The 72,089-nt window shown below is 47.2% G+C and overlaps 1 protein-coding gene across 1 annotated transcript; it reads left to right on the top strand.

Annotated features, from left to right (window-relative positions):
* The first annotated feature begins 24,406 nt into the window (after positions 1-24,406).
* Positions 24,407-62,220, top strand: PTS (6-pyruvoyltetrahydropterin synthase). Its single transcript, XM_063946110.1, has 6 exons — positions 24,407-24,618; positions 42,405-42,484; positions 43,088-43,110; positions 43,190-43,246; positions 46,506-46,576; positions 60,831-62,220. The coding sequence occupies exons 1-6, from the start codon at positions 24,524-24,526 to the stop codon at positions 60,952-60,954; spliced, it is 450 nt and encodes a 149-aa protein (XP_063802180.1). The 5' UTR covers positions 24,407-24,523; the 3' UTR covers positions 60,955-62,220.
* Positions 62,221-72,089: the final 9,869 nt, after the last annotated feature.

The raw sequence follows: 72,089 nt of genomic DNA, 5'->3' as shown, positions 1-72,089 counted from the left end.
TAGTAAGGTGGACATACTACCCATGTCTTGGTCAGACCACTCACCACTCGTTGTGAACTGGGAAGCCGACAAGAGAGTGGTCCCCCATGGCCCCTGGAGACTGGGCCCGCACCTTCTATCCCGCCCTGAGGCCCGCCAGGCCATTCAGCAATCTTTAGACCTATATTTAGCTACTAACTGCCCCAAGGACACAAACGTTTTCAACCATTGGTGTTCTCTGAAAGCAGTGGTTAGAGGCTCTGCAATCCAAATAGCAGCTAGACTTAAACGTGAGTACAAAAGTAGACAGGCCTCGGCCGAACGGGAGGCTGCTCGCCTGGAAACTGCACACAAAAGTGACCCCAATAATAAAGCCCTCTTTAAGGAACTCCTTGCTGCCCGCGACAAAGTGAACGTATTTGCCCTAGCGGAGGTACATCGCAATCTGCAGCGTCTCAACCAACATTATTATAGGCTTGGCAACAGAGCGGGACGCTTGCTGGCGCGTAAACTAAGGGGACGTAGAGCTAAAGAACGCATACATGCTGTATATACGGCATCGGGAGTTAAAGTAACCGACCCGGGAGAGATAGCAAATGCGTTTGCCGAATACTATGCACAGTTGTACAACCTTAGAGAGGATCCCGATACCCCCCAGCCTTCCTTGTTAGATATTGCTGGTTTCTTGGAGGGGTTGTCCCTCCCCACTATTGACCCTCAGACCCTTGAATCCCTTAGTTTGCCCTGGGCACATGAGGAAGTTGTGGCAGCTATTGAATCCTGCCCAGTAAACAAGGCCCCGGGCCCAGACGGATACCCCGCCAACTTCTATAAAACTTTTAAATCTACTCTTGCCCCGCTTTTAGTGTCAGTTTTCAACGAAGCCTCAGACTCCACATGCTTCCCGAAAGAGATGTTGGAGGCCCGTATAGTTACCATACCTAAGGCGGGTAAATCTCCTGCTGTGGTCCAGAACTACCGCCCGATAGCACTCTTAAACACGGATCTTAAATTGTTCGCTAAGCTAGTTGCAAATAGGATATCCCCACTCCTACCCAATCTAATTAACCCTGACCAGGTAGGTTTTGTTCTTGGACGACAAGCATCTGATAACACACGGAGGGTTATCAATTTGATTGAACGCTGCCAAGCCCGGGACGAGCCTCTCTTGCTTCTCTCTTTAGATGCAGAAAAGGCTTTTGATAGGCTGCACTGGGACTATCTACGGGCTACCCTGGACTGCTTTGGATTTGCAGGCAGGATACTCGACTCCATATTGGCCCTGTACTCCTCCCCATCGGCCTCGGTGTTCACCAATGGTTGCAATTCATATACATTCAATATCACAAATGGGACCCGTCAGGGTTGCCCCCTTTCACCCCTCATTTTTGTACTGGCTATTGAGCCCTTGGCGGAGCGGATCAGGACACTAGACCCCATTGTTGGCCCTGTGGTGGAAGGGACGCACCATAAAATATGTCTTTTTGCTGACGATATCTTAGTATGCCTTAGCGACCCTGAATCGTCATTACCGCATTTACACTCTCTCTTAGACTCCTATGCAGCGATCTCCTATTATAAGCTAAATACCACTAAGGGGTAAATTTACTAAGATTCGTATTTTCCCGTGTCAGGTCAAAGTTCAATCACGAATGACATCGAAAGTGTAAAACTGCAACTTTTTGAATTGATTACGACTAATTTACTAAGCTGTCGTATTCGGGTTTTTCTTTTCTTCCGATGTCGATGTCATTCGTGGTTTTTTTTCTATTTTTACGGCAGTGATTAGCAAAACACTGCCGACTTTTTTTACAATCAATCTCGGCCGGATCTGTGTGATCCGTGCTGGGGTTTATTTTTTATTTTTTTTTAAATTAAACACTGTAAAATAATAAAAAAAAATGCGTGGGCTCCCCCCTCCTAAGCATAACCAGCCTCGGGCTCTTTGAGCCGATCCTGGTTGCAAAAATATGGGGGGGAAAATGACAGGGGTTCCCCCATATTTAAGCAACCAGCATCGGGCTCTGCGCCTGGTCCTGGTCCCAAAAATACGGGGGACAAAAAGAGTAGGGGTCCCCCGTATTTTTAAAACCAGCACCGGGTTCCACTAGCTGGACAGATAATGCCACAGCCGGGGGTCACTTTTATATAGTGCCCTGCGGCCGTGGCATCAAAAATCCAACTAGTCACCCCTGGCCGGGGTACCCTGGGGGAGTGGGGACCCCTTCAATCAAGGGGTCCCCCCCCCCAGCCACCCAAGGGCCAGGGGTGAAGCCCGAGGCTGTCCCCCCCCATCCAATGGGCTGCGGATGGGGAGGCTGATAGCCTTTGTTGTAAAAGAAAAGATATTGTTTTTAGTAGCAGTACTACAAGGCCCAGCAAGCCTCTCCTGCATGCTGGTACTTGGAGAACCACAAGTACCAGCATGCGACGGAAAAACGGGCCCGCTGGTACCTGTAGTACTACTACTAAAAAAATACCCAAAAAAAGACAAGACACACACACCGTGAAAGTATAATTTTATTACATACATACACACATACATACATACTTACCTTAAGTTCCCACGCAGGTCGGTCCTCTTCTCCAGTAGAATCCAAGGGGTACCTGTTGAAGAAATTATACTCACGAGATCCAGGGGTCCAGGCTCCTCGGGAAATCCAGGGGTAATCCACGTACTTGAAAAAAAAAAAAAACCGGTGTCCCGACCACGAACTGAAAGGGGACCCATGTTTGCACATGGGTCACCTTTCCACGAATGCCAGAAACCCACTCTGACTTCTGTCTAAGTGGGTTTCTTCAGCCAATCAGGGAGCGCCACGTTGTAGCACTCTCCTGATCAGCTGTGTGGTCCTGTCCTCACTGACAGGCAGCACACGGCAGTGTTACAATGTAGCGCCTATGCGCTACATTGTAACCAAAGATGGGAACTTTCTGCCCTGCGGTTGACCTAAAGTGACGTCACCGCTGAGCAGAAAGTTCCCATCATTGGTTACAATGTAGCGCATAGGCGCTACATTGTAACACTGCAGTGTGCTGCCTGTCAGTGAGGACGGTGTATTAGTCCCATTTTCCCTACTTCAGGAACAATTCCAGGTACCTAAACAAGATTTTCACAGATATCTGCAATTGAGGCATTGGCTTCAAAGTTTTTCTCCCAACCGAGTCCCCCATATTGGCCCCTCTAAATTGCTGATGTCACTCTTGTTGCCTGTCAGAAATAAAGGCGGTATCTCCAGATGGTACCAATATCTCGTGACTGAGGCCCGGCGTGGGGTATTCCCCTCACAGACAAAATGGGAAAAAGACCTCCCTGCGGTCTTCACCGAGGATATTTGGAAAACTATCTTTCAATCCTGCTTTAAAATCTCTAAATGTACAAATCACTGTGAAATGTATTACAAATTGGTTCATAGGGTGTACTTTACGCCGGAACGCTTACACAAGATTTGGCCTGAGGTCTCTGCCAGTTGCTGGAGAAACTGTGGAATGGTGGGGGATATTCTACACATTTTCTGGCTATGCCCAACAATCCGGTCACTGTGGAGAGATGTGTTTCTTTTCATGTCGCTTGTCCTGGGAGTATCCCTCACACCTGACCCCCTAATAGCACTATTTCATTACTACAGTGGTGAGATGTCTAACAACGACAGATATCTTTTAGGTCACATACTCATAGCAACTAAGGCCGCCATTGCCTCCAAATGGAAGTCGGCGGTCGTTCCCACGCTATTAATGATAGAACAAAAAGTTCATCAACACTATGTGTTTGAAACGTCGGAGGGCGGATTTCCCCCCGGGACTCCCAAGATGAGTAGGAAATGGGATAAGTGGTTCCTATATAGAGAAAAATCGGACCAAAGTAGTTTATCCGGTACCATGATTGCCCCACCTGACCCTTCTGAGCTTAACTCCCCAAATCAAGATGGCCCCTAACTTAACTTAACTTAACTCAATTCATTACGGGTTTCAGATCTCCCCACTTTCATTATGTTTACACTCTGATTTTATTGCTATTCACAGATGTCCCTGATACCTAACCTTCCTTTCCCTTGTCTTAATTAGTTATGTTATGTTATGTACTTGTCTTCCCCCCTATTTCTGTTTTATTTTTTCATTTACAAATTCAATTGTACTTATAATTTGTACAAAATTTCAATAAAAATCTAATATTAAAAAAAAAAAAAAAGAAATTGATAGCGACGGCCCCGCCGCCACCATACATATCAGGAGAGAAATTGGTTGCGGAGAATGACGCATTAGGGTGTAACAAACAAACACTTAGCAACTGTGTAAATGTTAATAAGTTAACTAATGCAAGTATTAACCCGTGCAAGTTGTACCCAGCGCTCTCTCTAGCAGCCACCATAGCAGAGACAACAGTAGGCACGGCTCCACCCACGAGATTAGTAACAAAAGCCCCTAGCGGAGGGATAGGTGAGGTCGTATCTACAGGTAAGTACGGCACCATACACTATGCTGAAACCATTTCACCACAGGCTGTAGAACCTACACAGAGTGATGTTAGTAGACTTAATCCTGTTAGGGTAATAGCAGTGCCAAATGGGAAAACTGACACGACAGGAATCACACCTGTTAGGAACATTGCCATGTACAGCCCATTTTCCCGAATGGAATTAAGAACCATAGTGTCCGAATTCCCTGATCCTAGAAAAGACTTAGTTGCTAGCCAGAAATACATCAGAGACCTAGGGAACACTTTAGAGCCCAATAACAAAGACTGGCAGGTATTGCTGAGGGCATGTTTACCCTCCAATGTCGACGCAGCTCAATTTTTAGCTGACTGTGGATTAGATCAGGATGTACCTCTTACAGATGTGTACAACAAAGATAACGTAAAAAGAATAAGTTTACAGTTAAAGGAGTATTTCCCAGCGGTAGTTAAGTGGAACAAGATTTTCTCCATTAGACAGAAAGAGTCAGAAACTGCTGCAGAATATTTTCACAGGGCATTACTAGAAATGGCAAAATACACAGGTATAGAGGACATTAAAACAAACATAAACCATCGAGAAGTAGCAGTATCTGTACTAATGGATGGTTTAAAAGAGACATTAAAGACAAGAGTACAGACCACGCAACCATGTTGGCGGGGTCTGTCGGTGGCTACTTTGAGAGAGGCCGCAATTGATCACGACCGGAATATCACCCGACACAGGGAGTCACAAGGTGATAAGTTAATGGCCGTAAGTATACAAGCCCTGACCACAAGGCAGCCTTTGTATAAATCACCAAACCCTGTGGGTAAGTCAAATGTGGTAACTTGTTTTTCATGTCATAGACAGGGACACATGGCACGAGACTGTAGAGTGAAACATTCACAAAACTCATATCAACCCCCTAGACAGCGACACGACACACGACATTGGGAGCAGGGTCCGCAGAAACGGAGTTATGAGCCACATGCAGGGGAAACAAAAAGATACCCCCCGAACAGAGACTGGCAAACTCCTGGCAGTTCCCATTTAACCCCTTCACAAGTAGTTGCTGCCAGCGGGATTCAGGGAGGTCACCATACCCAATAGGGGTGTGGCCATACCTGGAATCTGCAGCCAGTAAAATTGATTGCAAATCTTGGAAGTGAACCCGAAATTGCAATCAATGTAGCTGGTAAATCATTAAACTTTCTTGTAGATACAGGGGCGGCCAAATCAGTGATAAATTCGACAGTGGGCATGAGAACCACTGGTAAGACAATTCCAGCCATAGGGGTAACGGGAGTAGTCCAGCACTACCCTGTTAGCAAACCAGCCGAGATTACAGTAGGGCCTTTACATACCAAGCATTCCTTTTTGCTGGCTGCATCGGCACCGACTAATCTCCTGGGAAGAGACTTATTGTGTAAAATGGGGTGCGTCATCTATTGTACTCCTGAAGGTGTATTCTTGGACATACCTGAGAATCACGCTCAGGAAGTGCAAGACATGTTAGACTCCCCATCAAAATTAATGTCACATACCATTATGACAAATAGGACTCCATCCCAAGTAGAAGAAATGACATCCCAGATACCAGAGTCACTTTGGACTAAAGACGGACAAGACACTGGATTGATGGCAAACGTAGCTCCAGTAGTTGTACAAGTAAAAGATAGTAGGATAGCTCCAAAAATCCCACAGTACCCTCTGAAGCCAGAGGTGGAGTTAGGAGTTTACCCAGTAATAGAGCGCTTGCTACAACAGGGCATTCTGATAAGAACGTCCAGCACTGCCAATAGTCCCATCTTCCCTGTGAAAAAGAGTGGGGGGAGGGGTTACCGGCTAGTGCAGGATCTAAGGGGGATTAACAAAATAGTTGAGAGTCAGTTCCCCGTAGTGCCAAATCCAGCTGTCATCCTTATGCAAATCCCTCCCACTGCGAAATTTTTCACTGTTATTGACCTCTGCTCCGCTTTCTTTTCGGTACCTCTGCACCCTGACAGCCAATATTTGTTTGCATTCACATACAGAGGAGTCCAATACACATGGACTCGATTACCACAAGGTTTCATAGACAGTCCAAGTATATTTTCCCAGGCTTTGCACGATTGTTTACAGTCTTTCCAACCAGAGAGTGGATCAGTATTAATACAGTACGTGGATGATCTACTACTGTGTTCTGATTCATTGGAAGCATCCCTGAAGGATACGAAACAGCTCCTGTTTCATCTTTCAGACACAGGACACAAGGTTTCCAAAGACAAGTTGCAATTATGCCAAACTAAGGTAAAATATTTGGGACACTGTCTAACACAAGGACTGAGACACCTGACCGCTGATAGAATTCAAGCAATTAGAGACATGACTCTGCCACAAACCCAGCAACAGATCAGAACATTTTTAGGAATGTGTGGGTATTGCCGTAACTGGATCCCAGGGTTTTCCATTCTAGCGTTACCTTTGCAGGAGATGGTCTCCTCAAACAAACCTGATCGGATTTCGCATACAGACGAGTCCGAGTTGGCATTTGAGAGACTTAAACAGTGCCTAACGCAGGCACCAGCATTAGGTATGCCAGACTATGGGAAACCCTTTGAGCTGTACGGAACAGAAAGTGCTGGTTGCGCGGCAGGCGTCTTAACCCAAAAGCACGGTGATGCCAGCAGGCCAGTAGCATACTACAGCGCTCAGCTAGACACGGTAGCGCGATCCCTCCCCACATGCTTGCGAAGCGTTGCTGCGATAGCATTGCTAGTAACGAAAAGCGAAGATGTAGTGCTAGGTCACAACCTCACAATTCATACACCACATGCAGTGTCAGCCTTGCTAAATTCTGCCCAAACCAGGCACGTCTCATCAGCGCGGTTTACAAGATGGGAATTGGCACTAATGGCCCCCGTAAACATCACCATAAAGAGATGCAGTGCATTAAATCCTGCAACATATCTCCCAGGTGTGCCTGGACAGGCACAAAGGGTGGAGGATGAGAGTGGTGGGGAAGGAGAATTTAACACAAAGGAAGACACACATGATTGTATGGAATATTTGACCCAAAATTTTACCGCAAGGCCTGACATCAGTGACAACCCACTGGAAGATGTAGATCTAACTTTCTACACGGACGGTAGTTGTCACAGACAGTCAGACTCGGGAGACTTGTGTACTGGATACGCAGTCGTAGATGACCAAGGCACCATAGAAGCGGAACCGCTAGGCCCACCTCACTCAGCCCAGGTTGCTGAACTGGTCGCCCTAACCAGAGCATGTGAATTGGCTAAGGGCAAATCAGCCAATATCTACACCGATTCTAGATACGCATTCGGGGTAGTCCATGATTTCGGAGCCCTATGGCGCCTCAGAAATTTCATGACGGCAGCTGGTACACCGGTAGCGCATGCAGCTCACAACAAAAGGCTTCTAACAGCGATACAGGAACCCGACAGAGTGGCTGTTATCAAGTGTAAAGCACACACATATAGCCAAGACCCAGTATCACTTGGTAACAGCCGAGCAGACGAAGCAGCTAAGTTAGCAGCTGGGACCCCCAGACAGACAGACACCACACAACTGATGGTATTTAATACCATCAACACACAGAAGTTGTGTGAGATGCAAAATTTGTGTTCCACACAGGAAAAGGCAGTCTGGAAGGCAAAGGGATATGGCCAGGAGTCCTCAGGACTCTGGACGGATGGACAAGGTAAACCGGTGGCCCCCAGAGCATATCTCCCATGTTTAGCTGAGGCAGCTCACGGGCTGACTCATCTGGGCAAGGAAGGGATGTGCAAGTTGGTAAGAGCATATTGGTGCGCCCCAGGATTTTCATCTCATGCAAGTAAGAGAGCAATGTCATGCCTTACATGCTTGAGAAAGAATATCGGAAAGGCAATACTAACAGAACCATCTCATATCCCACCTACAGGCGGTCCTTTTCAGGTAATACAGATTGACTTTATTCAATTACCCCCTTGTCGAAATTTGAAATATGTACTTGTTTGTATAGATGTATTCTCAAATTGGGTCGAAGCATTTCCTGCGGCCACAAATACCGCCATGTTTACTGCTAAGAAAATTGTGCAGGAATTTGTATGTAGATACGGTATCCCTAGAATAATTGAAAGTGATAGGGGTACCCATTTTACAGGTGATGTCTTTCAAGGAATGTGTAAGTTGATGGGAATTGATAGCAAGCTGCACACTCCATACCGTCCACAGGCGAGTGCGAAGGTGGAAAGAGTGAACAGCACTATTAAAAATAAACTGAGCAAAGTTATGGCAGAAACAGGATTGACATGGCCAGAAGCTCTACCCATTGTACTGTACAGCATCAGAACCACTCCCAGGTCCCCTCTTAATCTGTCTCCCTTTGAAATCTTGTTTGGTCGACAACCGCATGTTATGATTAACCCTCAGGATGATTTGAAGTGTAACAATGAAGTGACTGTAAAGTACTTGATTAACATGAGTAAACAGCTAAGGAATCAAAATGATAATTTGAAGTTGGTGATTCCTGATTTACCAGATAGTAATTGTCATGACATTGAACCTGGGGATTATGTAATGATACGGAATTTTCTACGCTCAGGTTGCCTTATTGACAGATGGGAAGGACCATACCAAGTCTTATTGACTAGCACTGCAGCATTGAAAGTTGCCGAGAGAGAGACTTGGGTTCATTCGTCCCATTGTAAGAAGGTTGCTGATCCAGAGAGGTCCCGTGATAAGGAACAGACGGTAGAGGAAGTTGTATCACTGGAGTGTCTGTTCCAGGAGGACTGAGGCGGCACCTGAGCATTGAGAATCACAAGATCAAAAGCAGTTGTCGATTCCCTGTCCCCTTTTATTGTTTTTCTCCACTTCCCATTCCCCCTCCCTCAAATTATTTTTCCCCCTTCTCATTCTTCTTCGTTTCCTCCTGTAAGATGGACTTGCCCCAAGAGACTGTGATCCGGATTTTCCTGTTGACCATGATGTTGACCAGAGCAGTCTGTTCCGGCGAGAGTACCATGGAGGTCGAGAGAGGTTCTGGAATGGGTTCTGATGACAGAGATGGAGGCGTAGTTTTCCGAAAACAACATAACCAACAAGCAAAGGCGAGTATCAGAAAACGATCCGATAGCATTGACCATAGAAGGAATTGTGAAGGATTGTTAGCTGAAGAAAACTGTATCTGTAGGCTCTGTGACAATGTAGTTGAGGATGGGTGCATCAAGAAATGCCAATCCAGTTTAAATATCCACATGGACCGGCATCCCTTGAGTGACTATCACTCCTTAGTGGGTAGTGTGCTAAATCAAACAGATTGTTGGGTATGCTCTCAAGTACCTCAAGGTCATAGCAAATCAGGACTAGTACCATTTCCTTTAACGATAGGGGAGGTACTTGAGCTAAGTGGTGGGAGGCCGGTGGACAGGAGGTTTAATATCTCCAGTCCTCCTAGTTTGAAGCTCCACCAATATCATGTGGATAGATCCCTCATATGTTTTAACATTTCCAATCCCCGAAAGCCGGGAAATTGGGAAGTGTCATGGAGTAACCAAACCATGACCTTTTCATATAGAGCAGATAGAATGCCGACAGATACAGAGCTTATACGCCACATAGCCAGTAGAGGAAAATCTTTCCGATATAGGTATACCCTAGGAAATAGGATTACGAGAGTTGGAGAGGTATCACCAGGATACTGTGCACATATCGTACAAGCTGATACGTGTACTAGACAGATGGGAGAATTAGGGTTAGGAGATTTCACATGGAAGATGTGTAATATGGTTATGTCCTACTCCGTCCCATATGTTCTCCCCGATGATGCATATTTCATATGCGGGAGGAAGGCGTATAAGTGGCTTGCCCCAAACTCTGAAGGATTGTGTTATATTGGAAAAGTACTGCCTGAAGTAATGACTGTATCACATGCCAAAATGAAAGATATACACCGTGTTGCCCAAGCTCCTTATACTCACACCCATTACGAGCACGTAGTTAAACGGCACCTGATAGAAAGAACAGAGCATCCGGCCTCTGACATGATCCATGAATCCACCGGGATTCAGTTTCTAATCGCGTTAGACATCACTCGCACCGCCAGAGGAGTGTTGAATTATAAATACATATCTGCGCTCGCAAATTTGCTAGACAATATCACAGAAATGTATGATGACACGTTTAGGTATACTGGAAGAGAACTTCAAGCTTATAAAACAGAACTGGTTCAGCATAGAATGATTCTCAATTATCTCACGGCAGTGACAGGTGGATATTGTGTCACACTGGCAACGCAGTACGGCGTGAAATGTTGCACATATATTACAAATAGTACCGAGGACCCGGTCGAGGTCATAGACCAAAAGATGGACGATATTCTCCAACTGAAGTGGGAATTTTGCAGGAGACACAATCTCACTCTTGCTGCTGTAGGTAATGAGCTGACTGGTTGGGTGTCATGGTTGAACCCGCGAAATTGGTTCTCTGGTTTAGGAGAATGGGCTCAAGGAGTCATAATGGATGTTGGGAAGTTTCTCCTATGTATCTTAGGTGTTATCATAACGATTGGCTTGATATTTAGATGCAGTCAGGCTTTAACGAAGTGTAAACGAAGTACCAGGGTGATGAGTTTAAGGAGTGAGGAAATTGTAATTCCAATGGATTTGATTTATGACCCAAATGTAGAAACAATGATGTGATGAAAATGCGATTTCTACGGTCCGTTTCTTTCACCTGTTTTTCCGTTTTCTCCAAGGTAAAAAGACCCACTTGGACGAGGAATTTGATGATCCTGTATACAGACAACTGATGGATTAAAGAAGAAGTTTTGACAACCTTATACACAGATATTTGATGAACTTTGCCATAGATCCCCAGTTTCCCTAGAAATTTTAAAATTACGCTAGCCCAACACTTTTGTAAATCTATGGACATTGACAAAGCTTTTTGCCCACACGCCTTTTGGCAAAAGCACAAAGAAGACTGCATTCAACAGACACCGAACAAGACTTCAACCGACAAATGTTCATTTACCTGACATAGAATACCACTGCATTTACCGTAATTATGTCTTTTCTTCATCTCTACAACCTTCAGGTAATTACACACATAGTCGATAGGGAATACAGGCACAGATATCAGCAATCACATATTCCCCCATTCATGTATCATCAACTAAAATGTGCTCCCCATTTTGTTACAACCACAGCCGAAAAGAGCTCGGTAAAGTTTGACAGCCCATCCACAGACCCGTACCACGGGATAAGAAGGAATTCAAATGTATACTTCGCAATGCCTCGAAGCTTGATTTAAAACACGTACGGCACGATGATACATGACCCCCAAACACGGATTCATACACACACGCTTCTGCTATCTCACTAGGTCATACCCTTTTCCTACCTTCTCCTCCCCTCCCCTACCCAACCATGTAAATGTATTAACCCCTGTCATATATTTTTCTCTTTTTGAAATGTTTTAGGAAGTGGCAGTTATTGTTGACTGCCAAAGGGTGGACTGACAAAGTCAGAAAAATATCACGATGCACACTGCCATATTTGCACCTCATACAGGTTCGCGCTGCGCATGCGTGCGCTCTCCCGTGCGTGCGCATACCTGCTGTTGCGGGCACCCGCGGGCGCGCAGTATGTGCATTTACGGTAGAGTTCATGTGTTCGTAGCGTGCGACTCAAACGTTACATATTTTCACTATATAATGTATTTTGTAGATTATGGTCCCTTTGATAGATTCTGAAAGTTTAGTTAATGTAGCATGTTCGTGGACAGAGAAATCCCTCTTTGTTTGATACGAAGGGTCAGACAGGAGTAATACAGTGGTGTTTAGTATCCATCGGAAGAGTATTTAATTAGCAATATTCCGGTGTTGGTTTGAAGCGGATTAATCGTTCGTGCGAATAGTTATGGACATAAGAAGTTTATGTCCATTTACTATTATTTGCACTTACTTATCCATGCGGCGGGAAACCCAGTTTCCCACCCACCTGAGCAGTTGGAAATCGTCACAGCCCACCTGTATGAATCAACCTATGACCTTTTGTTATAATGCGAGGAGGAATTCCTGTGTCCAATGAACAATGAGATTGTAGGGACCATTGAATTGTATTGTGTGTGTGGGGCATAAATAGACAAGCCGATCACATCCAGCTCACTCTTCAACGGTTCTCATTGCTGAAAATCGGGAGCTGGATGTCCAGAGGCGCATGCGATCGTTCCCCTTTGTGCGTAAGTTTTTCTCCGCAATCATATTGTCTTTCTTGTTATTATGGGCCATATCTCTCTCTCTCTCTCTTCTCTTTCTCTCGTATTCTCTTAAACGTAATAGTATTGTATTGTATTTACTGTGTAGTTATCTGGTTAGTTAGTCTATGTTATATTGTAGTGTATGACTTGTAATTGTATTATTCTTTTTCAAGTATAACATTCATATTAGGCGTTAGACCCTAAGCACGGTATTTGTGTATTTCTTATAGTGTTAAGTATTCTCAGAGCGTCGGTGACGCTCGAACAGCTTTTAAGTTAATAAGGTTACACGGTGTTGCATCTACACTCAATCTCTGCACCAAGGTTTACTGCATAATACACTGTTTTATGGTATAGTTACAAAGGTTTAACATTGTGAGCGTCTGCGCCGCTGGTGATCTCCTCGTGGTCTCGAGCGTTCGCATCGCTATAGCAAATCATTACGTTAGTCGGCAGCCAATAGTGTGCCTGCCTGTGATCTCTTGGCCGTGGGCGAACGTGACGCTTGAGCGTCTCGACCTCGGCTAAGCGATTGCTACGCAACGTGCTTACCCTTACGGTACTCCATACGTCAATAGCGTACAGTGTTCTTAGGCCTCTTAAAGGGTTTTAAATAAGATAAATATTTAGCTTTATCAGAGTTCTGCCCACTTTATTATGTGACTTACCTCCTTCATTGCTGTTTGGCTGCGAGTTCCTCCCTGATGGTTGAGGTACGCTACTGTTGTTGCATTGTACGAGCGGATCTGGACTGGTTTTCCTTGCAGAATGTCCTTTGCCTGAATCAGTGCAATGTATATGGCCCGGAGTTCCAACAGATTTATTGGCAGGCAACTTTCTTCTGTGGTCCATTGTCCCTGGAACCATGATTTCCCGGACACTGCTCCCCAGCCCTGAAGACTGGCATCCATTGTCAGGATCTCCCAATCTGATATCCAAAAGGGTCTCCCCTTGTCTAGATGGGATGTCTGTAGCCACCAGGCTAACAACCTTTTTACCTTTACTGGAAGTACCATCATTTGCTTCTTTATTGTCTGATGCACTCCATTCCATTTGGTCAGAATCACATGTTGCAAAGGTCTTGAGTGGAATTGTGCATATTCCACCATGTCGAATGTTGACACCATCAACCCCATCACTCGCATTGTCGTGTGAACTGATATTGTTTGACTGTGCAACAATTCCTGAGTCATTAACTGCACCTTGGATATCTTTTCCACAGGTAAAAATATTTTCTGCTTTCCACAGTTAAAAATATTTTCTGCAGACTTGAATCCAATACAGCCCCTAAGTGAATCATCCGTTGTGACCGAATCAGAGACAACTTTGCCCAATTTATGAGCCATCTGTGTTTCTGTAGACAAGTTATTGTCTGTTGGAGATGGCTCAAGAGCAATTCCTGGGATTGTGCCAGGATTAAAAGATCGTCGAGGTATGGAAAAATTCTTATCCCCTGCTTGCGGAGATAAGCTGCCATAACCACCATGATCTTGATAAATACTCTGGGGGCTGTGGCTAACGCAAAGGGTAAGGCCTGGAACTGAAAATGTTGCTGGAGAACAGCGAACCTGAGGTAACACTGATGATACAATGCTATCGGCACATGCAGGTAAGCATTCTGTATATCCAGAGATACCATGTAATCCCCTGGTTCTATGGCCAAAACTATGGAGCGTAATGTCTCTATGTGGAACCTTGGGACCCAAATGTATTTGTTTAACATTTTGAGATTGAGGATGGGCCGAAACGACCCATTTGGCTTCTGGAACAAAAATAGGTTGAAGTAAAAACCCTGCCCCCGTTGTGCCTGGGGTACTGGAATAATTACCCCAGACTGAAGCAATTTCTGAACTGCTTCTTGCAGGGCCCTGGCCTTCACCTCTATGTGAGACGGGCTGGTACAAAAAAACCTTTGAGGAGGCTGCTTCTTGAAAGGGAAAACATAACCCAGAGGTACCACTTCTTGCACCCAGGCGTCTGTTGTCGACTGCTGCCATATGTGTGCAAACTGAAGAAGATGGCCCCCTACCCCCAAGTGGAGGCCCGCACCATCAGGCTGACGGTTTCTGTTCTGGTTTGGAAGCTGGCCCTCTAGTAGCCCACTGCTTCCTTGCTTTACCAGACTTATTGTACTGGGTTTGCTCTGATTCATTTTTACCTTTTGTTTTACCTTGCCACCAAAATGGCCGAAATCCCGAGCCCTTAGGTTTAGGATTATAACTGGCAAGAAACCTGACCTTCTTGGATTCAGCTACTGACTCCAGAATATTTGTCAACAAAAGGCAAAGCTATCAGAACCTTTTTGGATTCTGAATCAGCTTTCCATGTACGTAGCCAAATTGCTCTACAAGCCGCTACCGTTAAGGCTGATGCTTTAGAAGCAATCGTACCCATATCCATTGCTGCTTCTTCTAGGAATAGTGCAGCCTGTTTCATATGGGCTATGTGAGACTCCTGCTCCCTAGTAGGTGCTGAGAGCCCATTTTCCAATTCTTCAGCCCATTCAACTACCGCTTTTGCCATCCAGGCTGAGGCCATAGCAGGCCTTATGACTGCCCCTGACAGAGAAAATATGTTTTTCAAAAAACCATCCACTCTTCTGTCTGTGACATAATTTAATGACGTAGATGGCAAGGGTAAAATAGATTTTTGCACTAGTCGAATGACGTGCGTATCTACCTTAGGAGGCACTTCTCTTTTTAAACAGTCCCCAGTTGGAAAAGGATAATAGGAATCCTATTTTTTTGGAATTCTATATTTCCTATTGGGCGTAGCCCAAGGTTCCTCCATGATTTCTGTCAGTTCCTCTGACCCTGGAAACTCAACCCTAGCTGTTTTGGAACGTTTAAACACAGGTGCTTTAGTTTTAACTATTGGCTCAGCTGAATCTTCTAGAGACATAATAGCCTTCATTGCTCCAATTAATTCAGCTATATTTACTGAGCTGAAACCCTCCATTTGTTCTTCATATGGTGAAGTAGAATGTATGGAGTCATCATCCTGTGTAGCCTGTGAATTTGATTATATATTTACCCTTGGTTTATCAGCTTGTTGACTTGTAGAAGCTGTAGGGGCTATACCATAAGAGGGGAGCTGCATGTATGGGTTAATAGTGTACCTTATTCCTGCGGTTGGAGCTGCAGGGACCAACCTGTCAGCTATACTAGATAGGGTTTGCGCAAATATGGCCCAAGGTGGATCTATTTGTTGTTGAACAGGGATCTGCCTTGTAATCTGCTCAAACGAAAAACAATTTGCACATAACCCCTCATTTGCCAAAGATTGAGTTATTAACCCCACCTTGCAAGATAAACATGTTTTGAGTGTTGGTGTTACTGTTAATGTAACCTCGTCACATTTGCCGCTCTTAGATATGATAAACAATCAGCTTTTCCACAGTATACGACACAATCTGTGACGGAAAACACTTTATATGTATAAAAGTGATATCAATCTGACCCCAACCCAAGCACCAGCATTGAGGTTCAGAAAAAACACTGACAAACATATATAAAATCAGCAATCACACTAGCAGTCAGCCACATGTTATATATTAGTCATATGAGCATGTTATCAACTACAAACACATTTCAAGTATGTAGGCGTACATTTACTGTTTCCTGTACTATACAGTTATTTTAATGTATTCAGACGCAATTGCGGAGAAAACCACAGTATTGTACAAAACTCATATGCAATAGGCACTAAACTTAACTATTCATACTAACAACAGTAGATAGAAATTTAGTGCTGTATAACCCTTACTCTTTAGAGTGGGATACAGGGAGACTCACCCCACTTCCAGGATCGATCAATACGTTTAGCAACCGCTGAGTGGATCCAGACGCTACTAGTGTACACTGCCGCTCCTGTAATTTTTAATGGACACAGACGCTCAGTGAACGTTAGTGCATGCAGACGCTCATGTCTGTGACCCAGTCTCTTAGTGGTAAACCTTAGTGTATACAGACGCAGCGGCCTATGCTGCGACCGAGTCCCCTCGTGGTAGCGTCTGAGACGGAAGTGAGACAATCAGTTCATGGCGGAAGACGCACGGAAACTGGTCATGAACTGGGGGGAGGGGGGACCAGGAGAGCGTCTGACTCCTCACTGCTGACATCAACCCTAGGGATCGCAGCCTCAAACTAATCCTGGCGACTTATGATCCCTAAAGCCTAGTGCTAGAGCACCCGTGGTGGTGGCGCGCCAGCTACTGTTTGGTAGTCTCCTCCCAAAACAGTGCGGCTTTGTCCGTATTCCCCTTCTAAGCGGAACCGATGCCTTACCTTCTTCCCGTGCTCCGGCCACAGCCTGGTAACGTCTGCTGGACCTGCTAGTAACATCAGACACAGACACCCGTCGAGAAAGCACTAGTACTGTGGGTAAGCGTTGTTGTGACCCAGTGGACAGTTGTTGGAGCGACTCTTTCCAATATGCGTGTAAGACGCTGTTAGGAAAGATCACTCAAAAACATAGTAAGACTATAAAAATAAATTAAATAAAGCTCAGGGCTGCCGGACGAGCCCGGTGCATCCTGGGAGGCCAGAAAGCTTGCGATCGTTTGGTGCCAATCCACTGTCGCTCCAGCATATCCCAATGTTATCCTGTGGATAACCTGTGGAACCTGCCGGTGAAAGTATGAATTCGGCTGGAGTCTCGGAGCTCTGGCCATCTCGCAACCCAATACATCCGGTATGCCGACTGTCGGGATCCCGGCGCACAGTATACCGGCGCCGGAATCCCGACAGCCGGCATACTGACACTTTTTCTCCCTCGAGGGAGAATAAAATAGCGTGGCGCGCGTAGCGCGCCGCCGTGCCCGCAGTGTGGCGAGCACAGCGAGCCCGCAAGGGGCTCATTTGCGCTCGCCATGCTGTCGGTATGCCGGCGGTCGGGCTCCCGGCGCCGGTATGCTGGTCGCCGGGAGCCCGGCCGCCGGCATACCATACTACACCCCCGGCCAATATACTGAAATGGGATCATCAGTGCCACTCCCTCTGCATTAGTTATAAGACACAATAATGATCCCTAGATAGCTACATTACTCTGAGAAGTAGAGTTCTGCTGGTAGCATCCTAAGGACTCCTGCTGTAGCACTACTGGCTGCAGAGTGCCGTACTCCGAGAATGGTCAGCCAAATTAAAAGTGCAGGGGCGTGGTGCTGCAAACGCATCTCCCCCCCCCCCCTTCCATTATACAAAGCTGTGATTTCCAGCAGCCTAAAGTTGGGGCATGGTCACTATGACATGATTCAAAGAAAACTGCATCATCATCTTAACTCGGGAAGTGGGCAGCAGGAAGATTGGCCTACCATCGGCAGTGTTCAGGAGCAACCTGCAATTTGGGAGTGTCACGGACATTCTTGGAGAGTAGGTTAGCATGGTCTGGGGGGGCATGTGGGGAGTTGTAATGGGCATGTTGGGAAGTCTGAGGGGCATGCATGAAGATCCTAGTAAGTTGTTGGGTAGTCTGGGTGATGACGGAAGTTTGGAGTATTCTCTCTTTGTACGTCCTAATGAAGGTCACTGATCACTTTAAGAGCGTTAGAATTGAATTAATTAGGTGCTAATGATGATTTTCTAACAGGCACCTGTCAGGCGCACTGCGCCTGAACCCGGGAGTCCCAGAGGTGAACCTGACGGAGGGTTAATTATTGAAATAAAGGGTAATATGTGGCCCCTTTTGAAGGTTTGAGGGCCGGAAAATGTTATCCTCCTTGTGTTGTTCTTCATCACTGATGGAGGAAAGGTCAGCCAGGTGGGTCATCTGCTGATAAGGGGATGCAGCAATATGAAATGTAGACAAATGCACAACTGAACTAATAAAAGCAATGAATAACAAAATATATATAACCCCTGGTTAAAATAACTATTTTAGGCATTCATGTCCAATGTTACATCTGCTATGGATGTATATGTATTGTGACATGTTGTTATGGCTGACCTTGCAGGGTTTATTTATTTATTTAGGTATAGTAAAGATTTTGTAATAAAAAGTGTCTATTGCATGTTATATGTTCAGTATATGAGTATACGGGTGGTTGTTGTGGACTCATTGATTTGTAGCAGGAGTGACTGTCAGCCCATAGTGTTGTGTGTCCACACAGCTCTGACTGATAAAGTTGTGAGGCTCCTCTTGAATAGAGGGGGACAGATCCTGGGCTTTTAGGGGGACATTTACTAAGCAGTAACATGAGAGGAGAAGTGAGCCAGTGAAGTGGCCCCCATAGGCAAACGCAGGGGGGAAGGGGGGGGGGGGGTTATGGTTGCCCAGAAACCCCCTTTCTCTTGACAAGTGGCTCACATTATGACAATAGCAATGATATATACAGCAATATGATTACTAGAGTTGCCGCCACATCATGCAGTGTAAGAAACAGAGCAGAGCTTCTGCACATGGCCAGTGGTAGCAGCTTCTTCTACCAAGTTTGCTGTGTGTGGATCTGAGCCCTCAATCAGTGCACTGGACCAGAGAGCAGCGACCAGGAGGAAGAGACAGGATCCTTACCATGAGGCGGTAGAATGTGTGCTTAGAAAGTGTAGTACTGGGTTAATTATGTTTCTGTATTTATTATGGTATGTTTTACCTTTTACTGACTACTTTGTTTGAAACAGCCTATACTAAAGACTATAGTGTTAAATATTAATAGTGTATTCCATACAGTAGACAGTGTATAAAAAGACCAATATTTACATTAATGTCCAGGAATGTCATTGGGTTTTTCTACAGCTCCCCCAGACTCCCACACTTGCTCCAATGTGTTCAAAGTGGGAGATTGTGGACTGCCATTTGGAAACCTCCCTCTAGAAATCCTGCGTTTGCCACTGGCCCCATCAACCAATCAGCAGCACTGTATTATTTTTTTAGTATGCAAAGTATAGATGTTACTTCAGTGCTGTTTGGTTGCCATGGGCAACTTCTCCACTGGCTCACTTCTCCGCTCTTATCACTGCTTAGTAAATGTCTCTACAGCCATGCACTCCTGTCATGGTTGTGTCTATGTTCTCTTTATGGAAAGGACCTCCTACCCTCCTTTGTCAGGGGAGTCATCACAGAGCTGGGCAGTTGGGGGAGTGTGTCCCTGGCTAGGCAAAGTACCTTAGGTAAAGGCTGACATTACAGCGGGATCTCCCTGTCAGAATGCAGGTCCCTGTATACACTGGCTGATAGGACAGATATTCAGCCAGGATCCGGTTTGAAGATCGACAGTGCCTAGGTCGAAAAAGTTTAGGTCGACCACTGTAAGTCGACAGTCACTAGGTTGACATGTTTTCAAGGTCAACAGGGTTTCTATGTCGATATGTTCTAGGTCGACAGGTCAAAAGGTCGACATGAGTTTTTCCTTTTTTTTTCTTTTTTTGAACTTTTTCATACTTAACGATCCACACGGACTACGATTGGGAATAGTAACCTGTGCTGAGCGAAGCGAGGCACCTTGCCCGAAGCATGGCAAGCGATGCGAGCCATGCAAGGGGACACGGTGCACTAATTGGGCTTCTCGGTCACTATACGGAAAAAACGACACAATTTTTTTTTAAAAACTCATGTCAACCTTTTGACCTGTCGACCTAGAACATGTCGACCTAGCAACCCTGACAACCTTCAAACCTTGTCGACCTAGTGACTGTCGACCTATAGTGGTCGACCTAGACACTGTAGATCTAATGATCCACACCCATTCAGCCAGGCACTGCACAGCAGAGAGCAGCAGAGAGCAGAGCCTAGCTACGTAGGAGGGGTGCTGAAATGACAGGCAAGAGAAGCAGCCAATAGCAGTAGGTCTGTATAGAAACACTACACCTCTACATGTCAGAAGGAGAATAGGGACAGGACTTTCATCAGTTAACCCCCTAAGTACATCCACAAAGCTTGCAAAACTATTGCCCACAGTTGAACACTATATAATGACAGGAGGCTCTACCCTAACAGTTGCTGCTGTCCATGTTATTCTATCCCCAACTACTAGCAGAGTCAGTATAAGATTCACAGACAGCAAGCAGTGAAAAGAACACGGGTTCAACTCAGCAAACTGAAGTGTAAATGGGAAGCCGGGTCAATGCGACCCGTTTCCCGTTTACACTATATGGACGGGCGGTGCTTGGAGGTCATGTAGAGATCACAGCTGATGTCACCAACCCAGCAATATGCCGGGCAGGAATCAGCGGCAGTGAGGGGCCTGAGGCCGGTCGCACCCATGAAGCTCCTGTGTCAGGCTCCCGGGTGCAACCCGCCATATTCTGTCTAAAAGTGGTATAAGATATCTTATAAACTCATCTAACAATACTGCATAAGTTTATTATATGAGACACTAAAGAGAGTACAGCAACATTACATTCACTCCAATGCTGTTCAAGACAGATTCAAGCAGGCTATAACAAAAGGAAAATTTTGGAGATTAACAATAAGCTTTGCTAGGATAAAATTGCATAGGCCGCATTTCAGCTTCAGGAATTGGAAATAAATGTAATGGCTGATTGTAATATCATCCTACAGATGGTGCCTCTGTTATCTTACCCGGCTGAGGCGCACACGTGCACTCCTGGCGTGACTAGGCGATCTGTCTGCCAAGTCACACCGGGAGTGCACGAGCCACTTCCCATTCAGAGCGTCTCTGTCCGGGCGCGCGGACGGAGACGCTCTCCATTAAAGTAAATGGGGAACGTCTCCGTCCGGGCACGCGCGCCCGTCCAGGCGGAGATGCTCACAGTGACTAGGTGTGCCCAGGACAAAGAGCCTGAATAATGGAGGCTCCATCTGTAGCTCAAAGACTGGAAACAATTATTCAGTAGTACAGTTAAAGTCCACTGAGAAGTAAATGGCATCAACAGGGTCGGTTCTAGCCCTTGTGGCGCCCCGAGCTAAAATAGGGGTGTGGCTTCATAAAGGGGTGTGGTCAATGTGCCCCCAGTAGTATTGCCCCCGTTTGTGCCCCCAGTAGTATTGCCCCCATTTGTGGCCCCAGTCGTATTGCCCCCATTTGTGGCCCCAATCGTATTGGCCCCGTTTGTGGCCCCAGTCGTATTGCCCCCGTTTGTGCCGCTTTTAAAAAATCAAATAAAAAAATGAATACTTACCATCCCCGCTCCTGTTTCCCGACCGCTGCTGCCCTCCGTCTCTGGCCGCTGGCGCCGCTCCTCTGATCTATGGGAGATACGTCATGAAGTCTCTCAAATCGAGCCGTATAGACACTAGAGGTCAATCGTGACCCCTAGTGTCTAAGTGCCGCTCCCACAATGCAGTACGGTGCGCAATTACTTCATCACGCACCGCACAGCAGTACCGGCCCCAGGGGGGGGCACCACCAGTAGCGGATCTTGCCACGGCGGCGGCGCCCTCCGGACAGAGCTGGATTAAGGCCTCGGGGGGCCTGGGGTACTTAAGACAGGGGGGCCCTTAGATTTAAAATTAAAATCATATATATATATTATATACACACACACCTTTATATATACACATATATATATGTATATATAAACACACACAATATATATATATATACACATATATATATATATATAGATAGATACACACATATATATATATATATATATATATATATACACACACATATATATATATATATATATATACATATATATGTACACACACACACACACACACACACACACACACATATATATATATATATATATATTAAAACCCATAACATACTGTAAATCAGCCTTACGTTCTGAGAGATGGCTGAGAATGGGTGCTGGGCTGGCTGCTGCCTCCACGCGCGGCTGTCCTCTCTCCTCCTTCCCTGCAGCCTGCGCGCCCAGCGGCAGCCAATGTCTGAGCCGCAGGCTGCTGCTCCTCATGTTATTGGACAGCTGAGCCGTCGCTCAGCTGTCCCATCACACAGGCAGTGAAGTCAGTGGAGCCGCCGCCGGGAGCCAGAGCCGCCAGGGACAGCAATCGCTGAGCTGCCCTGCCGCTGCGTGTGGCGCCGGCTCCCGGGAGTGCAGCGCAATACCGCAGATCGGATCTCTGTTCCGATCTGCGGCGGCGACGGGGGGCCCTTTGAAAAAAGGGGGCCCGGGGTACTTATCCCAGGGACCCCCCTCTTAATCCGGCTCTGCCTCCGGATGGTGGCGGCGCCCTCCAGAAGGCGGCGCCCCAGGCAAAAATCCCGTGTGCCCTTAGCAAGATCCGCTACTGAGCATCAAGGGCAACTTTTATCAGAAGCACTGTCAAATTAGTGCATTAGACATTGGATTTAATAGTTTCTGTTAAATTACTTTCACTTATTTACAAAAAAATGATTGCTAGTTTAGAAATGTAATCTATACTACACTATAAGTCAAAGGGAGAAACAACTTTAAATACCTTCTGGAGACTAGTTTGCTCCATTGCAGTTATTTGTATGAGAACAGAAGTATTAGCAATATCTATAGTTAATATTCTCAATTAACAGGGCCCCAACTCTGTGTGCACCATCATACTGCGGCCATATTTTTATGATTAATTATACCCGGGTATACTCATATGATTTCGTTACTCTGTGGTTTTTGTATTGCATGCAGTGGGAAAATTGTATAGGCCATTTAAAGGGTTTATCTCTGTAGAGCTGTTATATTGTTATGATAACAAAAAAATGTAACAGTGTAATCCTTTGAATATTGTTCCATGTCATTAAACTTGTGTACTTACCTGTTTAATATTATTCCTGATGATTGGAGAACCTGGAATGGGAAGAGAAGAAAGGTTTATTAGTTGTATCTATATTTGATATACAATTGCATTACCCATGATCATACTGATACATATAGTGAAATTACATATATTACATTTCAGACCACTTAGGGTTTCCCAATTAGGCCCGATCTCCTATCACAGGACGGGATGTAGTTATGTGACCACCGCTCACAATACCGACGACTACATACCACCCCCTCACAATCCCGACAGTCGGCACGCTGACCAGTAGGGATATTCCCACTCGTGGGTGTCCACGACACTCATAGAGTGGGAATAGAATCTGTGGCAAGCACAGCTCCCCACCAAGCCCACAAGGGGCTTCGTTGCACTCTCACACACAATCTAACCCCCCCGCCGGCATTATAATGCTTGGGATCCCGGCGTCGGTATGGTGACCGACAGGATCCCAAGTGCCGGTCACCCATACTGAACCCCACAGGACACATATACTTGGGTGGAGGCACTTTAACTAAGTATTGGGTTGCTCCCCACATTGTAGCGGAAAAGGGGGTTACATATATAAGATAAAATAGCATGTTATCATTGTTGTCACTGTGAGTCAGATGCTCTGCTATAGGAAGCTTTGCATTGTACCAACAAAAGTTTAGAAAATAATTTATTATTTATCACTTTTATGAACAATGTTATTTAAAATGCATTAGTGTGTAAATATATTGCATCATGAACACTTGCTCATTGCAATAAATAATTAGATCATATGAATGCATAATGAATGAATATGTAAACATGTATAGAATATTTTACACAACAATGTAGTAATGACACTTTCTAGGTCACTATGTAAAATGTAATGAGTTCCACAAGACATGCCTTTCACAAATGACAATGAATTTGCCTGTTTGGCCTGTAATATCCATGTAATCAGGAGGTCTGGCCTTGCACTGCTATGGGCAGGGTGCTCTCTCTGCTGAAGGGATGGCATGGGTTAACCATTAACATCCCCAGGAGAAGTGGTCTGCCTGCTAGAGCCAGCCAATCACATCAGCATCTGCAGCCAATCCTGGGTCCTGTTGTTTTCTCTCCCGACTGGCTATAAATCCTCCAGAGGAGAAACAGAAGATTGAAGGGAGGACTGAGAAGTATTGCTGCACTGATGCACTGTGTGCAGGCTGACTGTCAGCGCCCGCACGAATTCTAGTATGCAGAACGGCAGCAGTATGAGGGCGCATCAAAGACCCCGGGTTATTGAGATCGCTCGCAGTGTGTCATTCAGTGCGTGTCACAGGCTGCACTGGTGAGTGTCCCAATGCTTCCCTGTTATTTGTGTGTGCAACTGCACTGTGCAAGGAGCTTTGATCTATCCGTTATATCCTGGGCCTGCGAGTTTATCTGCATACAGGTTACATATGTGTAGTGCAAGGGGACAAATCATTTGCTACCGACAGTCATTGGTTTTATGGGTGGCTTTAGCTGCAAGTTACCATCCCACATACCTTTTTAATTATTCCTTCCCTTCATTACCTACCTGCAGCCTAATATGCTCTGCACCTACCCATCACTGTCCTGTCTCCACTATTACTGCAGTGCATGCAACTACCCTGCACTCTTCTCCCTGTACCCCATCACTGCCGTCTGCACTATTACTGCAACTACCCTGCACTCTGCTTCCTGTACCCCATCACTGCCGTCTGCACTATTACTGCAACTACCCTGCACTCTGCTTCCTGTACCCCCATCACTGCCATCTGCACTATTACTGCAACTACCCTGCACTCTGCTTCCTGTACCCCATCACTGCCGTCTGCACTATTACTGCAACTACCCTGCACTCTGCTTCCTGTACCCCCATCACTGCCATCTGCACTATTACTGCAACTACCCTGCACTCTGCTCCCTGTACCCCATCACTGCCATCTGCACTATTACTGCAACTACCCTGCACTCTGCTCCCTGTACCCCATCACTGCCATCTGCACTATTACTGCAACTACCCTGCACTCTGCTCCCTGTACCCCCATCACTGCCATCTGCACTATTACTGCAACTACCCTGCACTCTGCTCCCTGTACCCCCATCACTGCCGTCTGCACTATTACTGCAACTACCCTGCACTCTGCTTCCTGTACCCCCATCACTGCCGTCTGCACTATTACTGCAACTACCCTGCACTCTGCTCCCTGTACCCCATCACTGCCATCTGCACTATTACTGCAACTACCCTGCACTCTGCTTCCTGTACCCCCATCACTGCCGTCTGTACTATTACTGCAACTACCCTGCACTCTGCTTCCTGTACCCCCATCACTGCCGTCTGCACTATTACTGCAACTACCCTGCACTCTGCTTCCTGTACCCCCATCACTGCCATATGCACTATTACTGCAACTACCCTGCACTCTGCTCCCTGTACCCCCATCACTGCCATCTGCACTATTACTGCAAATACCCTGCACTCTGCTTCCTGTACCCCCATCACTGTCGTCTGCACTATTACTGCAACTACCCTGCACTCTGCTTCCTGTACCCCCATCACTGTCATCTGCACTGTTACTGCAACTACCCTGCACTCTGCTCCCTGTACCCCCATCACTGTCATCTGCACTATTACTGCAACTACCCTGCACTCTGCTTCCTGTACCCCATCACTGCCGTCTGTACTATTACTGCAACTACCCTGCACTCTGCTTCCTGTACCCCCATCACTGCCATCTGCACTATTACTGCAACTACCCTGCACTCTGCTTCCTGTACCCCCATCACTGCCGTCTGTACTATTACTGCAACTACCCTGCACTCTGCTCCCTGTACCCCCATCACTGCCGTCTGCACGGTTACTGCAACTACCCTGCACTCTGCTTCCTGTACCCCCATCACTGCCGTCTGCACTATTACTGCAACTACCCTGCGCTCTTCTCCCTGTACCCCCATCACTGCCATCTGTACTATTACTGCAACTACCCTGCACTCTGCTTCCTGTACCCCCATCACTGCCGTCTGCACTGTTACTGCAACTACCCTGCACTCTGCTTCCTGTACCCCATCACTGCCGTCTGCACTATTACTGCAACTACCCTGCACTCTGCTTCCTGTACCCCCATCACTGCCGTCTGCACTATTACTGCAACTACCCTGCACTCTGCTTCCTGTACCCCATCACTGCCGTCTGCACTATTACTGCAACTACCCTGCACTCTGCTCCCTGTACCCCCATCACTGCCGTCTGCACTATTACTGCAACTACCCTGCACTCTGCTTCCTGTACCCCATCACTGCCGTCTGCACTATTACTGCAACTACCCTGCACTCTGCTCCCTGTACCCCCATCACCTCCGTCTGCACTATTACTGCAACTACCCTGCACTCTTCTCCCTGTACCCCCATCACTGCCGTCTGCACTATTACAGCAACTACCCTGCACTCTGCTTCCTGTACCCCCATCACTACCCAGTCAGCACTATTACTGCAACTACCCTGCACTCTGCTTCCTGTACCCCCATCACTGCCATCTGTACTATTACTGCAACTACCCTGCACTCTGCTCCCTGTACCCCCATCACTGCCGTCTGTACTATTACTGCAACTACCCTGCACTCTGCTCCCTGTACCCCCATCACTGCCGTCTGCACTATTACTGCAACTACCCTGCACTCTGCTTCCTGTACCCCCATCACTGCCATCTGCACTATTACTGCAACTACCCTGCACTCTGCTTCCTGTACCCCATCACTGCCGTCTGCACTATTACTGCAACTACCCTGCACTCTGCTTCCTGTACCACCATCACTGCCATCTGCACTATTACTGCAACTACCCTGCACTCTGCTTCCTGTACCCCATCACTGCCGTCTGCACTATTACTGCAACTACCCTGCGCTCTGCTCCCTGTACCCCCATCACTGCCGTCTGTACTATTACTGCAACTACCCTGCACTCTGCTTCCTGTACCCCATCACTGCCGTCTGCACTATTACTGCAACTACCCTGCACTCTGCTTCCTGTACCCCCATCACTGCCGTCTGCACTATTACTGCAACTACCCTGCACTCTGCTTCCTTACCCCCATCACTGCCGTCTGCACTATTACTGCAACTACCCTGCACTCTGCTTCCTCTACCCCCATCACTGCCGTCTGCACTATTACTGCAACTACCCTGCACTCTGCTTCCTGTACCCCATCACTGCCGTCTGCACTATTACTGCAACTACCCTGCACTCTGCTCCCTGTACCCCATCACTGCCGTCTGCACTATTACTGCAACTACCCTGCACTCTGCTTCCTGTACCCCCATCACTGCCGTCTGCACTATTACTGCAACTACCCTGCACTCTGCTTCCTGTACCCCCATCACTGCCCAGTCTGCACTATTAATGCCATTACCCTACACTCTGCTCCCTGCACCCCCATCACTGCCCAGTCTGCACTGTTACTGAAATTATCCTACATAACTAATACGGAAATACTGCTTTCTGAAATCTGTATTTTCAATGCAATGTGTTTCCCATTGTTGGCTCAATCTGCTTCTAGTGGAGGCACTTTGAAGTAAAGAGTTGTTACTATTCTACAGAAATATGCATCATTGGTAGCCTGGCTAATCACACATGATGTTCCTATACACCGCTATGTTCAAGTAGAAAAAGAACTGGAACTTGTTTTTGATAAGAAGTATCTATTGCACAATGATACATACCACCTAAACCTCATGTGTGCATAATATTGTATGTTACACATTCTATTTCATTTATCACTAGGTACACAAATTCAAAAATATTATTCTGCATATGTGATAACACTCTGAGATGCCTATACAATGTAAAAGCGTTAATGAAGGTGGAATGATATTTGAATGTTAGTATTATGCACTCTTCTAATTCCACTGCTCCCTACATCTCCAACCTCCTCTCCCTTCATACTCCCTCCCGCCCACTACGGTCGGCTGATGACCGTCGCCTCTCCTCTAACCTGGTCATTGCTTCCCATGCACGAGTTCAGGATTTTGCCTGTGCTGCACCCCTTCAGTGGAACGCGCTCCCCTGCTCCATTAGACTCTCCCCGACCTTGCAAAGCTTCAAACGGGCACTGAAAACCCACCTATTTATCAAAGCGTATACCTCCAATGCATAACCTAGTCCTTAGGCTGCTCCTCCATCCCCCTGCCTTGAACATCTCCGCTTTGCTTGCATACTGCCATCATGCTTACTCCTGCTTGCTTGCACCTCATGTCATCTGTCTGTTGCCCCTCCCCACTAGATTGTTAGCTCTTCAGAGCAGGGCCCTCTTTCCTCTTGTTGTCTAAGCCCTCTTGTCGACACATTTCACTCAGAGCTCTCTCCTACTCAGCGACCATCTTTACCTGATTTTTCTCCTACTGGTAAAGGCTCCTCTCTATCTATGGCCGCCAGCCCCAAGTACTACAATGATTACACCTGATTGGATGGATATGTGGAAGGTTTTAAATGTTAATTCCTTGCATAAAAGATTTGACAAGGCTGATGCATTGGGGCAGTCAGGGTCTCAACCTATGCCTGACCCTATGTCGCAGGGACCGTCAGGGTCTCATAAGCACCCACTATCCCAAATTGTTGACACAGATACCGACATGGATTCTGACTCCAGTGTCGATTACGATGATGCAAAGTTACAGCCAAAATTGGCTAAATCCTTTCGATATATGATTATAGCAATAAAGGATGTTTTGCACATCACAGAGGAAACCCCTGTTCCTGACACGAGGGTGTATATGTATAAGGGAAAGAAGCCTGAGGTAACTTTCCCCCCCTCACACGAACTGAATGAGTTATGTGAAAAAGCTTGGGAATCTCCAGATAAAAAACTACAGATTTCCAAACGGATTCTTATGGCGTATCCTTTCCCGCCAACGGATAGGTTTCGATGGGAATCCTCCCCTAGGGTGCACAAAGCTTTAACATGCTTATCCAAAAAGGTAGCCCTGCCGTCCCAGGATACGGCTACCCTCAAAGATGCTGCTGATCGCAAACAGGAGGTTACCCTGAAGTCCATTTATACACATTCGGGTACCTTACTAAGACCGGCCCAGGATACGGCTACTCTCAAAGATGCTGCTAGCCCTGCCGTCCCAGGATACGGCTACCCTCAAAGATGCTGCTGATCGCAAACAGGAGGTTACCCTGAAGTCCATTTATACACATTCGGGTACCTTACTAAGACCGGCAATTGCGTCGGCCTGGGTGTGTAGTGCTGTAGCGGCATGGACGGATACCTTATCTGAGGAATTGGATACCCTAGATAAGGATACTGTATTATTGACTCTGGGGCATAGAAAAGACGCTGTCCTATATATGAGAGATGCTCAAAGAGACATTAGTCTACTGGGTTCTAGAATAAACGCTATGTCGATTTCTGCCAGAAGGGTCCTGTGGACTCGGCAATGGACAGGTGATGCCGACTCAAAAAGGCATATGGAGGTTTTACCTTACAGGGGTGAGGAATTGTTCGGGGAAGGTCTCTCGGACCTGGTCTCCACAGCTACAGCTGGAAAGTCAAATTTTTTGCCTTATGTTCCCTCACAGCCTAAGAGAGCACCGCATTATCAAATGCAGTCCTTTCGTTCACAAAGAAACAAGAAAGTCCAAGGTGCGTCCTTTCTTGCCAGAGGTAGGGGCAGAGGAAAGAAGCTGCACAACGCAGCTAGTTCCCAGGAACAGAAGTCCTCACCGGCCTCTACAAAATCCACCGCATGACGCTGGGGCTCCACTGGCGGAGCCGGGCCCTGTGGGGGCACGTCTTCGGAATTTCAGCCACATGTGGGTTCACTCCCAGGTGGATCCTTGGGCAATAGAAATTGTGTCTCAGGGTTACAAGCTGAAATTCGAAGAGGTGCCTCCTCGCCGGTATTTCTCTGACGTCCTAGTGGATGCTGGGAACTCCGTAAGGACCATGGGGAATAGCGGGCTCCGAAGGAGGCTGGGCACTCTAGAAAGATTTATGACTACCTGGTGTGCACTGGCTCCTCCCACTATGACCCTCCTCCAAGCCCCAGTTAGATTTTGTGCCCGGCCGAGGTTGGATGCACACTAGGGGCTCTCCTGAGCCTTTAGAAAGAAAGTATAGAAATTAGGTTTTTTATTTTCAGTGAGACCTGCTGGCAACAGGCTCACTGCAGCGAGGGACTAAGGGGAGAAGAAGCGAACCTGCCTGCTTGCAGCCAGCTTGGGCTTCTTAGGCTACTGGACACCATTAGCTCCAGAGGGATCGACCGCAGGCCCAGCCTTGGTGTTCGGTCCCGGAGCCGCGCCGCCGTCCCCCTTACAGAGCCAGAAGCAAGAAGAGGTCCGGAAAATCGGCGGCAGAAGACATCAGTCTTCACCAAGGTAGCGCACAGCACTGCAGCTGTGCGCCATTGCTCCTCACACACACTTCACACTCCGGTCACTGAGGGTGCAGGGCGCTGGGGGGGGGGGCGCCCTGAGAAGCAATAATAATAACACCTTGGCTGGCAAAAATACCACAATATATAGCCCCAGAGGCTATATATGTGGAAAATACCCCTGCCAGAATATAGGAAAAAGCGGGAGAATAGTCCGCGGAAAAGGGGCGGAGCTATCTCCTGCAGCACACTGGCGCCATTTTTCCCTCACAGCTCCGCTGGAAGGAAGCTCCCTGGCTCTCCCCTGCAGTCTACACTACAGAAAAGGGTAAAAAAGAGAGGGGGGGGGCACTAAATTTAGGCGCAGTATACATTTATATAGAAAAAGCAGCTATAGGGGACATAACTCAGTTAGTCCCTGCATTATATAGCGCTCTGGTGTGTGCTGGCATACTCTCACTCTGTCCCCCCAAAGGGCTTTTGTGGGTCCTGTCCTCTGTTGGAGCATTCCCTGTGTGTGTGCGGTGTGTCGGTACGGCTGTGTCGACATGTTTGATGAGGATAATGATGTGGAGACGGAGCAGATGCCTTTAGAAGGGATGTCACCCCCTGCGGGGCAGACACCTGAGTGGATGAGCTTATGGAAAGAAATGAGTGCACGTATAGACTCCTTACATAAGAAATTTGACGACATGCCAAATGTGGGACAGCCGACTTCTCAGCTCGTGCCTGTCCAGGCGTCTCAAAGGTCATCAGGGGCTCTGAAACGCCCGCTACCTCAGACCGCAGACCCAGATGTCGACACTGATACTGACACCAGTGTCGACGACGATGAGTCTAACCTGATGCCCACTAAGGCCATTCACTGCATGATTGAGGCAATGAAAGAGGTGTTACACATTTCTGATATAACTACAGGTACCACTAAAAAGGGTATTATGTTTGGGGAGAAAAAACTACCCGTAGTTTTTCCCCCATCAGATGAATTAAATGAAGTGTGTGAAGAAGCGTGGGCTTTCCCTGATAAAAAATTGGTAATTCCTAAGAAGGTACTAATGGCGTTCCCTTTCCCGCCAGAGGATAGGTCACGTTGGGAAACACCTCCTAGGGTGGATAAAGCGCTCACACGTTTGTCTAAAAAGGTGGCACTACCGTCTCCGGATACGGCCGCCCTCAAGGAACCTGCTGATAGAAAGCAGGAGGCGATCCTGAAGTCTGTATATACACACTCAGGCATTATACTTAGACCAGCTATTGCGTCAGCATGGATGTGCAGTGCTGCCGCCGCGTGGTCAGATAAACTGTCAGAAAATATTGACACACTAGACACGATCCTGCTAACCATAGACCATATCAAAGACTCAGTCTTATATATGAGAGATGCACAGAGGGAAATCTGCCGGCTGGCATCTAAAGTAAGTGCATTGTCCATTTCTGCTAGGAGAGGCTTATGGACTCGCCAGTGGACAGGAGATGCAGATTCTAAAAGGCACATGGAAGTTTTGCCTTATAAGGGTGAGGAATTATTTGGGGATGGTCTCTCGGACCTAGTTTCCACAGCAACGTCTGGGAAGTCAGCATTTTTACCCCATGTCCCCTCACAGCCTAAGAAGGCGCCGTTTTATCAGGTTCAGTCCTTTCGGACCCAGAAAAACAAGCGTGGAAAAGGCGGGTCTTTTCTGTCCAGAGGCAGAGGTAGGGGAAAAAGGCTGCAACAAACAGCAGGTTCCCAGGAGCAAAAGTCCTCCCCCGCTTCTTCTTCCAAGTCCGCCGCATGACGGTGGGGCTCCACAGGCGGAGCCAGGTACGGTGGGGGGCCGCCTCAAGAATTTCAGCGATCAGTGGGCTCGCTCACAGGTGGATCCCTGGATCCTTCAAATAGTATCTCAGGGGTACAAACTGGAATTCGAGGCGTCTCCACCCCACCGGTTCCTAAAATCTGCCTTGCCGATTGCTCCCTCAGACAGGGAGGCGGTGCTAGCGGCAATTCACAAGCTGTATTCCCAGCAGGTGATAATCAAGGTACCCCTACTTCAACAAGGCTGGGGTTACTATTCCACACTATTTGTGGTGCCGAAACCGGACGGTTCGGTGAGACCCATTTTAAATTTGAAATCCTTGAACACATACATAAAAAAATTCAAGTTCAAGATGGAATCGCTCAGGGCGGTTATTGCAAGCCTGGACGAGGGGGATTACATGGTATCCCTGGACATCAAGGATGCTTACTTGCATGTCCCCATTTACCATCCTCACCAGGAGTACCTCAGATTTGTGGTACAGGATTGCCATTACCAATTCCAGACGCTGCCGTTTGGACTGTCCACGGCACCGAGGGTATTTACCAAGGTTATGGCGGAAATGATGATACTCCTTCGAAAAAAGGGAGTTTTAATTATCCCGTACTTGGACGATCTCCTAATAAAGGCGAGATCCAAGGAACAGTTGTTGGTGGGAGTAGCACTATCTCAGGAAGTGCTGCACCAGCACGGCTGGATTCTGAATATCCCAAAGTCACAGCTGGTTCCGACGACAAGGCTACTGTTCCTGGGTATGATCCTGGATACAGTCCAGAAAAAAGTGTTTCTCCCGGAGGAGAAAGCCAGGGAGTTGTCATCTCTAGTCAGAGACCTCCTGAAACCAAAACAGGTATCGGTGCATCACTGCACGCGGGTCCTGGGAAAGATGGTAGCTTCTTACGAAGCAATTCCCTTCGGCAGGTTCCATGCCAGAATCTTTCAGTGGGACCTATTGGACAAATGGTCCGGATCGCATCTTCAGATGCATCGCTTAATAATCCTGTCTCCAAGAACCAGGGTGTCTCTACTGTGGTGGCTGCAGAGTGCCCATCTTCTGGAGGGCCGCAGGTTCGGCATACAGGACTGGGTCCTGGTGACCACGGATGCCAGCCTTCGAGGCTGGGGGGCAGTCACACGGGGAAGAAACTTCCAAGGACTATGGTCGAGTCAGGAGACTTCCCTTCACATAAATATTCTGGAACTAAGGGCCATTTACAATGCCCTAAGTCAAGCAAAATCCCTGCTCCTACACCAGCCGGTGCTGATCCAGTCAGACAACATCACGGCAGTCGCCCATGTAAATCGACAGGGAGGCACAAGAAGCAGGATGGCAATGGCAGAAGCCACAAGAATTCTCCGATGGGCGGAGAATCATGTACTAGCACTGTCAGCAGTGTTCATTCCGGGAGTGGACAACTGGGAAGCAGACTTCCTCAGCAGACACGACCTCCACCCGGGAGAGTGGGGACTACATCCAGAAGTCTTCCAGATGCTGGTAAACCGTTGGGAAAAACCACAGGTGGACATGATGGCGTCCCGCCTCAACAAAAAGTTAAAAAGATATTGCGCCAGGTCAAGGGACCCTCAGGCGATAGCTGTGGACGCTCTAGTGACACCGTGGGTGTACCAGTCGGTTTATGTGTTCCCTCCTCTGCTTCTCATACCAAAGGTATTGAGAATAATAAGAAAGCGAGGAGTAAACACAATTCTCGTGGTTCCGGATTGGCCAAGACGAGCATGGTACCCGGAACTTCAAGAGATGATCTCAGAGGACCCGTGGCCTCTGCCGCTCAGACAGGACCTGCTACAGCAGGGGCCCTGTCTGTTCCAAGACTTACCGCGGCTGCGTTTGACGGCATGGCGGTTGAACGCCGGATCCTGAAGGAAAAGGGTATTCCGGAGGAAGTCATTCCTACGCTTATTAAAGCCAGGAAAGATGTTACGGCAAAGCATTATCACCGCATATGGCGGAAATATGTTGCATGGTGCGAGGCCAAAAAGGCCCCAACAGAGGAATTTCAACTAGGTCGATTTCTGCATTTCCTGCAAGCAGGAGTGAATATGGGCCTAAAACTAGGCTCCATTAAAGTACAGATCTCGGCTCTGTCGATTTTCTTTCAAAAAGAACTAGCTTCAGTACCTGAAGTTCAGACATTTGTGAAAGGAGTGCTGCATATTCAGCCCCCGTTTGTGCCTCCTGTGGCACCTTGGGATCTCAACGTGGTGTTGAGTTTCTTAAAATCACATTTGTTTGAGCCACTAAAAACCGTGGATCTAAAATATCTCACGTGGAAAGTGGTCATGTTATTGGCCTTGGCTTCAGCCAGGCGAGTGTCAGAATTGGCGGCTTTATCATGTAAAAGCCCTTATCTGATGTTCCATATGGATAGGGCAGAATTGAGGACTCGTCCCCAGTTTCTCCCTAAGGTGGTGTCAGCGTTTCACCTGAACCAGCCTATTGTGGTGCCTGCGGCTACTAGGGATTTGGAGGACTCCAAGTTGCTAGACGTTGTCAGGGCCCTGAAAATATATGTTTCCAGGACGGCTGGAGTCAGAAAATCTGACTCGCTGTTTATCCTGTATGCACCCAACAAGCTGGGTGCTCCTGCTTCTAAGCAGACTATTGCTCGCTGGATTTGTAGTACAATTCAGCTTGCACATTCTGTGGCAGGCCTGCCACAGCCAAAATCTGTAAATGCCCATTCCACAAGGAAGGTGGGCTCATCTTGGGCGGCTGCCCGAGGGGTCTCGGCTTTACAACTTTGCCGAGCAGCTACTTGGTCAGGGGCAAACACGTTTGCAAAATTCTACAAATTTGATACCCTGGCTGAGGAGGACCTGGAGTTCTCTCATTCGGTGCTGCAGAGTCATCCGCACTCTCCCGCCCGTTTGGGAGCTTTGGTATAATCCCCATGGTCCTTACGGAGTTCCCAGCATCCACTAGGACGTCAGAGAAAATAAGAATTTACTCACCGGTAATTCTATTTCTCGTAGTCCGTAGTGGATGCTGGGCGCCCATCCCAAGTGCGGATTGTCTGCAATACTTGTAAATAGTTATTGCTAACTAAAGGGTTATTGTTGAGCCATCTGTTGAGAGGCTCAGTTGTTTTCATACTGTTAAACTGGGTATTGTATCACGAGTTATACAGTGTGATTGGTGTGGCTGGTAAGAGTCTTACCCGGGATTCAAAATCCTTCCTTATTATGTCAGCTCGTCCGGGCACAGTGTCCTAACTGAGGCTTGGAGGAGGGTCATAGTGGGAGGAGCCAGTGCACACCAGGTAGTCATAAATCTTTCTAGAGTGCCCAGCCTCCTTCGGAGCCCGCTATTCCCCATGGTCCTTACGGAGTTCCCAGCATCCACTACGGACTACGAGAAATAGAATTACCGGTGAGTAAATTCTTATTTTCAAATCGGCTCTACCATCTTTCCCCCAAGAGAGGGAAATAGTGTTAAACGCAATACAAAAATTGTATCTTCAGCATGTGGTGGTCAAGGTTCCCCTCCTTCAACAGGGAAGGGGTTATTATTCGACCATGTTTGTAGTCCCGAAACCGGACGGTTCGGTCAGACCCATATTGAATTTAAAATCTCTGAACCTATACTTGAAAAGGTTCAAGTTCAAGATGGAATCACTAAGAGCGGTCATCGCAAGCCTGGAAGGGGGGGATTTTATGGTGTCACTGGACATAAAGGATGCGTACCTTCATGTCCCCATTTATCCACCTCATCAGGCGTACCTAAGATTTGCGGTACAGGATTGTCATTACCAGTTTCAGACGTTGCCGTTTGGTCTCGCAACGGCCCCAAGGATTTTCACCAAGGTAATGGCGGAAATGATGGTGCTCCTGCGGAAGCAAGGTGTCACAATTATCCCGTACTCGGACGATCTCCTCATAAAAGCGAGATCAAGAGAGCAGTTGCTGAACAGCGTATCTCTTTCACTGAAAGTGTTACAGCAACACGGCTGGATTCTCAATATTCCAAAGTCGCAGTTGACTCCTACGACTCGTCTGCCCTTCTTGGGCATGATTCTGGACACGAACCAGAAGAGGGTTTATCTCCCGATAGAGAAGGCCCAGGAACTCATGACTCTGGTCAAGAACCTAGTGAAACCAAAACAAAATCAATGCACTCGAGTCCTGGGAAAGATGGTGGCGTCATAAGAGGCCATTCCCTTCGGCAGGTTCCATGCGAGGACTTTCCAATGGGACCTACTGGACAAGTGGTCCGGGTCACATCTTCAGATGCATCGGTTGATCACCCTGTCCCCCAGGGCCAGGGTGTCACTACTGTGGTGGCTGCAGAGTGCTCACCTTCTCGAGGGCCACAGATTCGGCATTCAGGACTGGATCCTGGTGACCACGGACGCAAGCCTCCGAGGTTGGGGAGCAGTCACACAGGGAAGAAATTTCCAGGGTCTTTGGTCAAGTCAAGAGACTTGTCTTCACATCAACATCCTGGAGCTAAGGGCCATATACAACGCCCTACGTCAAGCGGAGACCTTACTTCGCGACCGACCAGTTCTGATCCAGTCAGACAACATCACCGCAGTGGCTCATGTAAACCGCCAAGGCACAAGGAGCAGAGTGGCGATGGCAGAAGCCACCAGAATTCTTCGCTGGGCGGAGAATCATGTAAGCACACTGTCAGCAGTGTTCATTCCGGGAGTGGACAACTGGGAAGCAGACTTCCTCAGCAGACACGACCTACACCCGGGAGAGTGGGGACTTCATCCAGAAGTCTTCGCACAGATTGTGAGTCGGTGGGAACTGCCACAGATAGGCATGATGGCGTCCCGCCTCAACAAAAAGCTACAGAGGTATTGCGCCAGGTCAAGACACCCTCAGGCAGTAGCGGTAGACGCCCTAGTGGGTGTTCCGGTCAGTCTATGTATTTCCTCCTCTTCCTCTCATATTGAGGATAGTAAGAAGAAAAGGAGTGAGAACAATCCTCATTGTTCCAGATTGGCCAAGACGGACCTGGTATCCAGATCTGCAGGAACTGATCACAGAAGATCCGTGGCTTCTTCCTCTAAGACAGGACCTGTTGCAACAGGGACCCTGTCTGTTCCAAGACTTACCGCGGCTGCGTTTGACGGCATGGCGGTTGAACGCCGGATTCTAGCAGAAAAAGGCATTCCGGTTGAGGTTATCCCTACGCTGATAAAGGCTAGGAAGGAAGTAACAGCAAAACATTATCACCGTATATATCGAAAATATGTTTCTTGGTGTGAGACCAAGAATGCTCCTACGGAAGAATTCCACCTGGGTCGTTTCCTTCACTTCCTACAAACTGGAGTGAATTTGGGCCTTAAATTAGGTTCCATTAAGGTCCAGATTTCGGCCCTATCCATTTTCTTTCAAAAAGAATTGGCTTCTCTCCCAGAAGTTCAGACTTTTGTAAAGAGAGTACTGCATATTTAGCCTCCTTTTGTGCCTCCGGTGGCACCTTGGGATCTTAACGTGGTGTTAAGTTTCCTAAAGTCACACTGGTTTGAACCACTTAAAACGGTGGAGTTGAAATATCTCACGTGGAAGGTGGTCATGTTATTAGCCTTGGCTTCGGCTAGGCGAGTGTCTGAATTAGCGGCTTTGTCACATAAAAGCCCCTATTTGGTTTTCCATATGGATAGAGCAGAATTGCGGACCCGTTCGCAATTTCTGCCAAAAGTGGTTTCATCTTTTCATATGAACCAACCTATTGTGGTGCCTGTGGCTACACGTGACTTGGAGGATTCCGAGTTATTTGATGTGGTCAGGGCTTTGAAAATTTACGTAGCCAGAACGGCTAGAGTCAGGAAAACTGAAGCGCTGTTTGTGATCCTACACGCCGCCGCTGGACAGTGGACATACTGTAGCTGCGCTCTCCTCCCTGCAGATGACACACGCCGCCACTGCCGGACTGAGCTCAAAGGGGCAGGAGAGGTGCACGCTGCACTCTCCTCCCCTGTCACACACAGCAGCGGGTGGCCAGCCGGATCAGTTGGCTTTGCGGGCCTTATACGGCCCGCGGGCCGGAGGTTCCCCACCCCTGCCGTAGAGGATGCTGGGCGCCCGTCCCAAGTGCGGACTTCTTCTGCAATACTTGTATATAGTTATTGCTTCAATAAGGGTTATGTTATAGTTGCATCGGTCTTGAACTGATGCTATGTTGTTTTCATACTGTTAACTGGGTAGTTATCACAAGTTATACGGTGTGATTGGTGTGGCTGGTATGAATCTTGCCCTTGGATTAACAAAATCCTTTCTTCGTACTGTCCATCTTCTCTGGGCACAGTTTCTCTAACTGAGGTCTGGAGGAGGGGCATAGAGGGAGGAGCCAGTGCACACCAGGAACTAAATTCTTTCTTAAAGTGCCCATGTCTCCTGCGGAGCCCGTCTATCCCCATGGTCCTTACGGAGTCCCCAGCATCCTCTACGGACTACGAGAAATAGATTTACCGGTAAGTAAAATCTTATTTTGAGAATTGTGGTGCTCTTTGTTACCTGCACTCCATTTTTGTTATTTATTTACTGTTTTGCTAAGTTTTGTCTCCCTGTACTGTCCTTTGTACGGCGCTGCAAAACACTTGTGGCACCCTATAAATAAAATGTAATAATAATCCCTCCCAACAGTCCCCATTTAAGGGCTCTGTCCTCTGTACCATAAGCCTAATTCAGAGATCTATGTAATAGTGCTCATACACTTGTGTGATGCCCCGCGGGTATCGCACAGGCAGTTCAGGAAACTGCCAAAGTGTTTATTATTTATTATTACCAGTTATTTATATAGTGCACACATATTCCGCAGCGCTGTACAGAGAATATTTGCCCATTCGCATCAGTCCCTGCCCCAGTGGAGCTACACTCTATATTCCCTATCACAAGTACACACACACACATTCACGTTAGAGTTAATTTTGTTGGGAACCAATTAACCTACCAGTATATTTTTGGATTGTGGGAGGAAACCGGAGTACCCGGAGGAAACCTACGCAAGTATGGGGAGAATATACAAACTCCACACAGTTAGGGCCATGGTGGGAATCGAACCCATGACCTCAGTGCTGTGAGGCAGTAATGCTAACCATTACACCATCCATACTGCCTAATGCCCAGACTGGGCATGCGATAGATCGCATGGTGATCACGTGATGGTCACGTCACCGCCGAGTGGGAGCGGCCTCTGGCCACTCCCGGCAGGTGCCCATCGCGCATCACAGTGCGATATAACGCATGTGTTTTTAAAAACACATGCAATCACGATGCGATAAATATTAAGTGCAGCACTTAATATCTTGCGACGCGACATTCAACCGGCGTGCCCGTGCATCGTGTCGCATGGTACCTAAAATGTGCATATAATCCTTTGATTTATCTCACAGATGCGGTCGAAATCGAAGGATTGTACCTGATATCTCACAAGTGTATGGGTTACATTAGTCCGATACATACATATATCTCGTATGTTCACTAATCTGCACATGTTGCTGGTGTCTGGGTGCCACGTCTGGCAGATTTCTAAATAATGGCCCCGTTTTGTGGGTGTGCCAAAGCCAGTTTCACTGACCTGGGTAGCGCCATTTGGCCGGACATCCTGAGAAAAAGGAGGGTTACTTGGATGTCTAATGTTTACACAGATGATCTGATGCTGTGTGTCCGGACGCAGCAGCGGATCAGAGAAGGAGGCAGTGGGAGTATTTTTACTTGAGATGCCTCCTGCGACCTTTGCATAATTTAGCACAGCAGCTGCAAGCAAAGATGCAGCAGCTGTGCCATTAGTCTCCACATTGGAATCAGCCCCATGCAGAGCCGGCGCTACCTGCTCAGCGCGGTCAGCACTGCAGGGAGGCGCTGGTCTGAAGAGGCGCTCTCTCCGCTCTTCTGCTGGCTGCACCTGTCAAACTATATGACAGCCAGCGGCAAGCTAAGGTAGACTAGGAGCACCTCAGTGCCTATCCCCTGGCAGGGATACTAGTATGTAGAGTACCCTCCCCGCCCTGTAATAGTAAGGCGCTATGTGTACACATTGTCAGTGTCAGTACAGACACTGAATGGTAATTCGGAGCTTATGGTGGCTGCCGGTCTGTCCCCATCTTTCCATGATGCTGGCTGGGAGGAGCTGCAGACGTGGAAACCCCGCTCCATCCTAACTTATTTTGAGTGCTTAGAGGAGCAGGTAGCAGGGGACACGGACACCCCGAGCTGACACCCAGAGCTTTCCCCAGAGCATTCACGTGTCTCATGTTCAGAAGGAGCTCCCGGAGGAGACATTCAGCCAGATCTGTGAGTCTCTGGGGGGTGGCAGGTGCTAGAGTAACTGTATACCATAGGGAGGGCATAACATGGGAAGGGAGAGGATAACATGGGCGGGGAAGGGGGTGTTTGGGGTAACTGTAACATTGAGAGCTGAGTAATTTTGTAACATGGGGAGGAGGTGACTGTGTACCAGGGAATCTACTGTGTACAGTACTAGGCTACGGCCATACATAGCGGCCAAGCGGATTCCGCTTGGTCGTGAAGGGGAATGTGTGTGCATACGGATCCTGTTCTATGGGATCCCACAGAGCAGGATCCGGCCAGTGACACACAGGATTTCAGTGGAACACAGTGTGGCTCAGCCGCACTATGTGAACACATACATTGAAATCCCGCCGTCCTATCATCCGGCCTGACCGCAGCATGCTGCAGTCGGATCCAGCAGCGGCGGGACTGCCGCAAATGTGTGGACGCCTGCATAGTGAGTCTCCTTGCTATGTGTGGCCGTAGCCCTATGGGAAGGAGCCTAACTATGTATCATAGAGGGGGAGTAACTATGCTACATGGGGAGAGGGTTAACTTTAACATGAGGAGGGGTGACTGTGTGACATGGGCACTATTCTGTAACATGGAGAGAGGGGTAACTCTGAAATGGGGAAGTGGGTAATTAACATGAGAAGCTAGGGGCTACTGTTTAACATGGGGAGAGGGCAACTCAGAGGCGGACATTTGCACTATTAGGAGTCCTGGGAGAATCATAGTGCTGCAGCAGGCAACTAAGGAGCAGGTGTACTTGATGAAGTGCATGCCATGCTCAGTACTTTCCTCCACTATCGGCTCCTCCTCCATTCAATCCTCTTGCACTCACTGCGGGACCTGCTCCTTCTGGTCTGGTTCTGGCCGACAGACCCATCAGCTCTGTGAGGGAGAAGCAGCATCAGAGCCGGGCCATCTGATGGTGGGGAGCCACCAAAAAAACAGATAAGAAATGTGGCGGGGTTGGGAGGAAGGGTAGCCACTGACAGCACTGATGTCCTCTGATACGCCCCTTCCCTAAGCATGCCGGAAGTCATAAAGAACAGGAGCTGCTGCAGCCGGCAAGAGGTGATAGCAAGTGTTTTTGTGTAACAGGCCAGCGCCGGCATCTCCCTCTCCCCCATCCACCCCCCTCCAGCGTTCCATGTGCTCCATCCGGCCTGTCACTTTCCCATCATTAGTACCAGTCACTGGGCCAGCTCTACCTGCTATGCCACATCATTACCCCATCCCTCCTTCACTGCCTCACCAGGTGATGGGAGTGAAGGTGAGGATCATTATGTGTAAGGGGCACTACTGTGGACATTATGTGTAAGCAGCATTACTGTGGGCATTATCTGTAATGAGCACTACTACTGTGGATATTATGTGAATCCGGGGCACTACGTGTGGTGTAATGTGAATAAGATTGTGCTACTGTGCAAAATTTGAATTGGCGGTACTATTGTGTGGCCACGCCCCTACCTTGTGAAACAACACCCAGTTATTTTGCGCCGCGCACTGTCTCTTTATAATGCATGGGAGGAAGGGCGCAAATTTATGGTTTGCAGGGGGGCGCTGAACTCCCTAGCGCCGGCCCTGGCCCCATGTGTATTATTTAATAATCTTCATTGTGTGTATTGATGCTCATATTGTCCTGTCTCTCTCCTGTTTTACAGCACCTCTCTGAGTGATGAGGAAAATAAAAATATTTTTGGCAAATGTAATAATCCTAACGGCCACGGCCACAATTACCGAGGTGAGAAAACGCCATGCGATCATTATTTTATATGCAGGGTATAGTCTCTATAAATATATTTGTTTTTGGTGAATGCTATAAAAAGATTGTAACCTTGACAATCCTTTCTACAGCAAGTAATGTTTGGTAATCCTATTCAGTGTACTATAATTAATTTAAATATGACATTGTGGTAACCAATCTGCTTTAATCCTTTTTCTATGCATAGTTTTCCTTTGAATGTGACCTGTGTGATAACAGCTGCAGTTAGGGTTCAGGAGATCACATAAGAAAGTTCATGAATTTACCAGTGAGATATTAAAACTGTGTTGTAGATAAGAGATTAGTTTCCGTCAGATCTGTGAGCTTGGAAATGTCCGCAGTACAGGCCAGTGGGGAGTAGTGGTGGTTTGAAAAGGAGACCTGGACCTTTCCCACTGAACACGGCTGAGACTGTGAGACAGCGAGCGACTGTCGGGGGACAAAGAGAATCTCTTGACAATCTTACTGACAATACTCCATGCATTCAGATACTTAGCTGGAAAGAATTAGACTAGCATCTGGTAGCAATAGAACTGGAAGGATTGAGCAACTCACTAAATAACTTGTCTGTGTTTTTTCTAGTGATCGTCACGGTGCGTGGAGAAGTAAGTGTTACATACAGTACAGCATGTTAAAAGAAACAGCTGTCTGACCCTTCTGACAAAAGATACTTTTCTTCTTCAGATTGACCCTGTCACTGGGATGGTGATGAATCTGACAGATTTGAAGAAGCATATGGAGGTAACAATCTGCCTGGGCTGTGAGTGGGTCTGTATCTAGTGAAAGGAAGGCTTTGAAAAGCATGTGCTGCGTGCCATGTGTCTGGGTGTGATATGGGATAATGGCGTTTGGGATGCCGGCGGTCATAAGACTGACACCGGCATCCCGACAGGGGTCAGGTAAGTATGCTTACCCTCATTCCCCCTAACCATCCCTTCCTGCAGCCTAACCTCCCGCTCCCCGCACAGCAGTGTAACCCTAACCCTCCCTGGTGGTACCTAAACCTAACCCACCCTCCCTGCAGCCTAAAGCTAACCCACCATCCCCCTGCAGCCTAAACCTACACCCCCCGCTCCCCGCAGCCAAATCTTGGAGACCCCGGCATACTTACCTTCGGGATGTCGGCAGTCAGGATTCTGGCATCGGCATTCCAAGTAATGTCGGAGTTCTGGCCCCAGCATTTTGGCCACGAGTCGGGATTCCGGCTCCAGGATTTCGAGCGTTGGCATCCTGACCGCATCCCATGTGTCTGAAGTCTTCAATACGGGGGCTTTGGTGCATTAAATGATCACTGTATACAAACCAGACAGTATGCACACAGGGTATTTATCAGAACATGGATATGTGAAAATACCACATTAACATGAGAAAATACTCTATAGCAGGCCTGGTCAACCGGCGGCTCTCCAGCTGTTGTGAAACTACACATCCCAGCATTCCCTGCCACAGTTTTGCTATTAGGGAAAGTTAAAACTATGGCAGGGCATGCTGGGAAGTGTAGTTTCACAACAGCTGGAGAGCCACAGGTTGGCCAGGCCTGCTCTATAGCATATTCACTCATTTCTCATCTCTAAGCTCCTCTCTCCCCACACATCCTGTAGGCTTCTTCTCACGTTTCCAAACTTTCACTTGAGGTGCCTCCATCTTCTGGAACTCATTCCTTCACCCAGACAGACTCTACCAGTCTCCCCAGCTTTAAACACACCCCTAAAATGTATTTTTTTTTACTACAGCTTACCAGCCTTCCTTATAATTTGACACTGTTTTCCACCCTGCACAATGTAACCTTCCCAGTTCTTCCTCCAACCGTTCACTGTTCCCCTAGTATGCAAATTCTTGCAGAACCTCTTCCCACTTCTTCCTCCCTCGCACACCCCATGTCTCCGGTGTTCTGCTCCCTTGTGTCCTCTCCCTTACTGACGCTAAAGGAGTGCCTGCATGCAGGCCAATCTAGAGTCAGCGATAGCCACACGCATCGCTATCGCCATGAGACATACACACAGATAGATGTATACTTTATTTCTTAGCATAGAATTGAAGCACACATCACTAAATGTGTACCCCCTTTACTATGTTTGCTCACCTGCACGTTTGGTACAGATTTACAGACGTACTGAAACTATTCCAACCTGTGACTGCTGATATCTACAGGTAGTTGCCCTACCCTTGTCCCTGTTGTCTGTGGTATGTTTGCTATGGCATGCCATAATGTATTGTATTTATGCTCTGATACATTGTTACTGTTTTCCATGAATTAATTGCACCGTGTACAGTGGAAATATCAACACCTGAATCCCGACATTACTTGGAATGCTGGCGCTTTGATCCTGACATTGATCACTATCCTGGCGCTGGGACCCCGAAACGATGATTACATAGGCTGACGGGAATGGTGGAGGGTTAGGCTGCTCAGGGGGGTTGTAAAGGCTAGGGTTAGACTGTGGAAATGGAGAGTTGGGGTTAGGCTGCAGGAGAGGGAGGGTTAGGTTAAGACTGCGTGGGGTGGGGTTTAGACTGCTGGGGGGGGCTTTGAGGCCAGGGCTAGGCTGTGGCAATAGAGGGTTAGGCTGCAGGAAGGGGGAGGGGGGGGGGGGGGGGGTCAGGTTTAGGCTGCGGGTTAGGCAGCTGGGGTGGGTGGGGGGGTTTGGCTGCTGGGGGGGAGAGGGGAGGATGACTTGGAGCTAGGGTTAGGCTGGTTTAGGGAGGATTAGGGTTAGGCACCCCTAGGGAGGGTTGGGGTTAGGCTACGGGGTTTGGGGGTGTGTGGTTAGGTTTAGGCTGCGGAAAAGGTGGGTTAGGGTTAGAGGGGTTAAAGATCAGAGTTAGCTAAGTTAATTAGTTTATGTTGGTTTGTTAAACATTGGGATGCCGGTGTCTGTATTTTGACAGCCGGCAATCCCATCCTAATGCAAACCCCTAATTAATATCATGCAACATTCAGTATAGTTAAATCTCTCCCATACTTAAAATAAATAAATTAGGTGTCCATTATGTTATCCTACAGGAGTTGCAGAAAAGGATCAGGTTTTCCTCTGTAATTACCCTGTATGTGCTAAGTCGCACATAGGGCCTAATTCAGATGTGGTTGTTTTTGCGATTGCTGTTGCTATCTTTTGCCGTTCCTAATTGTTATTATATGCTAATATTAGCATAGTGATGCCTACTGCTGTCACATCACTTCCTATTGACTGTGTACAGCTGCTGATACATCGATACATTGGTACCTTCGTCGCAAATTGGAACTTACCACAGATTCTGAGTGAAGATGCGTAGGCTGAGCTGCTCTCCCAGGATGCAGAGGGCTCTCCAGTAACAAGTAAGATCGCAACTGCTAATTTAAACACGCCCAAGAAGCACTGTCTGAACGACCATGACACATCTGCGTTTACCCGACCACTCTCCATTCCCACCCCGAAACACTGTCTTCCTGTCACTCAGTTTCGACTTATTCCTTTGTGCGACCGTCATCGCAATTTAATCGCTGCATGTGCGCACTGCGGCTTAGATGCATACGCAGTAACAAAACATTGATTTGTGTACAACAGCTGATTTGCAACCGCATCTGAATTAGGCCCATTACAGAAACCTTGCACTTAATTACATCTGCCTGTATATGCATAGTAATTATACACTGTTGCTAACAAAACATTTATATTGCTATAAATTGGTGACGGACTTTCTATAAATATGGCAGAGCACAAGAAGCAACTCCTAATGTAGAGCAGTTTTTCCTCTGCAACATATCTGGCCTTATGTAAGGAGGTAAGATGCAGGTACAGGCGCAATCTGAGCGAGTCTGGAGTCTGCCCATATTTTAAAAGCAGCAATAATTTAAAAGGCAAAACCAACCTCATTTGCCTGTTATATTATTGCCATTTTAGACTCAACGTTACAGCAGGCCATTCAGAAGAAGGTTTTGTGGATAATTAATATATATAAAATATATTTTTATTTTTGTATAAAAATTTGAATCCCTAATTGTTCATCCTAATCTCCACAGGAAGCTATTATGGTTCAACTGGATCATAAAAATCTGGATCGTGATGTTAATTTCTTCAAGAACATTGTTAGGTGAGTGGTTTCTGATACAGCAGTGTAGACGTCATCCTTTATTCCATGGGTAGGTATATATATATATATATATATATATATATATATATATACACACACACTGCTCAAAAAAATAAAGGGAACACTAAAATATCACATCCTAGATCTGAATGGATGAAAAATTCTTATTAAATACTTTGTTCTTTGCATGGTTGAATGTGCTGACAACAAAATCACACAAAAATTATCAATGGAAATCAAATTTATTAACCCATGGAGGTCTGGATTTGGAGTCACCCTCAAAATTAAAGTGGAAAAACACACTACAGGCTGATCCAACTTTGATGTAATGTCCTTAAATCAAGTCAAAATGAGGCTCAGTAGTGTGTGTGGCCTCCACGTGCCTGTATGACTTCCCTACAACCCACACAAGTGGCTCAGGTAGTGCAGCTCATCCAGGATGGCACATCAATGCGAGCTGTGGCAAGAAGGTTTGCTGTGTCTGTCAGCGTAGTGTCCAGAGCATGGAGGTGCTACCAGGAGACAGGCCAGTACATCAGGAGACGTGGAGGAGGCCGTAGGAGGGCAACAACCCAGCAGCAGGACCGCTACCTCTGCCTTTGTGCAAGGAGGAACAGGAGGAGCACTGCCAGAGCCCTGCAAAATGACCTCCAGCAAGCCACAAATGTGCATGTGTCTACTCAAACGATCAGAAACAGACTCCATAAGGGTGGTATGAGGGCCCGACACCCACAGGTGGGGGTTGTGCTTACAGCCCAACACTGTGCAGGACGTTTGGCATTTGCCAGAGAACACCAAGATTGGCAAATTCGCCACTGGCGCCCTGTGCTCTTCACAGATGAAAGCAGGTTCTCACTGAGCATGTGACAGACATGACAGAGTCTGGAGATGCCAAGGAGAACATTCTGCTGCCTGCAACATCCTCCAGCATGACCGGTTTGGCAGTGGGTCAGTAATGGTGTGGGGTGGCATTTCTTTGGGGGGCCGCACAGCCCTCCATGTGCTCGCCAGAGGTGGCCTCACTGCCATTAGGTACCGAGATGAGATCCTCAGACCCCTTGTGAGACCATATGCTGGTGCAGTTGGCCCTGGGTTCCTCCTAATGCAAGACAATACTAGACCTCATGTGGTTGGAATGTGTCAGCAGTTCCTGCAAGACGAAGGCATTGATGCTATGGACTGGCCCGCCCGTTCCCCAGACCTGAATCCAATTGAGCACATCTGGGACATCATGTCTCGCTCCATCCACCAATGCCACGTTGCACCACAGACTGTCCAGGAGTTGGCGGATGCTTTAGTCCAGGTCTGGGAGGAGATCCCTCAGGAGACCATCCACCACCTCATCAGGAGCATGCCCAGGCGTTGTAGGGAGGTCATACAGGCACGTGGAGGCCACATACACTACTGAGCCTCATTTTGACTTGTTTTAAGGACATTACATCAAAGTTGGATCAGCCTGTAGTGTGTTTTTCCACTTTCATTTTGAGGGTGACTCCAAATCCAGACTTCCATGGGTTAATAAATTTGATTTCCATTGATAATTTTTGTGTGATTTTGTTGTCAGCACATTCAACTATGTAAAGAACAAAGTAATTAATAAGAATATTTCATTCATTCAGATCTAGGATGTGTTATTTTAGTGTTCCCTTAATTTTTTTGAGCAGTGTATATATGATACAATATAATATAGGATGCAGAGGACCCTCACTGCACCAGCTGCACCGATACTCTATACTTGCCTGTCTATGTAATGGTATAATAGGGTGGTCTTCAGTTGACCCCCCTGGAGGGAGAATAGATAGAGTGGTGCGCATAGTGCGCCACCATGCCCGCATCGTGGAGAGTGCAGGGTGCCCGCAAGGGGCTCATTTGCGCTCGGCCAGCTGTCAATATGCCGGCGGTCGGGATTCCGGCGCCGGTATGCTGGCCACTGGGAGCCCAGCCGCCGGCATACCCTACTACACCCGGTATAATACTACCAGCGTTCTATTGCTATAATAACCAGTAACAGCTGCCGATACTGGACAATTAGGAGCCTCCAATACATCCAGAGACTCTATACTAGTCCAGTAAAGAGGTAAATGCACATTTCTGTACCAGGACTATTTTATATAAAACAAAAATAACATTTTTTTTTTGTATTTTTACAACTACTGTTTTTATGACAATTTATTTTTGTTATAAATAAACAGCATACTGGTAATTTCCACCCTATTGAAGTGATATTTCTCTAACGTCCTAGTGGATGCTGGGACTCCGTCAGGACCATGGGGAATAGCGGGCTCCGCAGGAGACAGGGCACATCCAAAAAAGCTTTTAGGTCACATGGTGCGTACTGGCTCCTCCCCCTATGACCCTCCTCCAAGCCTCAGTTAGGTTTTTGTGCCCGTCCGAGAGGGTGCAATCTAGGTGGCTCTCCTAAAGAGCTGTTTAGAAAAGTTTTTTTTTAGGTTTCAATCTCAGTGATTCCTGCTTGCAACAGGATCACTGCATCGAGGGACTTAGGGGAGAGATTTCCAACTCACCTGCGTGCAGGATGGATTGGAGTCTTAGGCTACTGGACACTTAGCTCCAGAGGGAGTCGGAACACAGGTCAGCCTGGGGTTCGTCCCGGAGCCGCGCCGCCGATCCCCCTTACAGACGCTGAAGAGACGGCAGAACGGAGGTCCGGAAAGCAGGCGGCAGAAGACTCCTCAGTCTTCTTGAAGGTAGCGCACAGCACGGCAGCTGTGCGCCATTGTTGTCACACGGCTCACTGACTCAGTCACGGAGGGTGCAGGGCGCTGCTGGGGGCGCCCTGGGCAGCAATATAATTACCTTTAGTGGCAAAATAAATACATCACATATAGCCATTAAGGCTATATGTATGTATTTTAACCCAGGCCAGTTTCTTAAAAACCGGGGAAAAGCCCGCCGAAAAAGGGGCGGAGCTTATTCTCCTCAGCACTCAGCGCCATTTTCCTGCTCAGCTCCGCTGGTGAGGAAGGCTCCCAGGTCTCTCCCCTGCACTGCACTACAGAAACAGGGTAACAAAGAGAAGGGGGGCATAAATTGGCGATATTTATATATTAAGAGCGCATATATAGTAAACAACACCTTCTAGGGTTGTTTATATACATTTATAGCGCTTTTGGTGTGTGCTGGCAAACTCTCCCTCTGTCTCCCCAAAGGGCTAGGGGGTCCTGTCTTCGATTAGAGCATTCCCTGTGTGGCTGCTGTGTGTCGGTACGTGTGTGTCGACATGTATGAGGACGATGTTGGTGTGGAGGCAGAGCAATTGCCGATGATGGTAATGTCACCCCCTAGGGAGTCGACACCGGAATGGATGGCTTTAGTTATGGAATTACGTGATAATGTCAGCACATTACAAAAGTCAGTTGACGAAATAAGACGCCCGGCAAACCAGTTAGTACCGGTTCAGGCGTCTCAGACACCGTCAGGGGCTGTAAAACGTCCTTTACCTCAGTCAGTCGACACGGGTACCGACACAGATGAATCTAGTGTCGACGGTGAAGAAACAAACGTATTTTCCAATAGGGCCACACGTTATATGATCACGGCAATGAAGGAGGCTTTGCAGATCTCTGATACTGCTGGTACCTCAAAAAGGGGTATTATGTGGGGGGTGAAAAAACTACCTGTATTTTTTCCAGAATCAGAGGAATTGAATGACGTGTGTGATGAAGCGTGGGTTAACCCCGATAGAAAACTGCTAATTTCCAAGAAGTTATTGGCATTATACCCTTTCCCACCAGAGGTTAGGGCGCGCTGGGAAACACCCCCTAGGGTGGATAAGGCGCTCACACGTTTATCAAAGCAAGTGGCGTTGCCGTCTCCTGATACGGCCGCCCTCAAGGATCCAGCAGATAGGAGGCTGGAAACTACACTGAAGAGTATATACACACATACTGGTGTTATACTGCGACCGGCAATAGCCTCAGCCTGGATGTGCAGTGCTGGGGTAGTGTGGTTGGATTCTCTGACTGAAAATATTGATACCCTGGATAGGGACAGTATTTTATTGACTCTAGAGCAATTAAAGGATGCTTTCCTTTATATGCGAGATGCTCAGAGGGATGTTTGTACTCTAGCATCAAGAGTAAGCGCGATGTCCATATCTGCCAGAAGAAGTTTATGGACGCGACAGTGGTCAGGTGATGCGGATTCCAAGAGGCATATGGAAGTATTGCCATATAAAGGAGAGGAATTGTTTGGGGTCGGTCTTTCGGACCTGGTGGCCACGGCAACTGCCGGCAAATCCACTTTTTTACCTCAGACCCCCTCCCAACAGAAAAAGACACCGTCTTTTCAGCCGCAGTCCTTTCGCTCCTATAAAAAGCGACCAAAAGGACAGTCTTATCTGCCGCGAGGCAGAGGAAAGGGTAAGAAAGGGCAGCAAGCAGCCCCTGCCCAGGAACAGAAGCCCGCCCCGGCTTCTACAAAGCCATCAGCATGACGCTGGGGCTTTACAAGCGGACTCAGGAACGGTGGGGGGTCGACTCAAGATTTTCAGCAATCAATGGGTTCACTCACAAGTGGACCCGTGGGTCCTGCAGATAGTATCTCAGGGTTACATGCTGGAGTTCGAAAGGTCTCCCCCTCGCCGGTTCCTAAAGTCTGCTTTACCAACGTCTCCCTCAGAAAGGACGTTGGTTTTGGAAGCCATTCACAAGCTGTATTCTCAGCAGGTGATAGTCAAGGTACCCCTCCTACAACAGGGAAAGGGGTATTATTCCACACTATTTGTGGTACCGAAACCGGACGGTTCGGTAAGGCCTATTCTAAATCTGAAATCCTTGAACCTGTACATAAAGAAATTCAAGTTCAAGATGGAGTCACTCAGAGCAGTGATAGCGAATCTGGAAGAAGGAGACTTCATGGTGTCCTTGGACATAAAAGATGCTTATCTACATGTCCCGATTTACCCCTCACACCAAGGGTATCTCAGGTTCGTGATACAAGACTGTCATTATCAGTTTCAAACGCTGCCGTTTGGGTTGTCCACGGCCCCTCGGGTCTTTACCAAGGTAATGACCGAAATGATGGTTCTTCTACGAAGAAAAGGCGTATTAATTATCCCTTACTTGGACGATCTCCTGATAAGGGCAAAGTCCAGAGAACAGCTGGAAGTCGGTGTAGCGCTAACACAAGTAGTGCTTCAGCAACACGGGTGGATTCTAAATCTTCCAAAATCTCAATTGACCCCGACAACACATCTGCTGTTCCTGGGCATGATTCTGGACACGGTTCAGAAAAAGGTATTTCTCCCGAAAGAGAAAGCAAGGGAGTTATCCGAACTTGTCAAGAACCTCCTAAAACCAGGAACTGTGTCAGTACATCAATGCACAAGAGTCCTGGGAAAGATGGTGGCTTCGTACGAAGCGATTCCATTCGGCAGATTCCATGCACGAACATTTCAGTGGGATCTGCTGGACAAATGGTCCGGATCGCATCTGCACATGCATCAGCGGATAACAATGTCACCGAGAACAAGGTTGTCTCTCCTGTGGTGGTTGCAGACTGCCCATCTGTTAGTGGGCCGCAGATTCGGCATACAGGACTGGGTCCTGGTGACTACGGATGCCAGCCTACGAGGTTGGGGAGCAGTCACAAAGGGAAGAAACTTCCAGGGCGTGTGGTCAAACCTGGAGACGTCTCTTCACATAAATATACTGGAGCTAAGAGCGATCTACAATGCTCTAAGCCTGGCAAAATCGCTGCTTCAGGGTCAGCCGGTGTTGATCCAGTCCGACAACATCACGGCAGTCGCCCACGTAAACCGACAAGGCGGCACGAGAAGCAGGAGTGCAATGGCAGAAGCTGCAAGGATTCTGCGCTGGGCGGAGAATCATGTCGTAGCACTGTCAGCAGTGTTCATCCCGGGAGTGGACAACTGGGAAGCAGATTTCCTCAGCAGACACGACCTTCACCCGGGAGAGTGGGGACTTCATCCAGAAGTTTTCCACATGATTGTGAACCGTTGGGAAAAACCAAAGGTGGACATGATGGCGTCTCGCCTCAACAAAAAATTGGACAGGTATTGCGCCAGGTCAAGAGACCCTCAGGCAATAGCTGTGGACGCTCTGGTAACACCGTGGGTGTACCAGTCAGTGTATGTGTTCCCTCCTCTGCCTCTCATACCAAAGGTACTGAGAATTATACGGAAAAGAGGAGTAAGAACAATACTGGTAGCTCCGGACTGGCCAAGAAGAACTTGGTATCCGGAACTTCAAGAGATGCTCACGGAGGATCCGTGGCCTCTACCTCTAAGAAGGGATCTGCTTCAGCAGGGACCTTGTATGTTCCAAGACTTACCGCGGCTGCGTTTGACGGCATGGCGGTTGAACGCCGGATTCTAAAAGAGAAGGGCATTCCTGAGGAAGTTATTCCTACTTTAATTAAAGCCAGGAAAGAAGTGACCGCACAACATTATCACCGCATTTGGAGAAAATATGTTGCGTGGTGTGAGGCCAAGAAGGCTCCAACGGAAGAATTTCAATTGGGTCGATTCTTACATTTCCTGCAAGCAGGATTGTCTATGGGCCTCAAATTGGGGTCCATTAAAGTTCAAATTTCGGCCTTATCAATTTTCTTCCAGAAGGAATTGGCGTCAGTGCCTGAAGTACAAACTTTTGTCAAAGGTGTACTACATATACAACCCCCAATAGTGCCTCCAGTGGCACCGTGGGATTTGAACGTGGTTCTAAATTTTCTCAAATCTCATTGGTTTGAGCCTTTAAAATCGGTAGATTTAAAATACCTTACATGGAAGGTAACCATGCTGTTGGCCCTGGCTTCAGCCAGGAGAGTTTCGGAGTTGGCAGCTTTGTCATACAAAAGCCCATATCTGATATTCCATTCGGACAGGGCAGAATTGAGGACACGTCCTCAATTTCTCCCTAAGGTGGTTTCGGCATTTCACTTGAACCAGCCTATTGTGGTGCCTGCGGCTACTAGCGACTTGGAGGACTCCAAGTTACTGGACGTTGTCAGAGCATTAAAAATATATATTTCAAGGACAGCTGGAGTCAGAAAATCTGACTCGTTGTTTACATTGTATGCACCCAACAAGTTGGGTGCTCCTGCGTCTAAACAGACGATTGCACGTTGGATATGTAATACAATCCGACTTGCACATTCTGTGGCAGGCCTGCCACAGCCTAAATCTGTAAAGGCCCATTCCACAAGGAAAGTGGGCTCATCCTGGGCGGCTGCCCGAGGAGTCTCGGCATTACAACTTTGCCGAGCAGCTACGTGGTCAGGGGAGAACACGTTTGTAAAATTTTACAAATTTGATACTCTGGCTAAAGAGGACCTGGAGTTCTCTCATTCGGTGCTGCAGAGTCATCCGCACTCTCCCGCCCGTTTGGGAGCTTTGGTATAATCCCCATGGTCCTGACGGAGTCCCAGCATCCACTAGGACGTTAGAGAAAATAAGAATTTACTTACCGATAATTCTATTTCTCATAGTCCGTAGTGGATGCTGGGCGCCCATCCCAAGTGCGGATTGTCTGCAATGCTTGTACATAGTTATTGTTACAAAAATCGGGTTATTACTGTTGTTGTGAGCCATCTGTTCAGAGGCTACTTCGTTTGTGTTATCATACTGTTAACTGGGTTCAGATCACAAGTTGTACGGTGTGATTGGTGTGGCTGGTATGAGTCTTACCCGGGATTCAAGATCCTTCCTTATTGTGTACGCTCGTCCGGGCACAGTACCTAACTGAGGCTTGGAGGAGGGTCATAGGGGGAGGAGCCAGTACGCACCATGTGACCTAAAAGCTTTTTTGGATGTGCCCTGTCTCCTGCGGAGCCCGCTATTCCCCATGGTCCTGACGGAGTCCCAGCATCCACTACGGACTATGAGAAATAGAATTATCGGTAAGTAAATTCTTATTTTCTGTTGTAACCTGCACTTATTCCACCAGCTTTTCTCTTACGTCCTAGAGGATGCTGGGGACTCCGTAAGGACCATGGGGTATAGACGGGCTCCGCAGGAGACATGGGCACTATAAAGAATGGGTGTGCACTGGCTCCTCCCTCTATGCCCCTCCTCCAGACCTCAGTTAGATCCTGTGCCCAGAGGAGACTGGATGCACTACAGGGGAGCTCTCCTGAGTTTCTCTGAAAAATAATTTTGTTAGGTTTTTTATTTTCAGGGAGCACTGCTGGGAACAGGCTCCCTGCATCATGGGACTGAGGAGAGAGAAGCAGACCTACTTAAGTGATAGGCTCTGCTTCTAAGGCTACTGGACACCATTAGCTCCAGAGGGAGTCGGAACGCAGGTCTCCCCCCCGCCGTTCGTCCCAGAGCCGCGCCGCCGTCCTCCTCACAGAGCCGGAAGATTGAAGCCGGGTGAGTATAAGAAGAAAGAAGATTTCAAGGCGGCAGAAGACTTCAGATCTTCACTGAGGTAAGCGTGCAGTGCTAACGCTGCGCACCATTGCTCCCACACACTACACACACTAGCGGGCACTGATGGGTGCAGGGCGCAGGGGGGGGCATCCTGGGCAGCAATAATAACCTCTATATCTGGCATTATAATAGACACTGCGGAAGCAGTAATTCTTTAAATCCCCCGCCAGTTTTGAGATACTTTGAGCGGGACCGAAGCCCGGCGCTGGAGGGGGCGGAGCTTGGTCCCTCAGCACTAACCAGCGCCATTTCTCCACAGAGATCTGCAGAGAAGCTGGCTCCCGGGTCTCTCCCCTGCTGAACACGGTGATACAGGGCTGAAAAGAGGAGGGGGGGGGGGGGGGCACTTGTAAGGCGCAGTGAGTGTATTAACACCGTGATTAATATAAAAGCGCTATTATCTGGGAGTTTATTTTCCAGTGTCAGTTGGCGCTGGCATACTCTCTCTGTCTCTCCAAAGGGCCTTATTGGGGGGGAACTGTCTCCTTATAACTATATCCCTGTGTGTGTGGGGGTGTCGGTACGAGTGTGTCGGCATGTCTGATGCGGAAGGCTCCGCTAAGGAGGAGGTGGAGCAGATGATTGTGGTGTCTCCGTCGGCAACGCCGACTCATGATTGGATGGACATGTGGAATGTTTTAAATGCAAATGTGACCTTATTACATAAGAGATTGGACAAAGCAGAGTCCAGGGAAAAAGCAGGTAGTCAATCCACGGCTTCGGCTGGGTCACCGGGCCCTTCTGGGTCTCAAAAACGTCCCCTATCCCAAATAGCAGACACTGATACTGACACGGATTCTGGCTCCAGTGTTGACTACGATGAGGCGAGGTTACACCCAAGGCTGGCCAAAAGTATTCATTATATGATTGTTACAATAAAAGATGTTTTGCATATCACAGATGACCCCTCGGTCCCTGACACGAGGGTGCGCATGTATAAGGAAAAGAAACCTGAGGTAACCTTTCCCCTATCCCATGAGCTTAACGAGTTATTTGAAAAAGCTTGGGAAACTCCAGATAAAAAACTGCAGATTCCCAAGAGGATTCTTATGGCATATCCTTTCCCTGCACAGGACAGGGTACGTTGGGAATCCTCACCCAGGGTGGACAAGGCTTTAACACGCCTGTCCAAGAAAGTGGCGCTACCGTCTCCGGACACGGCAGCCCTCAAGGATCCTGCTGATCGCAGACAGGAAACTACTTTAAAGTCTATTTATGCGCATACAGGTGCTTTGCTCAGACCGGCAATAGCATCGGCATGGGTGTGTAGTGCAGTTGCAGCTTGGACAGATACCTTGTCAGCTGACCTTGATACCCTAGATAGGGATACCATTTTATTGACCTTAGGCCACATTAAAGACGCAGTCTTATATATGAGGGACGCTCAAAGAGATGTTGAGCTGCTGAGTTCGAGAGCCAACGCCATGGCGATTTCTGCTAGGCGAGCCCTGTGGACCCGCCAATGGACAGGTGATGCCGACTCAAAGAAGCATATGGAGATTTTGCCATACAATGGTGAAGTTTTATTTGGGGAAGGTCTCGTGGACCTGGTTGCCACAGCTACCGCGGGTAAATCTACCTTTTTGCCTTTTGTTCCCCCGCAGCAAAAGAAAACTCCACAATATCAGATGCAGTCCTTTCGGTCGCATAAGTCCAGAAGAGGTCGTGGCTCATCTTTCCTCGCCAGAGGTAAGGGTAGAGGAAAGAGAGCACCTGCTCCGGCTAGTTCCCAGGAGCAGAAGTCCTCCCCGGCTTCTACTAAATCCACCGCATGACGCTGGGGCTCCACTGAGGGAGTCCGCACCGGTGGGGGCACGTCTTCGACTCTTCAGCCAGGTCTGGGTTCTGTCAGACGTGGATCCTTTGGTGATGGATATTGTATCCCAAGGCTACAAACTGGAATTCGAAGAGGTGCCCGCTCGCCGATTTTTCAAGTCGGCCTTGCCAGCTTCTTCCCCAGAGAGGGAAGTAGTGTTCGCTGCAATTCAAAAGCTGTATCAACAGCAAGTGATTGTCAAGGTTCCCCTAGTCCAACAGGGGAAAGGGTACTATTCGACCCTGTTCGTGGTCCCGAAGCCGGATGGTTCTGTCAGACCCATTTTAAATCTAAAATCCCTAAACCTGTACTTGAGAAAGTTCAAATTCAAGATGGAATCGCTCCGGGCTGTGATCTCCAGTCTGGAAGGGGGGAATTTTATGGTGTCACTCCACATAAAGGATGCATACCTTCATGTCCCCATATATCCTCCTCATCAGGCGTACCTGAGTTTCGCTGTACGGGACTGTCATTACCAGTTTCAGACGTCGCCGTTTGGGCTTTCCACGGCCCCGAAGATTTTCACCAAGGTGATGGCGGAGATGATGGTGCTCACAATTATCCCATACTTGAACGATCTCCTGATAAAAGCAAGATCGAGAGACCAATTGCAGAAGAGCGTGTCGCTCTCCCTGAGAGTGCTACAACAACACGGTTGGATTCTCAATCTGCCAAAGTCACAATTGATTCCAACGACTCGGCTATCATTCCTAGGCATGATTCTGGACACGGAACAGAAGAGGGTTTTTCTCCTGATGGAAAAAGCCCAGGACCTCCAGAACATGGTCAGAGACTTGTTAAAACCAAAAAGAGTGTCTGTTCATCAATGCACTCGAGTTCTGGGGAAAATGGTGGCAGCCTACGAGGCCATCCCCTTCGGCAGGTTTCATGCAAGGACGTTTCAGTGGGACCTCCTGGACAAGTGGTCAGGATCCCATCTACTAATACATCAGAAGATAAGCCTGTCCCCCCGGGTCAGGGTGTCTCTCCTGTGCTGGCTGCAAAGTGCTCACCTTCTAGAGGGTCGCAGGTTCGGCATTCAAGACTGGGTTCTGGTGACCACGGACGCGAGCCTCCGAGGATGGGGAGCAGTTACACAAGGAAGAAGTTTTCAGGGCCTATGGTCAAGCCAGGAGGCTTGTCTACACATCAACGTACTGGAATTGAGGGCCATATACAACGGCCTACGACAAGCGGAGAATCTTCTTCGCGACCTACCGGTTCTGATTCAATCAGACAACGTCACAGCCGTGGCTCATGTAAACCGCCAAGGCGGGACAAGGAGCAGAGTGACAATGGCGGAAGCCACCAGGATTCTTCGCTGGGCGGAAAATGACGTAAGCGCTCTGTCAGCGGTCTTCATTCCGGGAGTGGACAACTGGGAAGCAGACTTCCTCAGCAGACACGATCTCCATCCAGGAGAGTGGGGACTTCATCAAGACGTTTTTACAGAGATAACAATTCTTTGGGGAATTCCTCACATAGACATGATGGCATCACGCCTCAACAAGAAGCTTCGGAGGTATTGTGCCAGGTCAAGGGACCCTCAGGCAGTAGCGGTGGATGCCCTGGTGACACCTTGGGTGTTTCAGTCGGTCTATGTGTTCCCCCCTCTTCCTCTCATCTCAAAAATATTGAGAATCATAAGACAAAAAAGAGTGAAAACAATCCTCATTGTTCCAGATTGGCCTCGAAGGGCCTGGTATTCAGATCTTCAGGAAATGCTCACAGAAGATCCATGGCCTCTTCCTCTCAGGGAGGACCTGTTACAACAGGGGCCCTGCGTGTTCCAAGACTTACCGCGGTTACGTTTGACGGCATGGAGGTTGAACACTGAATCCTAGCTGGGAAAGGTATTCCGGAGGAAGTCATCCCTACTCTGATAAAGGCTAGGAAGGAAGTGACGGCAAAACATTATCACTGTATCTGGAGGAAATGTGTTTCTTGGTGTGAAGCCAAGAATGCTCCTACGGAAGATTTCCATCTGGGCCGTTTTCTCCACTTTCTACAAACAGGAGTGGATATGGGCCTAAAATTAGGCCCCATGAAGGTACAGATTTCGGCCCTGTCTATTTTCTTTCAGAAGGAATTGGCTTCTCTCCCAGAAGTCCAGACTTTTGTAAAGGGAGTGCTGCACATCCAGCCTCCTTTTGTGCCCCCAGTGGCACCTTGGGACCTTAACGTGGTGTTACGGTTCCTGAAGTCTCACTGGTTTGAACCTCTTCAAACGGTTGAATTTAAATTTCTCACTTGGAAGGTGGTCATGTTGTTGGCCTTGGCATCTGCAAGGCGGGTGTCCGAATTGGCGGCCTTGTCTCACAAGAGCCCCTATTTGACCTTCCATGTGGATAGAGCAGAGTTGAGGACTCGTCCTCAATTTTTGCCTAAGGTGGTTTCTTCATTTCATATGAACCAACCTATTGTAGTGCCTGTGGCTACGGGTGACTTGGAGGATTCCAAGTCCCTGGATGTAGTTAGGGCCTTAAAAATCTATGTAGCCAGGACGGCTCGGGTTAGGAAAACAGAAGCACTGTTTGTCCTGTATGCAGCCAACAAAGTTGGCGCGCTCCTGCTTCGAAGCAGACTATTGCTCGCTGGATCTGTAACACGATTCAGCAGGCTCATTCTATGACAGGATTGTCGTTAACAAATTCGGTAAAGGCCCATTCCACTAGGAAGGTGGCCTGTTCTTGGCGGCTGCCCGAGGCGTCTCGGCTTTGCAGCTTTGCCGAGCAGCTACCTGGTCAGGTTCAAACACTTTTGCAAAGTTCTATAAGTTTGATACCCTGGCTAATGAGGACCTTGCGTTTGCTCAGTCGGTGCTGCAGAGTCGTCCGCACTCTCCCGCCCGGTCTGGAGCTTTGGTATAAACCCCATGGTCCTTACGGAGTCCCCAGCATCCTCTAGGACGTAAGAGAAAATAAGATTTTAAACCTACCGGTAAATCTTTTTCTCCTAGTCCGTAGAGGATGCTGGGCGCCCATCCCAGTGCGGACAAAATCTGCAAGGCTTGTATATAGTTGTTGCTTACATAAGGGTTATGTTACAGTTGAGATCAGTCTTTAGCTGATACTGTTTTGTTCATGCTGTTAACTGGTTGCGTATGTTCCAGGTTATACGGTGTGGATGGTGTGGGCTGGTATGAATCTTGCCCTTAGATTAACAAAATCCTTTCCTCGTATTGTCCATCTCCTCTGGGCACAGTTTCTCTAACTGAGGTCTGGAGGAGGGGCATAGAGGGAGGAGCCAGTGCGCACCCATTCTAAAGTTCTTTATAGTGCCCATGTCTCCTGTGGAGCCCGTCTATACCCCATGGTCCTTACGGAGTCCCCAGCATCCTCTACGGACTAGGAGAAAAAGATTTACCGGTAGGTTTAAAATCTTATTTTTACTATTTACCCCTTCAGTGCTTGTAGTATTTTGGGGGCGCTGTCCAGGTAATGCAGGCGCCCCCGGACCGTGTGGGGGGCTGGCCGCGACGGCTGCGTGATGTCACACGCAGCCTCTGCGACCCAGGAAGTGATGAATGGCTACCTGCTAGCGTGCAGGAGCTGCGCTGGTAGGGAGCTTCTCCTCAGGTACAAAAGCATCGCCGCTGTGTGATGCTTTTGTACCTGTGTGGGGGGCAGAGCCAGACATGCGGGGCGGACTAACCCTGTGCTGGGTGTACCCCCGCATGTCTGTGAAACTGATCGTAGATGTGCTGAATTTAGCACCTCTACGATCAGGTCTGAATTAGGCCCATAGAGTCTACATGGAGCATGCACCAGCGAGAGAGCTGCACCTGTATGGAGACTGCACACAGAGGCCCCTCCTCTTAAACCACCCCTGCTTTATACCATGGTGTATCTAAAACATGTTACATTAAATATACTGCAAATTAACCCCCAAGGAACACTAATAATGAAATAGATCTTTAAACCTATATTTTCCAACTACAATGTATTTTGAGTTGTCTCCACGGCCGTATGTTTAGTGATAGTAAAATGATGGCTAATGGTGCTGCTTTCTCTTCTATGCAGTTCTGTAGAGAATGTGGCCGTATTCATCTGGGACGGCCTGCAGGAGCGTCTCCCTGCAGGACTTCTGCATGAGGTGTGTGTGCATGAGACTGAGTGCAACAGTGCTACATACAGAGGGGAGTGAGATCACCCAGATGGAAGAGCAACAGCCAAACACCGTAACCTGGCTTGGAGACAAAGAGGCTGCCTCTAACTGAGCAGAAATCAGCTGTACTCTATCTTGGTTTAGGGAATCTTGGTACTCAGCATCTTGGTACTCTCTAACTCATGTACACCCCTTGAAGATCTATTTACTGTATCTAATCTTCAAACTGTTCCGTGAGTTGGGAAGTTGAGAGAGAATTTGAAGGCCTATTTTCCTAATATAGTATGAGTGCACTGCAGAGCTACAGCTTACAGTAGTCTCCTAATAATGTATTTATACATATTTTTTTATCCCGATTTCCTGATAAACAATTTCATAATTAACAAAATTTATATTCCCTATTTCTGCAGCTGGGTGCACTGTGTTCCACAGGGAATACATTGGGGTGTAGAGTTGGATATTGATCCAGAGGCACCAACATGCTAAAGCTTTGACTGTCCCCAGGATGCATTGCACCGTCTCCTCTATAACCCCGCCTCTGGACACTGGAGCTCAGTTTGTAAGTTGGTGCCTGCATAGCAGGTCACTTAACAGGGGCGGCTGCGCTGGGCAGCCCTGAAAAGAGGTTTTTAGAAGACTTCAAGGGCCACAGCACTTTCTATGTCATTATGACATGCTGTGCTGCGGCTCCATCACCTCCCCAGCATCGCTGCATACTCCTGCAGCTGGTTCCCGGGTACGTGCAACAGAGGCGCACCGGTCCACAGGCACACCTCCGCTGATGCTCTCCAGGATCGCGTGGCTGCACATCAGGGAGGAGGTAAGAGGGTCGTCCAGGTGGGACCCGCTGGTAAATCGCGGTCCCAGGAGACGGACCGCGCCGCTGGTGTGGACACTCTACTGCACAGGGACACCACTATATCCACCAGGGCAGTGTGCACAGGTCGAATTTTAAAAAATCCGTTTTACATAGGCTCCACAGTACCCAGTGGTGAGGACCAGCATAGGGCATAAGGCGCTGACCTGTAGCCTTCCCCCAGCTCCGGGCGCCATCTACTGCTGGTGTTCCCGCCCTGGAGCTGCATTTCACTCTCCCTCACTCCCTGACAAAGATTTTGGTGCCATCTTTACACAAGTAGCTGCGGCTGATTACAGTCACTTAAGTATTCTACAAGTGATTGTAGACAGTGTTAGTTAAGAACAAGTGTACTTTTACCTAAATATTTAGTACAAGTATTCTGAGATATACATCCAGTATCTACTGTGCGTTGTTATTTATATATATATATATATATATATATATCTTCCCTTGCATAGATGCACTCTCCTATTCAACATGTAGGGTGCAACATTAATAGTCCCATTTTTGCGACCTCCAATATCTCCCGAAGCAAGTGCACTCACTACTTATTTCAATTCCAAAGTTTCACAGTTATTTTATTCAATTCAATCTGCAGGTACAGTTGTATTAATTCATTCCGTTCATGACCATGTCCATATGGGAGTCAAAACACCACTCCAAATTTATCCATCACATCAATGCACATTTATCGTTCCACTCAGGGTACATAAATATTCTGAATATCTGTAAATATCAATGGTGCAGCTCCATCTGTATATGGCTTTCACTTGTCATGAATTTGTAATACATCATGTCTTTTTATATCTGTCGACTTCGGCCGCTTTTCGTGCCGTTAAAGACCCACATCTGGTCCGCCGTATTCCTCGGCGTGCGTTCCACCGTCAGACATGCGCAGGACGGTGGAACGCACGCCGAGGAATACGGCGGACCAGATGTGGGTCTTTAACGGCACGAAAAGCGGCCGAAGTCGACAGATATAAAAAGACATGATGTATTACAAATTCATGACAAGTGAAAGCCATATACAGATGGAGCTGCACCATTGATATTTACAGATATTCAGAATATTTATGTACCCTGAGTGGAACGATAAATGTGCATTGATGTGATGGATAAATTTGGAGTGGTGTTTTGACTCCCATATGGACATGGTCATGAACGGAATGAATTAATACAACTGTACCTGCAGATTGAATTGAATAAAATAACTGTGAAACTTTGGAATTGAAATAAGTAGTGAGTGCACTTGCTTCGGGAGATATATATATATATATATATATATATATATATTGGGCAAAGATTGGTGTACAGGTGCGCTGGTTAGTCTTAATGAAGGTTTGCAGTCCACAGGTGATTCCACACCTTGGCTGTTAACACTGATGAACCACCACCGCTGCACTTCTCCAAAGCACTCAGGACTCCTTGAATGAATTTCTGGGAAAAAAGGATTCAGGAGAATGCGCCCATAGTGTAAATCTGATTTATTTATAAAAACATATCAGTAAAACCAAGTCACAGGTATAGATATAATAACGTGCTCTGTCTCATTCTGTCTCCATGTATTAAGTAAGCTGGTGGGTGTGAATCATATACTTAAATATATTATATGAACTATCCCTGCCTTGCTTTACAGTTATCATTAAATCAAGGACATAGCTCTCATCCATTAACCGGGAATCTCTCGTTTGGATGACTCTAGATACATCCAAAGTCGACTACTGCTATATACATATGTATATTTTTATAATATCTTCATCTGGTTTACCCCTGATATGGCTTATGAATATGGTGGTCAGCTAAAAGTCTCCCCGTTTGAAATTTCGAGAGGGTACTGAGGCTACTGATCGTAAGAACTATTTTTTCTTAGAAAAAATGCTCTCTTCTAAAGAGGTTAATACTTTCAGTGCTTGCTCGTTACAAGTATGACGATTTGCACTAGATCAGATACGTGACTATTTCAATGAGGTATCCTTTCCATGCGTTCTAAGTAGTATGTGAATCCAATATAGACACGAGTTTGTGCTGTAAATTTTATGTGTAGTGCTTTAAATCTCGTTTAATTATAACTAATCCATGCGTGTATGGAATCTGCTATTAACATTGTTAGTTATAAATTATGTTTAAGCCCAAAGTGTGGTTACAGTACAAGGGTATTGAATTCTAATGAGGTACCCATATGATTTATGATGTGTTTTTATTCTGCCTTTTGACTAATATAAAAATAGCTAGGGACGGAGATTTACATATGTGTGTACTGTCTATGAATTTTATATGTATTGTTTGTAAATTTTGTGCAAATATGTTTTGTGTGTATGTATTTAATAGCAACATTTTTAACCCATCTGTCACAAATTACGTGCGAGCCTAAAACTTGTTTATATTGTCGGTGGACTGAGGATTGTTCACTGGCCGCTAATTACCACAAACAGCTGGTGATAATCTGTGGAGTAGTATATTAAGGTCGGAATGACGTCTGCAAGCCAGCCTCCTGACGAAGTGTTTACGAAACGCGTTGGGGCGGAGCTTGCCAGACGTCTCATTCACTCGGTTTTGCATCTCCCTGTGATCACTGCGGGTGGCCGGACGGGCTTCTGAGCGCAGCACGGTGCACGGTCCCGGCGTTTGGACACGGCGGCTGGTGCATTAGCCTTGTGGAATTTCTTATATGCATAAACTGGCCCAAAGTGTGGGTCTGAAGAGGTATTATTATATCTATACCTGTGACTTGGTTTTACTGATATGTTTTTATAAATAAATCAGATTTACACTATGGGCGCATTCTCCTGAATCCTTTTTTCCCATATATATATATATATATATATATATATATATATATATATATATATATATTTTACACATTATGGCAGACAGCATCCCTTTTTACACATTATGGCAGACAGCGTCTCCCTTTTTAAACATTACGGCAGCCTGTCCCCCTTTTACACATTAGGTAGACAGGAAAGATAGAGAGATAGACAGAATAGATGATACTTACCATCTCTCCGCTGGCTCAGGCAGTCAGGCTCCTCGGTGCTGGCAGCTCCGGAGGCAGGGGAGGAGGGACTCGGGAGCTGCAGCAGCTCACTGTAATTGGTAGCGGCGCCACAGCAGCTGTCCCTCACCTTCCACATTGGCTGGCCGCCGCCGCTGAGAATGCTGGGATGAGGGAAGCGCCTCCCAGCATTCACAGCAGCGGTGGCCAGCCTATGTGGAAGGAGAGGGACAGCTGCAGCGGCGCTGCCACCAATTACATAGCGCTACTGCAGCTCCCGAGTCCCCCTATGGTTGAGGTCCTGGAAGGTGGACCTAGACTCCAAAAAGACCTTGGAGGTGCTACCTTTTAAGGGAGACATCCTATTTGGGGAGGATCTGAATAAGATTGTGACTGACTTGGCAACTGCTAAGACTGCGTTTCTCCCAAGTACTAATCCTTCTGCACCGAAGGCAAAGAGTACCACTTTTCGTTCCTTTCGACCTCCAGGGAAAACAAAGGGTCAGGCGTACCCAAGACAGGCTTGTACTTCCAAAACCACTAAGTCCAAACCAAAACAATCCTGGGGGATCCCAGGGTGGGAGGCCGACTTCTGCAGTTCGCCCAGGCCTGGTTTAAGACCACTTCGGACGTCTGGGTGCGGGAAGTTTTCTCTCACGGGTACGCAATCTCTTTGAAGAGACATCCCCCTTGCCAGTTCTGCTCAACGGTTATCCCTTTGGGTCCGTAGAAAGTGCAAGCTCTACAATTGGTTGTGCGATCCCTACTGGACACAGGAGTGGTAGTGCTGGTACCTCTTTCCCAGAGAGGCAGGGGATACTATCCGACCCTGTTTCTAGTTCTGAAACCCAATGGGTCCTTTCGGCCTATACTCAACCTGAAATCATTGAAAAAATTTGTGAGAGTGTCCAAATTCTATATGGAAACTCTCTATTGTACTAGCCATGGAACCCGAAGACTATATGGTATCCCTGGACATACAGGATGCTTACCTGCATATACCTTTTGCCATATCGCATCAGCAGTATCTGCGGTTTGCTATTGGCAACCTACATTATCAATTCCAGGCTCTACCATTTGGACTAGCCACGGCCCCTCGGATCTTCACCAAGGTCATGGCCGTGATGACGGCCCTTCTCCACCGCCAGGGAATCAGGATCCGGACGTATCTGGACGTCTTGTTGATCCTGGCGAGCTCCCAAGATGTTCTCCTCAGTCATCTGTAACTGATGGTCCAATTCCTACAAGTCCACGGGTGGCTCATCAACTGGAAAAAGTCAGCGCTGGTCCCTGCTCGAAGCATGGTGCACCTGGGAGCACTGCTAGACACACACAACCAAATATATTTTTAATATAAATTTACGAACGGCTTGTATTTTCTGATATCTGTCAGGTGTAATGAGTTATGCCACTCAGTAGGGTATAAAAGGTACCTATGCCAGCCACTACCTACATGCTCCTGTGGAAGCTGGATCTAATACATCAGCCAAACGTGTTGAGCCTTTTCCTTTGCCTGAGTTTGGAATCCACGATCACTACTGGTGTTATTGGTCACTCTGATGCAACACTGGGACTTTTCCACTGCAATATCCACATCACCTGGTCCTACTTCATCAATATCCAGGACAAACTTTCCAGCTTTTAACAAGGTGGACATTATTTGCAAATGGATAACTGGTAAAAGCCTCATATTGCAAAACAATCGGACTTATGCTATAATAGCCAATAATTGTTGGCCCATGTCAGTGTTACTAGTCCCCCATGAGTGAATCCTAGCCAGCACTGTGGAACTTTTCCTATTTTTTAAACAGGCATATTGTGGCATATTTTATATGAATATATTGTGATTTTATTATACATATATATTAAATGTGTTCATATACTTTTTACAAGCCTATCGGATTTTAATTTATTTCTTGTAGTTCATGATCAGCCAGCGCTGGCAAAATCCACTTCTTCTTTTTTTTTCTCCAATACTTACAGGGGAATTTACCACCTCCTTTCCGGTGGCTATTGATAGCGCACCTTAATATTTCTCTTTACACACAGCCAAAGACTGTTTCTGTCTCCGGAGAAAGTCCTGAAACTTCAGGACAGGATCAGCTCAATTTCATTCCCGTCCCTCTGCAGAGGTTAATCCTTTCCAAATGGGACGGCCTGCCTCATCGGATCAGGTCTCAAATGATCTCCTTGACTCCGGAGGTTCGTCTGTCACTGAGCTGGTGGCTACAGGACCAACAGTTGAGCAGGGGCCGACCCTTCTGGATCCCCAACTGGGTCCTACTGACTACAGGCGCCAGTCTGCGGGGTTGGGGCACGGTGCTGGAGCAACACTCTCTCCAGGGTCGGTGGACCAAGGCGGAATCTCTCCTCCCGATAAACTTTGTGGAATTGCGGGCAGTGTTCAATGCTCTGAATCTTGCCCTGCCTCTGGTACAGAACAGGCCTGTTCAAGTACAATCAGACTCCACATAAATCATCAAGGCGGCAATTGAAGCCGCATGGCAATGATGGAAGTGTCAAAAATCCTTAGTTGGGCGGATAGCCATCTGCCAGCAATATCGGCAGTGTTCATTCCCGGAGTCCTCAACTGGGAAGCAGATTTCCTCAGTCATCAGGACGTGGAGTCTTCATCCAGAAGTCTTTCAACTCCTAGTGGACAAGTGGGGCCTACCAGATGTAGACCTGATGGCGTCTCGACACAATCACAAGGTTCCGGTCTTCGAATCAAGGACAAGGGATCCTTAAGCAGCATTCGTGGGCGCATTGGCAATTCCATGGACCTTTTAGCTGCCATACGTGTTCCCTCCAGTGTCATTCCTGCCCAGGGTACTACAGAAGTTCAAGCAAGTAGGAGGAATCCTACTTCTAGTCGCTCCAGCGTGGCCCAGACGGCATTGGTTCTCAGACCTGCAAGGTCGATCGATCATCTTCTACTTCCTCAATGCCCAGACCTCCTCGTTCAGGGCCCTTGTGTCTATCCAGACCTAGCCATCGATCATCTTCTTCTACTTCCTCAATGCCCAGACCTCCTCGTTCAGGGCCCTTGTGTCTATCCAGACCTGGCCAGGCTGGCTTTGACGGCGTGGCTCTTGAAGCTTCACTCCTGAGGGCTAAAGGATTCTCCAAGGCGGTTATCCAAACTATACTGAAGGCCCGCATACCGGCTTTTGCACGGATTTATTACAGGGTCTGGAATTCTTACTTCACCTGGCGTGCTGCTAAGAATTACGACGCATACAATTTCAGAACTTCCAGCCTTTTGGCTTTCCTGCTACAAGGCCTGGACTTAGGCCTTCGTTTGGCCTCCCTCAAGGTTCATATTTCTGCCTTGTCGGTGTGGTTTCAGAGGAAGATTGCATCTATTCCTGATGTTCATACTTTCACTCAAGGTGTTTCACGGATCCAGCCTCCATATGTCCCTCCTGTGGCTCCATGGGATCTGTCTGTTGTCTTGAATGCCCTACAAGAGTCTCCATTTGACCCTCTTGACACTGTGGACCTTAAATATCTTACGCTTAAGGTCGTGTTTCTGCTGGCTATTGCCTCTGCTAGGAGGGTGTCGGATTTAGGAGCTTTGTCCTGTTGTCCACCCTTTCTGATTTTTCACCGTGACCGGGCAGTTCTTAGAACTCGCCCTGTTTATTTGCCTAAGGTGGTGTCATCTTTTCATCTTAACCAAGAGATTGTGGTTCTGGCCTTTATCTCTTCAGATTTGTCCTCCAAAGAGTGGTCTTTGGATGTGGTAAGGGCTCTCCGTATTTATGTTGAGAGGACTGTCTCTATCAGGAAGTCAGATACCCTTTTTGTACTTTTTGGTTTTCACAAACGTGGCTGGCCTGTGAATAAGCAAACCTTGGCCAGATGGATTAAAATGGTGATTGCACAAGCCTATGTGCAGGCTGGACTCCCAGCTTCTGCTGCCATCAAAGCCAATTCTACTCGGTCTGTTGGGCCTTCTTGGGCGGCCCGCGAAAGCGCGTCCACTGAACAATTGTGCACGGCAGCTACGTGGTCCTCAGTGAACACATTCATTAGGTTTTAAGCCTTTGATACTTCCGCCTCCCAGGATGCTTCCTATGGACGCCAGGTTCTTGTGCCCGCTACAGTGCATCCCCTCCCATGAGGAACTGCTTTTGGACATCTCCGATGTTATTCCCTGTGGAACACAGTGTACCCCGCTGCAGAAAAGGAGATTTATGGTAGACTTACCATAGTTAAATCTCTTTCTGCGAGGTACACTGGGTTCCACAGGGCGCCCACCCTGACGCACTTAGCTTTTTTGGGTTTGTATGGCATTAGCCGCTGGTACCTTCTCCTGTCGTGAGAATGTGGTTCTATGTGACTAACATCTACCGTCTCTTTCACCTGCTACTGCATTGGACTGGTTAATGAAACTGAGCTCCAGTGTCCGGAGGCGGGGTTATAGAGGAGGCGGTGCAATGCATCCTGGGAACAGTCAAAGCTTTAGCCTGTTGGTGCCTCTGGATCAAGATCCAACTCTACACCCCAATGTATTCCCTGTTGAACCCAGTGTACCTTGCACAAAGATTTAACTATGGTAAGTCTACCATAAATCTCCTTTTTTTTAAATAAAACTAGCCATTTTCTTGGCTATATAATATTTTTATAATATATAAAAGAAGGACTTCTTAAGCAGTATAGTTAAAGAAAATATTAATTCTGCAGAGATTGCACTCTTTCTTTAGACTGCTTCATGGAATTGCTGGTAGTAACACTTTGTACAATATGTGCAGCCAAATCCTACAAGAATCTGTGAGTACGTTATGTGTTTATCACTACAATCTTGCATCAACTTAAAATAAGTGTTTAAGTCGATTCTTAATACTGGCCCACAGATGCATGCTGATGTCATAGGCAAAGAGATATATACTGTTAATTTAACTAGTATGCATCTGCCGTCTATTCTGTAAGGTTCGGTTGTATGTTGGTCTCTAAATGTCTCTGTGTATGATTGCCCTAGCACTACCAGTGTCAAATACTCCCACAGTAACCAGAGTAAGATGTCTATTGTGATAAATCGGTTTAGTAGTGTGTGTATATGTATGTGTATATATATATATATATATATATATATATATATATATATATATATGTGTGTATGTATATGTGTGTATATATATATATATATATATATATATACAGACTAGCGGGCGGTACAGCACTCCTGGTGGCTAACACAATACGGCTCGTGGTGGCAGGTTTGTGAGGCAACATTTCAGTGCCTTTATTGTGACATTTTCGTCAGCTCGTGGACAAACCTGCCGCCACGAGCCTAATTGTGATAACCACCAGGAGTGCCATACCGCCCGCTAGTCTGTATCTTGCTATGTACGGGCACCCGGTGCTTAGTGCTGCCTAGTAATGGGCGAGCCAGACCTACTGTGTTATATACATATTTATATATACAGTACTGTGCAAAAGTTTGAGTCAGGTGTGGAAAAAATGCTGCAAAGTATGCTTGCAAAAATAGAAGTGTTAGTAGTTTATTTTTATAATTTAACAAAATGCGAAGTGAATGAACAGAAGAGAAATCTAAATTGAATCAATATTTGGTGTGACCACTCTTTGCCTTCAAAACAGCATCAACTCTTCATTTGCACACAGGTACTCTTGCACACAGTTTTCAAGGCACTTGCCAGGGAGGTTGTTCCAAACATCTTGGAGAACTAACCACAGATCTTCTGTGGATGTAGCCTTGCTCAAATTCTTCTGTCTCTTCATGTAATCCCAGACTCATTCAGATACCTGGCGTTAATGACCCACCACGTCACTTGTGATTCTGCTAGGGTTGGGTGTCTTTCACGCCATTTTATACAATAATGCATCCTAGCAATTGGATGTGACTAGGAAGCACCAGGAAACTTTGCTGATGAATTTGATATGCGACACTTGTATGCGACTGAGTCTAAATCTGTATACGAAGTGCTATTCCAATTATAAAGCGCAACAGAGTTTGCTGTGCTATATAAGAAACTGTTAATAAATAATAAAGAAATAATGATGCAGTGGCCATGGTTTTTGCCACACCAAGTTCCAATGTGCTACATATGCAGACTCAGGAGCACATAGATATACAATTGTTACATATAAAATTAATCAGTACAGTCTCCTAGTGCTTCCTAGTCACATCACCTTGCCACCAAGAAGCACTTTCACGTAAAAAGATGTAAAAAAGATGCTTTGTGGTAGCAAAGGACCAGGCGTGCCCAAAGGGGCTGTTTGGCGCCATTGCAGGAATAATGTACGAGGACACATCTGTGTTAAGCAATGCTGACAGTTTCTGTGAGACAGTGTAATACGTTCAGTATGTATTAGTGCCCACATTTAGGTGCCACAACTTTACATTTTATCAACTGAGGGCCGGGTGTATTGGAATGCGAGACGGCCGGAGTTCCGAGACTCCGCAAACTAGTACGTTTTTTTAAAGCAGCAAGCGTTGACAAGGCAAAATCAGGTTGGTTTTGCCTTATAAAAATTTGCTGCTTTAAAAAACGTACGAGTTCAGTCGGAGTCTCAGAGCTTCGGCCATCTAGCATTCCAATACATCCGGCCGCTTAATATTTTTTGATTGGCTAATGTTTTACATAATCTTTCCATTGTATGTTCTTGTTGACATGACATTTTTGTAAATGTAAAATTTGAATGTATTAATTTAAGCCTGAATGTTTAAAAATTTACTGAAATGACCTCAAATGGTTTCGTTGTATAGGTGTAGAGCAGTATTGGGCAACAGGTACCCCTCTGAGCCTTTGCCTTGGCTACTTCCTATTGTCCTATTTGTTATAGCTTATACCACATTTAAAATTTCTGCTATGTTATTACAGATATTGTTTTTTTTTATATTCTATTAAATGTTGTTATTTTGTATTATCAAATAACCGTAGTCCGTGTCCAATGTGGTAATGACAATACAGGGAAATATCAATGTACCAGGGGGATTGGTATGCGTTACCGGAGGACGGGATGGCGGCGATCACAATGCCGATGCCAGCATCCCGATGGTCTCAATCCCAAAAGGGGCAAAGTAAGTATTATAATCCCCCTCCCTAACCACAGCCTGCATCACCCACTTCTGCAGACCCCAGTTCAAAGTCCAGACACAGTGGTCAATGCCAGCAGCTCTACCATGCGATGGGGCAATTTTTAATCTGGCTTCAACCACATCAGTATTTTGATTAAAGCAGCATACCGAGTTCTAATTGGAGTTTCTTTGGCGAAACGCCACTCCTGGAATTGCTGAGCCTGGCCTGGTTACGCCGACGTGAGCCAATATCTCGGTCTTTAAGGTTGAGTACA

This window comes from Pseudophryne corroboree, chromosome 11, assembly GCF_028390025.1.
Source record: "Pseudophryne corroboree isolate aPseCor3 chromosome 11, aPseCor3.hap2, whole genome shotgun sequence".
Lineage (NCBI taxonomy): Eukaryota > Metazoa > Chordata > Amphibia > Anura > Myobatrachidae > Pseudophryne > Pseudophryne corroboree.
This window is presented reverse-complemented; position numbering and strand designations above follow the sequence as displayed.

Bases quoted from the DNA above. Each gene is read 5' to 3' on its own strand.
- PTS (XM_063946110.1), top strand. From the start codon at position 24,524: ATGCAGAACGGCAGCAGTATGAGGGCGCATCAAAGACCCCGGGTTATT. The intron at 24,619-42,404 runs GTGAGTGTCCCA...CCTGTTTTACAG, and splicing joins GCGTGTCACAGGCTGCACTG to CACCTCTCTGAGTGATGAGG. The intron at 46,577-60,830 runs GTGAGTGGTTTC...TCTTCTATGCAG, and splicing joins TTCTTCAAGAACATTGTTAG to TTCTGTAGAGAATGTGGCCG.